Source organism: Sciurus carolinensis, chromosome 11, assembly GCF_902686445.1.
Source record: "Sciurus carolinensis chromosome 11, mSciCar1.2, whole genome shotgun sequence".
Taxonomy (NCBI): Eukaryota; Metazoa; Chordata; class Mammalia; order Rodentia; family Sciuridae; genus Sciurus; species Sciurus carolinensis.
The window spans coordinates 58,250,617-58,322,705 of record NC_062223.1 but is presented as its reverse complement, the minus strand read 5'-3'; the positions used below and the strand labels follow the sequence as shown (position 1 = coordinate 58,322,705).

The 72,089-nt window shown below is 37.4% G+C and overlaps 1 protein-coding gene across 1 annotated transcript; it reads right to left on the bottom strand.

The window, feature by feature from the left end:
- Positions 1-43,574: 43,574 nt before the first annotated feature.
- Positions 43,575-64,298, bottom strand: LOC124959478 (mas-related G-protein coupled receptor member X3-like). Its single transcript, XM_047517919.1, is given in 4 exon segments — positions 43,575-43,870; positions 43,873-44,446; positions 62,254-62,334; positions 64,179-64,298. Coding segments are annotated over 4 exon segments (1,071 nt in total).
- Between the last annotated feature and the right edge of the window lie 7,791 nt (positions 64,299-72,089).

Here is a 72,089-nt window from a genome sequence, read left to right as displayed (position 1 = left end):
AGAGGCACAGGAAGCTGGCTGGAGGGAAGCGATCCTTTGCTCAATCACGGTTGTGGGAATAGGGAATGGAACAATGCCTGTGATCTAACTATATGGAGTTTCTCCATCTAAAAATGTTTTTAGGAGTGAATATTTTGTTTTGATGTCAAAATGTAGCATGAGGGCTATTTGACATAATATGTCTTTTGTTTTCATGAATGTAGAGAATCGGTGAGGACTTTGAACCATGAGGATGTTTGATGGCAAATTTTCTGGTTTGTTCTTTTCCTGCAATATCTGGTAGAAATCCAGACAATTGTGGATTTGGTTAGTTATTCTTTCCATTGCAAAAAAAAATTGAAAAAGAGATAACATTTAATAAGAAAGATTAGGAGCAAGTTAACTTGAGAAGTTTATTGGTGTTGTCATCTAGGATGGAGATATTTTACTTTCTGACCAACATTTTACTTAAGAAAACTAGAAAAGTCAGGAGAAAAAAATTGTTTTAAAGTGGGTGTACAGGCTTCAGAGGAGGAAGACTGACACAAGAGCTGGATTTTCACATAAGGCCTGTTCAGCTGCATCTGCTGGGATCCACAGAAGAACCAAGTCAACAGTGCCATTCAGGACCCAGAGCAACTCACACCTAATAATATTAGATGCATTAAATTGAAAACATTAGATGCAAGACACCAGGCCTTGCATTCTTTTGTATGATCCTCATATTTTATATCCAGGAATCTATGAAAATACCTGTTCAGAATGCTCAGAATCAATGAGCAGACACAGAGCAGGGCAAAACACCTGAAGTGTATTTTGGGTGGCAGAAGTGGTTCCAGATAGGCCCGTGAGGACACACAGTGCTAAGTACTAATGGCACTGAGCATGGAGGGGCCTGCAATGTACACAGTATGATCCATGGCAAAGACATGGAAGAAGACAGTGTTGGGATGGAAATCCCTGATGAGTACCTGCAGAAAATCTATAATGATGTAGCATGTGAAGAGGAAGTAGACACCAGTTAGGTTGAGGATGTGGATGGAGTAGTGTTTCTCTGCCTGTAAAAACCAAGATATCACAGCACAACCACATTCCCTGCCAGAACAACCTGGGAAGATGAGGATCACCACATTCTGGATCAGATTGATTTTGTTAAAAGTTAGGCACTTGGTTTGATTCTCAGCATCCCATATAAATTAGTAAGTAAAAAATGTCTATCAATAATTTAAAAAATATTGAAAAAAGGTTGTAGTGATGGTCCTGTCCTTTCCATCTGTTGGTGTGAGTTCCATCCCTCAGGTTGAGATGTTTGGGTTAATGCTGAGAAACCCTCCCTGTTGTGCCTCGGAACACAAACCAGATGTGAGCATCTGGTGCATGAATACTATTCTCAAGACAATCCTACTACACTTGATTTACTATCAGGCTTTTGAAAGTGGGGAAAGAGAGTTTTGCAGAGTTTAGGGAACCTATCAAAGACCAGATACAACTGGGACCTGGATACAAACCTACTTCTGACCCTTTCCAATGCTTGTATGCTGCACTGTAGAGCAGATGCTCTATTGCATGGGGAATTCTATTCCCAACATTCTCCACTCAACATGCTTGAGTGAAGGAGCAAAGCACCACTGAGTGTGAGCAGTATTCAGAAATTTTCAGTCAGGTTCAGAAATTCAGAAAGATGTAGAGTTGGCCATGACACCACTATGACTAATAGATGTTGCATCCTAGGAACAGAAGAAGACCTTGTTTTAAGACTCAGAATGGAATGTGGGTTCTTTCTCAGACAGGTATGAGGATGACTTGGTCTGGTGAACTAGAAGTGACTCAAGAGTAAGTCTCAGTGAAGACAGAAGCAGTGTTTGTATTTCCAGCATCTAGTTCATATATGTGCAGCATCTTGTGTATTCATATTCATTCAATGAATGCATGAATGAATTCTAACCATAGTGACGATTTTTATTTCTTTTTTTCATTCTTTTTTTTATTGTAAACATATGGAATATATGTTGTTTCTCTGTTTGTACATGGAGTAAAAGCATACCATTTGTGTAATCATAAATTTACATAGGGTAATGTTGTTTGATTCATTCTGTTATTTTTTCCCTTTCCCCCACCCCTCCCACCCCTCTTTTCCCTCTATACAGCCCTTCCTTTCTCCATTCTTGCCCGCCTCCCTAACCCTAACTCTAACCCTAACACTAACCCCTCCCACCCCCCATTATGTGTCATCATCCACTTATCAGTGAGATCATTCCTCCTTTGGTGTTTTGAGATTGGCTTATCTCACTTAGCATGATATTCTCCAATTTCATCCATTTGCCTGCAAATGCCATAATTTTATCATTCTTTATGGCTCATAGTGAAGATTCTGATTTAATGAAAATACAATAAAAGACATTAGAAAATATATAAAAAATGAGATGAAAGAAACCTGAGATTGTCAGTCTTTTTGTGAAAATTTCTGGGTGTGTTTAGCATCTCTTATATGTACTCAAAGAAATTAAGCTGAGTACTGAATACATTTAAAATGAGGCTTCAAAATGGTTTATTGAGCACTTAAAAGCATTTTCATCCACAGTGGGAGTGGGGTTTGTATTTGAATTGACTTCTGTAGCAACACCAATGAGAAACAAATAAGCCATGTGGTTTCCAAATGCCACTGAAGAGAGAGATAAGTGTTGGAGTATTTGGAGGACTATTAAGTGGTGCTCTGGGGTGTGTATAATAGAAATGTACTTAATTTTCTCACCCAGATGATTCTTAGCACAGTTACTTTGGAGATAAAATGTTTTGGGGAGGTTTCTGTGAGGTGTTGAAGAAGAAGTTCAGGGCTTGAATGGAAGGTGAATTTCTCATACAAGTATCAACTGGGGCAAAGGGCATGCTCCTTCCTGAGTGGAAAACAAATGGCACGTGCTTGAGAATTTATCTGTCATTGTATCCTTGAATCTTGTGGGAAAACTTTCATACAAGAATTTGTATTTTCCCATTTTATAGAGGATGAAATTGTAGTACAAACAGGATGTTATAAGCCCTTGACCTCATTCACTATGAATTTGAACCCTGCAGTGCTGTCTCATGGTCTGCCCTCTGTCCAGTCCTGTGACTTACACGCTCTGTGTGCTGATCCCACATGGATGCAGGAAAAGCAGAGGAGTAATTCCCACATTGTATGCAACATGGTGGTCAAATTATGGATGAAAATGAAATGTAGCCTAAGTACATTCCAGAAATGGAGGGAATCCAGTTAAATAGAGAACAATAGAAAAGTGGTAGAATGTATATTCCAAACTTGTTAGGAATATACATTCCAGGTGCCCATCGTTGTCTCAGAAATAGAGTCATGACTTAGGAATCAAGAGCACTCACAGGGAAATGAGGTCTCCAATTAAAGTTAATGTCTTCTGAAATTTTAGAGGTATCCAGGCCCGAAGAGATGGCCTCCATCATGTGCTGTCTTAGAGAAGAAGCTTCCCATCATTGAGTGGCCAGAAAAAGATGTGAAAAGAAAACAAGAACCTGTGTTCTTTGCATTGAAGGGACTTACAGTTCACACAGCTGTCATTAGGGTGTGATGTTTGATTCATTTCAATTAGAAGCTCAATATTACATAAGACATGTTTATTTTTTTCACTAATGAACCCTGTGTTCCTTAATGACCATCTATTGTAATATCCTCTGTTAATATAAGAGACTGAGGCTTTGACAGACATATTTTTCTTTTTTTCTTTCTTTCTTTCTTTCTTTCTTTCTTTCTTCTTTCTTTCTTTCTTTCTTTCTTTTTCTTTTATTTCTCTTTCTTTCTTTTAAGCTATTGCTTTAGTCTATGATGCTAATTAAGTGCTAGAGCCAAAATTTTCTGAAATGATACCAACAAGAGTCGTTCGGATGCCAGCCCCTGGTCTACCTAAGCAATTTTTATTTTTTGGTACTATGGATTGAACTCAGGGACACTTAACCACTGAGAGACATCTGTAGCCTTTATTGTATTTTATTTCAAAACAGGGACTCACTGAGTTTCTTAGAACCTCACTAAATTGCTGAGGCTGGCTTTGAACTCATGATCCTCCTGCCTCAGCTTCCAGAGCTTCTGGGATTACAGGCATAGGACACAGCACCTGAGACTTCAAGTACTTTCTACAAATTTGTCACTGATCTCTCTTATGTTGCTCATTTTTTTTGAGAAGTTTTGAAAATATTTTCATGTGAGTGATGAATCTGAGAGACATGGGATGTGTAGAAATTGCTAATTTCTCCAATTTCAATTCTCCCCTGTCACATAATACTTTTAAGAGGATTAAATTTAAAAAGGACCATAATTTTCATTGTTTTCAAGGTATTTATAACCCCATGTTACTAGGTACTGACAAAGAGCAGAAGCAATGTAACCACCCTGGGTTAGATTGCTCTGTTTCCTCCTTTAGATCTTTCAGATACTTAATGTAGAATCATTTTGAAAAGCAAGTTAATCATTAATATTGTGTTCATAAAAGCTCATGTCTGGACGCAATTCCAAACTGTTACCTGTTCCTTAAATTCATGTAGAAATTTCCATTCTCTCAAGGAAAGCAGATTTCAAATCAGGAGGGCTTATGGGGATATGGATTAAAAGGGAGAAAGTTCTGAAAATTCCCATTCTGAAACCCAGCAATGCCCATTTTAGTTTCAAGAAAAATATTCTGAATATTGATCTGAATTTTTCTTTCCTTTATGTGGATTTGTCTTTTTTTTTTTTTAATCAGGGTGCTATTAGCCTCATAGAATGGGTTTGGAAAGGTTCCCTCCTTTCTATTTCATGGAATAATTTGAGAAGTATTTGTGCTAGTTCTTCTTTGAAGGTCTTGAAAAACTCAGTCACGAATCTTTCTGGTCCTGGACTTTTTTTGGTTGGTAGGCTATTGATGGTGTCTTCTATCTCACTGCTTGAATTTGGTCTGTTAAATTGTGTATGTCCTCCTGATTCAGTTTGGGTGGTCATATGTCTCTAGAAATTTGTTGAATTCTTCAATATTTTCTCTTGTATTGGAATACACAGTTTCAAAATAGTTTCTAATTATCTCCTTTGTTTCAGTAGTGTCTGTTATGATAGTTCCTTTTTCATCATGAATTTTAGTAATTTGAGTCTTCTCTCTCCTTCTCTTTATTAGTGTAACTAAGGGTTTATCAATTGTATATATATTTTTAAAGAACCAACTTTTTGTTTTGTCAATTTTTTGAATTGTTTCTTTTGTTTCATTGACTTCAGCTCTGATTTTAATTATTAATTATTATTATTAATTATTTCCTGTCTTCTACTTTTGGTGTTGATTTGTTCTTTTTCTATGGCTTTAAGATGTAATGTTAGTTTATGTATTTGTTGACTTTTTATTTTTTAAATGAATATGCTCAATGCAAAACTTTTCTCTTAGCACTCCCTTCATAATGTCCCAGAGATTTTGATTTTGTATTGGTCCTCTCATTTACCTCTAAGAATATTTGTATCTCCTTTCAGATGTCTTCTGCTATCCATTCACCTTTCAATAGCATACTATTTGGCCTCTAGGTGTTGGAGTAGGGTATATCTTTTATTTTATTGATTTCTTTTTTCATTCCATTATGATCTGATAGAATGCAGAGTACTATCTCTATTTTTTTGTATTTGCTGAGAGTTGCTTTGTGGCAATAACATAAGATCTATTTTAGAGAAGGATCCATGTGCTGCTGAGAAGAAACTGTTTTCGCTCATTGTTGGATGGAATATATATGTCTGTTAAGTGTGATTCATTGATCGTATCATTTAAGCCTGTAGTTTCTTTATTTAGTCTTGGAATGGAAGATATTTCCAGTGCTAACAGAGGTATGTTAACATCAATGATGTATTTTTGTGTTTTGGTTTATTTGATTGTTGAATTGAGATGGGTTTGTTTGATATATGTAGATGTTCCACTGTTTGGAAACGTTTACTATTGATAGTCTTGTTGGTGTATGTTCCCTTAAGACGTATAAAAAGTACTTATTTATCCTTTCTGACTAACTTTGGTTCGAAGTCCACTTTAACTGATAGGAGAATTGAAACCCCCCACTTGTTTTTGCAATCCATTGAGAGATATGTTCTTTTCCCATCATTTCACCTTCAGTCTGTAACTCTCTTCCTATAAAATGAGTCTCTTGAAGGTAGTGTATTATTAAATGACATGGTATTAGCACCAAAATAGACAGGTAGACCAATGGTACAGGATAGAAGACATGGAGAAATACCCACAGAAGTACATTTATCTCATACCAGACAAAGATGCCAAAAACTAACAATGGAGAAAAGATAGCCTCTTCAACAAATGGTGCTGGCAAAACTGGAAGTCCATATGTTGTAAAATGAAATTAAACCCCTATCTCTCACCCTGTACAAAACCCAATGCAAAATGGATCAAGGATCTAGGAATTAGACCTGAGACCTTCACCAAATGGAAGAAAAAGTAGGCCCAAATCTCCATCATGTTGGCTTAGGACAAGACTTTCTTAACAAGACCCCCATAGCACAAGAAATAAAAGCAAGAATCAATAAATGGGATAGATTCAAACAAAAAAGTTTTTTCTCAGCATAGGAAACAATTAATAATGTGAAAAGAGAGCCTACAGTGTGGGAGAAAATCTTTTCCACACACTACAGTCAGAGCACTCATCTGCAAAGTTTATAAAGAACTTAAAAACTTTACAACTGAAATACAAAGAACTCAGTCAATAAATGGGCTAAGGAAATGGGCAGACACTTCACAGAAGAAGATATACAGGTGATCAACAAATATATGAGAAGGTGCTCATTATCCCTAGTAATTAGAGAAATGCAAATTAAAACAATCCTAAGATTTCATCTAACTCCAATTAGAATGGCTGTTATCAAGAACACAAGCAATAATAAATGTTGGCATGGATGTGGGGAAAAAGGCACACTCACACATTGCTGGTGGAATTGAAAATTGGTACAGCCACGCTGGGGAGCAGTATGGAGATTCTTCAGAAAGCTTGGGATGGACCCACCATTTGACCCAGCTATCCCACTCCTCGGTTTATACACAAAGGACTTAAAATCAGCATACTATAGTGATGCAGTCACATCAATGTTCACAACAGCCCAATTCACAATAGGTAGATTGTGGAACTAACTTAGATGCCCTTCAATTGATGAATGGATAAAGAAACTGTGGTATATATGCACAATGGAATATTACTCAGCCATAAAGAAGAATAAAATTATGGCATTTGCTGGTAAATGGATGAAGTTGGAAAATATCATGCTATGTGAAATAGGCCAAGTCCAAAAAACCAAAGGACAAATGTTTTCTCTGATAAGTGCATGTCAATATATAATGAGGGGGAGGTGGTGGGGGGAAGAGAAGAATGAAGGAACTTTGGATGGTGTAGAGGAAAATGGGGTGGGAAGGGTGGAGGACAGAAAGATAGTAGAATGAAACAGACAGTATTACCCTATGTATATGTATGATTACATTAATGGTGTGAATCTACATTGTGTGCCACCATAGAAATGAAAAGTTGTATCCCATTTGTGTACAATGAATCAAAATGCACTCTGTAAAAAGATTTTAATAAAAAAGTATTCACAGAAAAAAAGAAAAAATGTTTAAATTGATCCAACATAACTAGACAAACAATTTTTAATGAAAGTTTAAAATCACTAGTCCAGATAACTTCTGGAAAACATCTCAGTAAATATTCAGGCACATATACTTTCATAATTTTCAATGTTATTTCAAAGCTTATCTCTTATAGATGAGGTCTTCCCAAATAAATTTTGTTTTAATAAATAATGACTAAAAGAAAATACCACATACAAACAGAATATAATTAAAGTCATTTTAAAATATCATTTTATCATAGATTCAAAAAACCTTAAAACAGTAATAAGGTATTGGTGCTAGAAGCAAACCAATATCTTATTTGTTATCATTATAAAAATGTGTGGGAATAGGAAAAAAATGAGTGCAAGAATGGAAAATGAGACTTAAATAATACTTTCCTGTTTGTGAGGACTGTGAGAAGACAATAAATTTTATCAAATTAAAAAGTGATCATAAGGGGGGGTTTCAAGATGGCGGACTAGAGGGCGGCTGCATTTCATGTTGCTCCAGGACGCAGGATTCAAAAGAGGAGATAGCGAGAGACTTGGGACCAACTCAAAGCCGCCGGGTGAGTCTCTCCCGTTGGGGAGGTGTCCTGGATGGGGCGGTAGCCCCGGGATGCAGGGAACTTTGTGAAGTAGAGTTGCTCGGCGAGACGCCCCTCCCCCCCACTAGAGCGGTGAACACGGACAACTGGGATCATCGTAGAGGAGGCGGCTCAGCACAGCAATGGACTCGGAGCAACCACTGGGGCTCCGGGCGGCTGCCTGAGGAGGAGCTGCATGGCGAGCTGTTTGGACGCAGAGCGATCACTTCTGAACACGGGGGGGGGGGGGGTTGCCTGGAGGAAGAGGAGAAGCGCGGCGGGTCACTTGGTCTAGGAGTGACTGCATCAGAGCCACAGGCGGTTGCCAGAGGAGGAGGTGAGTGGTGAGTTGTTTGGACTCAAAGTGACCACTCCTGAACACTGGTGGCCTGCCTGGAGGTGGAGCGCGGTGGGTCGCTTGGTCTCCGAGCGACTGCTCCTGAACACCCGGGGGGCTACCCCGAGGAGGAGGAGGAACAGGGCGGGTCATGTGGACTCGGAGTGACTGCCTAGGGCTGCGGGCAGTTGGCGGGAGGAGGAGACGCAAAGTGAGTTGCTTGGACTCCTAGTGACTGCGTCAGAACACCGGGCGGCTGTCCGGAGGCAGAGGTATGTGGCGGGTCTCTGGGTCTCGGAGCTATTGTGCGGGGCTCCAGGTGGCAGCTCAGAGGAGGGGCCACATAGCCAGGTGATTAGGTGCAGAGCAGGGTCCCAGGAGCTAGGTGGCTTCTTGCTGGAAGAGCCGCACAGAGACACGCCTAAGGGTGGAGCGAAGGTTCCAGGACTGCAGGCAGATTCTCTGAGGACAGGCAGCCTAAGGAGACTCGTCTGCGAAGGGTGAGGCTCCCAGGCCCAGGAGGTAGATCTGGGCCCCTGGGAACATTGCAGAGGAAGACAGCCCAGCCCAGGTGGTAGTTGTACATTGAGGGGAACCTCTAGGAGGGGAACTGACCAGCGAGATCTCCACATCGGGTGAGTCTTCCCTGCCAGGTGAGGTTTTCCCACAAGCACAATAAAACCAGAGACACAGGCACAAACAGGCCTTGCCTCAGCCCGCAGCCTAGTTCCCCTTTGGATGACCATTGGTCAACAAGTGGAGGCACCTCTGCCCACTATCAGGGAATATACCCCACCTGAGGGTCACCAACCCTAGAGAGGCAGCTTCCTTGTGGAGCACCACATTATCAACTTCCTCCAAGACTGCAGGCTACTGAAGGATAAAAGGGGATATACTAGCAATCTTCAGGGACATTATAAGTCAATAGAGGAAATCTGCAATATCTTAATGACCCACTGATTCCTGAACAATATGAGAAAACAAGGGAAGAAAATGCCCCAAATAAATCTAGATGTTACATCAATAAAATCCAACGACAGCATGGCAGAAGAAATGACAGAAAGGGAGTTCAGAATGTACATAATTAAAATGATCAGGGAAGCAAACGATGAGATGAAAGAGCAAATGCAGGCATTGAATGATGAGATGAAAGAGCAAATGCAGGCATTGAATGATCGCACCAATCGACAGTTAAAAGAGCAAATACAGGAAGCAAAAGATCATTTCAATAAAGAGTTAGAGATATTGAAAAAAAACCAAACAAATCCTTGAAATGAAGGAAACAATAAACCAAATTAAGAACTCCATAGAAAGCATAACCAATAGGATAGAACACCTGGAAGACAGAACCTCAGATATTGAACACAAAATATTTAACCTCGAAAACAAAGTTGAACAAACAGAAAAGATGGTAAGAAATCATGAACAGAATCTGCAAGAACTATGGGATATCATGAAAAGGCCAAATTTGAGAATTATTGGGATTGAGGAAGGCTTAGAGAAACAAACCAAAGGAATGAACAATCTATTCAATGAAATAATATCAGAAAATTTCCCAAATCTGAAGAATGAAATGGAAAATGGAGTTCAAGAGGCTTATAGGACTCCAAATACACAAAATTACAACAGACCCACACCAAGGCACATTATAATGAAAATACCTAACATGCAAAATAAAGACAGAATTTTAAAGGCTGTGAGAGAAAAGAACCAAATTACATTCAGGGGGAAGCCAATACGGATATCAGCAGATTTTTCAATCCAGACCCTAAAAGCTAGAAGGGCCTGGAACAACATTTTTCAAGCTCTGAAAGAAAATGGATGCCAACCAAGAATCTTATACCCAGCAAAACTTACCTTCAAATTGGACGATGAAATAAAATCATTCCATGATAAACAAAAGCTAAAAGAATTTACAAAAAGAAAGCCAGAATTACAGAACATTCTCAGCAAAATATTTCATGAGGAAGAGATAAAAAACAAAGAAGCAAATCAGCAAAGGGAGGAATTATCCTAAAGGAACTGTCAAATAAAGGAGGAACCAAGGTGTGTCAAATAATAAATAAATAAAAAAATAAAATTTAAAAAATGAACCAAATGACCAGGAATACAAATCATATCTCAATAATAACCCTGAATGTTAATGACCTGAATTCATCAATCAAAAGACATAGACTGGCAGATTGGATTAAAAAGAAAGATCCAACAATATGTTGCCTGCAAGAGACTCACCTCATAGAATGAGATACCCATAGACCAAAGGTGAAAGGATGGGGAAAAACATACCATGCACATGGACCCAGCAAAAAAGCTGGAGTATCCATCCTCATTTCAGATAATGTGGACTTCAAGTCAAAGTTAGTCAGAAGGGATAAAGAAGGACATTTTATACTGCTTAAGGGAAGCATAAATCAGCAAGATATAAGAATCATAAAGATCTATGCCCCAAACAGTGTCTCATCCATGTATATCAAACAAATCCTTCTCAATTTTACAAAGCAAATAGACCGTAACACAATAATACTAGGTGCTTTTAACACGTCTCTCTCACCACTGGACAGATCTTCCAAACAAAAATTGAACAAAGAAACCATAGATCTCAATAACACAATGAGTAATTTAGACTTAACAGACATTTATAGAATACACCATCCAACCAAGAGTGAATACACTTTCTTCTCAGCAGCACATGGATCCTTCTCTAAAATAGACCATATATTATACCACAAAGCTAATGTTAGCAAATACAAGAAGATAGAGACACTACCTTGTATTCTATCAGATCATAATGGATTGAAGTTAGAAATAAATGAAAGAGTAAAAAACAGAAACTACTCCAACACCTGGAGATTAAACAATATGCTATTATATGATGAATGGATAACAGAAGATATTAGGAAGGAAATTAAAAAATTCTTAGAGGTAAATGAGAACAAAGAAACATCATATCAAAATCTCTGGGACACTATGAAAGCAGTACCTAGAGGAAAATTTATTTCATGGAGGGCATTCAATAAAAGAAGTAAAACTCAAAAAATAAATGACCTAACACTACAGCTCAAAGCCCTAGAAAAAGAAGAACAGACCAACACCAAAAGTAGTAGAAGACAGGAAATAGTTAAACTCAGAGCCAAAATCAACGAAATTGAAACAAAGAAACAATACAAAAAATTGACAAAATAAATAGTTGGTTCTTCGAAAAAATAAACAAAATTGATAAACCTATAGCCACACTACCAAAGAGAAGATGAGAGAAAACCCAAATCACTAAAATTTGAAATGAACAAGGAAATATCACAACAGACACGACTGAAATACAAAACATAATTAGAAGGTATTTTGAAAATCTATACTCCAACAAAATAGAAAATTTTGAAGACATCAACCAGTTTCTAGAGACATATGCATTGCCTAACTGAACGAGGAGGACATACACAATTTAAATAGACTAATTTCAAGAAATGAAATAGAAGAAGTCATCAAAAGCATACCAACAAAGAAAAGTCCAGGACCAGATGGGTTCTCAGTCGAGTTCTACAAAACCTTTAAAGAAGAGCTCATTCCAATACTCCTCAAAGTATTCCATGAAATAGAAGAGGAGGGAACCCTCCCAAATTCATTCTATGAAGCCAATATTACCCTGATACCTAAACCAGACAGAGACACATCAAGGAAAGAAAATTTCAGACCAATATTCTTAATGAACATCGACACAAAAATTCTCAACAAAATTTTAGCAAATCGCATACAAAAACATATTAAAAAGATAGTGCACCATGATCAAGTGGGTTTCATCCCAGGGATGCAAGGTTGGTTCAACATCAGGAAATCAATAAATGTAATTCACCATATCAATAGACTTAAAGTCAAGAATCACATGATTATTTCGATAGATGCAGAAAAAGCATTTGATAAAATACAGCACCCCTTCATGCTCAAAACACTAGAAAAAATAGGGATAGTGGGAACATTCCTTAACATTGTAAAGACCATCTATGCTAAGCCCATGGCTAATATCATTCTAAATGGTGAAAAACTGAAAGCATTCCCTCTAAAAACTGGAACAAGGCAGGGATGCCCTCTTTCACCACTTCTTTTCAATATCGTCCTTGAGACTCTAGCCAGAGCAATTAGACAGACCAAAGAAATTAAAGGGATATGAATAGGAAAAGAAGAACTCAAACTATCCCTATTTGCTGATGATATGATTACATACTTACAGGAACCAGGAAATTCCACCAGAAAACTTTTAGATCTCATAGGTGAATTCAGTAAAGAGGCGGGATATAAGATTAATGCACATAAATCTAAGGCATTTTTATACATAAGTGATGAATCTTCAGAAAGGGAAATTAGGAAAACTACCCCATTCACAATAGCCTCGAAAAAAATAAAATACTTGGGAATCAATCTCACAAAAGAGGTGAAAGATCTCTACAATGTGAACTACAGAACACTAAAGAAAGAAATTAAAGAAAACCTTAGAAGATGGAAAGATCTCCCATGTTCTTGGATAGGAAGAATTAATACCAGGACTTCAACTATACTACAAAGCAATAGTAACAAAAACGGCATGGTATTGGCACCAAAATAGATAGGTAGATCAATGGTACAGAATAGAGGACAGGGACACAAACCCAAATAAATACAGTTTTCTCATACTAGACAAAGGGGCCAAAAATATGCAATGGAGAAAGATAGCCTCTTCAACAAATGGTGCTGGGAGAATTGGAAATCCATATGCAACAGAATGAAATAAACGCATATCTCTCACCATGCACGAAACTAAACTCAAAATGGATTAAGGACCTTGGAATCAGACCAGAGACCTTGCATCTTATAGAAGAAAAAGTAGGTCCAGAGCTTCAACATGTCGGCTTAGTACCAGACTTCCTCAACAGGACTCCTATAGCACAAGAAATAAAAGCAAGAATTAATAACTGGGATAGATTCAAACTAAAAAGCTTTCTCTCAGCAAAGGAAACTATCAGCAATACGAAGAAAGAGCCTACAGAGTGGGAGAAAATCTTTGCCAATCATACTTCAGATAGAGCACTAATCTCCAGAATCTATAAAGAACTCAAAAAACTCTACACCAAGAATGCAAATAATCCAATCACAAATGGGCTAAGGATATGAATAGACATTTCACTGAAGAAGATCTACAAGCAATCAACAAACACATGGAAAAATGTTCAACATCTCTAGTAATAAGAGAAATGCAAATCAAAACCACCTTAAGATTCCATCTCACCCCAATTAGAATGGCGATTATCAAGAATACAAGCAACAGCAGGTGTTGGCGTGGATGTGGGGAGAAAGGTACACTCATACATTGCTGGTGGGGCTGCAAATTAGTGCAGCCACTCTGGAAAGCAGTGTGGAGACTCCTTAGAAAACTTGGAATGGACACACCATTGGACCCAGCTATCCCACTCCTTGGCCTATACCCAAAGGACTTAAAATCAGCTTATTACAGAGATACAGCCACATCAATGCTCATAGCTGCTCAATTCACAATAGCTAGATTTTGGAACCAACCTAGATGCCCTTCAATTGATGAATGGATAAAGAAACTGTGGTATATATATATAATGGAATATTACTCAGCCATAAGAATGATAAAATTATGGCATTTGAAGGCAAATGGATGAAATTGGAGAATATCATGGTAAGTGAGATAAGCCAATCTCAAAAAAACAAAGGACGAATGATATCGCTAATAAGTGGATGAGGACACATTATGGGTGGTGGGAGGGGTTAGTGTTAGTGTTAGAGTTAGGGTTAGGGAAGGGGGCAAGAATGGAGGAAGGAAGGACTGTATAGAGGGAAAAGAGGGGTGGGAGGGGTGGGGGAGAAGGGAAAAAAGAACAGAATGAATCAAACAACATTACCCTATGTAAATTTATGATCACACAAATGGTATGCCTTTTCGCCATGTACAAACAGAGAAACAACACGTATCCCATTTGTTTACAATAAAAAAAAGTGATCATAAAAAACTGCCTAAGTGATCAGATGCCATTTATGCTAAAAATAAATTGCTTTCACACAGTTTGTAAAAAAAAATCAGTCTTCTAGTCTATGTCTTTTGGTTGATATATTTAGGTTACTAGTATTCAGGGTAGTGACTGAGATATGATTTGTATTTCCAGGCTTTTTGGCTTATTTTTGGTTTTTAATTTGACAGTTTCACCTTTGATTGGCTTTTCCTTTAGTGAAGTACCTCCCTTTGCTGACTTTCATTGTTGTTTTTCATTTTCTCCTCATGGAATATATTGCTGAGGATGTTCTATAGCACAGGCCTTCTAGTTGTAAATTCTTTTAACTTTTGTTTATCATGGAATGTTTTTGTTTCATCATCAATCTGAACCTTAATTTTGCTGGATGTAGTGTTCTTGATTGGCATCCATTTTCTTTCAGCCATTGGTATATGTTATTCTAGAACCTCTTAGCTTTGAGTTTCTGGGTTAAGAATCTGCTGCGATCTGAAGAGGTTTCCCTCTATATGTAATCTGAGAGTTTTCTCTTGTGGCCTTTAAAATTCTATCTTTATTCTGTATGCAAGGCATTTATGTTATAATATGCCTTGGTGTGGACCTGTTGTAAATTTGTACATTAGGTGTCCTCGAAGTCTCTTGAATTTGATTTTCCATTTCATTCTTCAGGTTTTGGAAATTTTCTGATATTATTTCATTGACTATATTGTTCATTATTTTGAGTTGAGCTTCTGTGAATTCTTTTATCCAGCTAAATCTTAAATTTGGGCTTTTCATGTTATACCATAATTCTTTTCTTTTTAAATTTATTTTTGTTGTAAACAAATGGGATTCATGTCATTTCTGTTTGTACGTGGAGTAACGGCATACCATTTGTGTAATCATACATTTACATAGGATGATGGTGTTTGATTCATTCTGTTATTTTTTCCTTCCCCCCACCCCTCCCACCCCTCTTTTCCCTCTATACAGTCCCTCCTTTCTCCAATCTTACCCCTCCCACCCCCCATTATGTGTCATCATCTGCTTATCAGCGAGATCATTCATCCTTTGGTTTTTTTGAGATTGGCTTATCTCACTTAGCATGATATTCTCCAATTTCATCCATTTGCCTTCAAATGCCATATTTTATTCTTCTTTATGGCCAAGTAATATTCCATTGTATAAATATACTACAGTTTCTTTATCCATTCATCAATTGAAGGACATCTAGGTTGGTTCCACAATCTGGCTAGTGTGAACTGAGCAGTTATGAACATTGATGTGACTGTATCTCTGTTGTATGCTGATTTTAAGTCCTTTGGGTATAGGCCAAGGAGTGGGATAGCTGGGTCAAATGGTGGGTCCATTCCAAGTTTTCTAAGGAATCTCCACACTGCTTTCCAGAGTGGCTGCACTAGTTTGCAGCCCCACCAGCAAAGTATGAGTGTACCTTTTTCCCCGCATCCTCGCCAACACCTATTGTTGTATTCTTGATAATTGCCATTCTAATTCGGGTGAGATGGGATCTTAGGGTGGTTTTGATTTGCATTTCTCTTATTACTAGAGATGTTGAACATTTTTTCATATATCTGTTGATTGCTTGTAGATCTTCTTCTGTGAAGTGTCTGTTCATTTCCTTAGCACATTTTTTTGATTGGGTTATTTGTATTCTTGGTGTAGAGATTTTTGAGTTCTTTATAGATTCTGGAGATTAGTGCTCTATCTGAAGTATGATTGGCAAAGATTTTCTCCCACTCTGTAGGCTCTTTCTTCGCATTGCTGATAGTTTCCTTTGCTGAGAGAAAGCTTTTTAGTTTGAATCTGTCCCAGTTATTGATTCTTGCTTTTATTTCTTGTGCTATGGGAGTCCTGTTAAGGAAGTCTGATCCTGGGCTGACATGTTGAAGATTTGGACCTACTTTTTCTTCTATGAGATGCAGGGTCTCTGTTCTGATTCTGAGGTCCATGGTCCATTTTGAGTAGAGTTCTGTGCAGGGTGAGAGATATGCGTTTATTTCATTCTGTTGCATATGGATTTCCAGTTTTCCCAGCACCATTTGTTGAAGAGGCTATTTTTTCTGCATTGCATATTTTTGGCACCTTTGTCTAGTATGAGAAAATTGTATTTATTTGGGTTTGTGTCCATGTCCTCTAATTTTTACCATTGATCTACCTGTCAATTTGGTGCCAATAGCATGCCGTTTTGTTACTATTCCTTTGTAGTAGAGTTGAAGATCTGGTATTGTGATACCCCCTGTTTCATTCTTCCTGCTAAGGATTGTTTTAGCTATTCTGGTTTTCTTATTCTTCCAGATGAATTTCATGATTGCTTGCTCTATTTCTGTAAGGTACGTCATTGGGATTTTAATTGGAATTGCATTGAATCTGTATAGCACTTTTGGTAGTATGACCATTTTGACAATATTAATTCTGCCTGTCCAAGAACATGGGAGATCTTTCCATCTTCTAAGGTCTTCCTCAATATATTTCTCAATGTTTTGTAGTTTTCATTGTAGAGATCTTTACCTCTTTTGTTGGTATTGTTCCTAAGTATTTTATTTTTTTTGAGGCTATTGCAAATGGAGTTGATTTCCTCATTTCCCTTTCAGATGTTTCATTGCTTGCGTATAAAAATACTTTAGATTTATGCGTGTTGATTTTATAGCCTGCTATTTTGCTGAATTCATTGATGAAGTCTAGAAGTTTTCTGGAGGAGTTTTTTGGATCCGCTAAATATAGAATCATGTCATCATCAAATAGTGACAGCTTAAGTTCCTCTTTTCCTATTCGTATCCCTTTAATTTCTTTAGTCTGTCTAAGTGGTCTGGCTAGAGTTTCGAGGACAATATTGAATAGAAGTGGAGAAAGAGGACATTCCTGTCTTGTTCCCAGTTTTAAAGGGAATGGTTTCAGTTTTTCTCCATTAAGAATGATGTTGGCCATGGGTTTAGCATAAATAGCCTTCACAATGTTCAGTTATGTTCCTACTATCCCTATTTTTTCTAGTGTTTTGAGCAAGAAGGGCTGTTGCATTTTGTCAAACGCTTTTTCTGCATCAATTGAAATAACCATATGATTCTTATCCTTAAGTCTATCGACATGATGGATTATGTTTATTGTTTCATGGATGTTAAACCATCCTTGCATTCCAGGGATGAACCCCACTTGATTGTGGTGCACTATTTTCTTAATATGTTTTTGGATACGGTTTTCCAATATTTTGTTAAGGATCTTTGCATCTATATTCATGAAGATATTTGTCTAAAATTTTCTTTCCATGATATGTCTTTTCTTGGTTTGGGTATGAGGGTGATATTAGCTTCATAGAATGAGTTTGGTAGGGTACCCTCCTTTTCTATTTCCTGGAATACTTTGAGAAGTATTGGAATGAGTTCATCTTTGAAGGTCTTGTAGAACTTGACTTAGTATCCGTCTGGTCCTGGGCTTTTCTTGGATGGTAGGTTTTTAATGGCTTCTTCTATTTCATTGCTTGATATTGATCTGTTTAAATTGTGTATGTCCTCCTGGTTCAGTTTGGGAGGAGCATATGTCTCTAGAAATTTGTCAATGTCTTCAGTAGTTTCTATTTTGTTGGAATACAGATTTTCAAAGTAGCTTCTCATTATGAAATGTATCTCAGTGGTGTCTGTCATGATATTTGCTTTTTCATCATGAATTTTAGTAATTTGAGTTTTCTCTCTCCTTCTCTTTGTTAGTGAGGCTAAGGGTTTGTCTATCTTGTTTACTTTTGAAAGAACCAACTTTTTGTTTTGTCAATTTTTTGAATTGTTTCTTTTGTTTCAATTTCATTGATTTCAGCTCTGATTTTAATTATTTCCTATCTTCTACTACTTTTGCTGTTATTATTTTCTTTTTTCCTAGGGCTTTGAGCTCTAATGTTAGGTCATTTAATTGTTGATTTTTCATTCTTTTCTGGAATGCACTCCATGCAATGAATTTTCCTCTTAGCACCGCTTTCACAGTGTCCCAGACAATTTGATATGTTATATCATCATTCTCATTCACCTGTAAGAATTTTTTTATCTCCTCCCTAATGTTTTTGTTATCCATGTTTCATTCAATAGCATATTATTTAGTCTCCAGGTGTTGGAGTAATTTGTTTTTATTTTGACATTGATTTCTACTCTTAGTCCATTTTGATGTGGTATAACACAAGGCGGTATCTCTATTTTTTGCATTTCTTAAGGGTTGCTTTGTGGCACAACATATGATCTATTTTTGAGAAGGTTCCATGTGCTGCTGAGAAGAAAGTGAATCTACTTGTTGATTGTAGGAATATTCTATATATGTCTATTAAGTCTAGGTTATTGATTGTGTTATTGAGTTCTCGGTTGGTTTGGTTGGTTTTTGTTTGGAAGATCTATCTAGTGGTGATAGAGGTATGTTAAAGTCACCCAGAATTATTGTGTTGTGGTCTATGTGATTCCTGAAATTGAGAAGGATTTGTTTGATGTATAGGGATGCACCATTGTTTGGGGCATAAATATTTACTATCATTATGCCTTCCTGATTTATGGTTCCCTTAAGCAGTATGAAATGTCCTTCTTTATCCCTTCTGACTAACTTTTGCTTGAAGTCCACTTTATCTGATATAAGAATGGAAACCCCCTCTATTTTACTGAGTCTATGTGTGTGGTAGGTTTTTGCCCATCCTTTCACCTCTAGTCTGTGGATGTGTTTTTCTATGAGATGAGTCTCTTGCAGGCAGCATATTGTTGGGTCTTTCTTTTTAATCCATTCTGCCAGTCTATATCTTTTGATTGATGAGTTTAGGCTGTTAACATTCAGGGTTATTATTGAGATATGATTTATATTCTCAGTCATTTATCTTATTTTTGGTTTTTAAGTTGACTTGGTTTCTCCTTTGAATGGTTTTTCTCTAAGGTATTTCCTCCCTTTGCTGACCTCCATTGTTGTTTTTCATTTCTTCCTCATGGAATATTTTGTTGAGAACATTCTGTAGTTTTGGCTTTCTTTTTGTAAATTCTTTTAACTTTTGTTTATCATGGAAGAATTTTATTTCATCTTCAAATCTGAAGGTTATTTTTTCTGGGTATAGGATTCTTGGTTGGCAACCATGTTCTTTTAGGGCTTGAAATATGTTGTTCCAGGCCCTTGTAGCTTTTAGAGTCTGGGTTGAGGAGTCTGCAGCTCTCTGTATTGGTTTCCCCCTATGTGTCATCTGATGCTTTTCTCTTGTGGCCTTCAAAATCCTATTTTTATTTTGAATGTTAGGCATTTTCATTATAATGTGTCTTTGTGTGGATCTGTTGTGATTTTGTGCATTTGGTGTTCTGTAAGCCTCTTGTATTTGATTTTCATTTCATTCTTCAGGTTTGGGAAATTTTCTGATATTCTTTTATTGAATAGGTTGTTCATTCCTTTGTTTTGTATCTCTGTGCCTTCCTCAATTCCAATAATTCTTAAATTTGGTCTTTTCATGATATCCCATAGTTCTTGGAGATTCTGTTCATGATTTCTTACCATCTTCTCTGTTTGGGCAACTTTATTTTCAAGATTTAATATTTTGTCTTCATTGTCTGAGGTTCTGTCTTCCAAGGGGTCTACCCTTTTGGTGATGCTTTCCATTGAGTTTTTTATTTGGTTTATCATTTCCTTCATTTCAAGTATTTCCGTTTTTTTTTTTTTTTTTTTTTTTTTTGAGAATTTCTATCTCTTTGTTGAAATGATCTTTGGCTTCCTGAAGTTGCTCTTTCAACTGCTTATTGGTATTATCATTCATTGCCTGCATTTGCTCTCTTATCTCATCCTTTGCTTCACGAATCATCTTAATAATTTATAATCTGAAGTCCTTTTCTGACATTTCTTCTAACATACTGTCATTGTATTCTATTAATATAGAATCTAGATTTGTTTGGATTATTTTCTTTCCTTGTTTTTTCATGTTGTTCATGTATCTTTCCCTCTAGCAGTGCAGATCTGGAGTATTGTAGATTCCCCCTATAGTCTTATAGTGGCCCTATAGGTTTCCAAAACCTTTTCTTTGAGGAGAGATCAATATTAGCAGTGCCCAATTCAGACACTATGCAATGCTAGGTCAAATAGCCCCTATGAGGACATTAAGAAAATTGTCATAATAAACTGAGTGAGTTCAAATATTATTTTCATATAACAAAAAGATTTTCAATAAGGTATTCAGTTCCTAATGGAGGACAAAGAGGATGCAGAGGGATGTAGAATGTAGCTGTTAATGGGATAGGAATAGAATATACAGACGTTCTAGATAATAGAAAGTGTGAGAGTGTAATCAAAGGAATTGAATGTTAGCATGCAAAAAGGGAGAAAGATACTCTGAGGGAACAGGTAAAGAAATGGAAAAGAGAGCCAAAAAAAAGTAACAAAATAAAAACTTAAAATTGTTCAATAAGTAGAAGAAAGAATATCTACACTATAACAGTCATATATTCAAACCTCCCTGTCTTCAGTAGCCTGATGCATGAGAGGTACCTGACAAGTACCTCTTCAGTACTTGAAGTCTCCAGCAGGTGTCTCAGGATCGGATTTTCTCCATCTAAAGATGGGAGCTACGGCTTTCAGGATTATCCAAGATGGCTGCTCTGGCTTCCAAATGTGTTGGCATATGGGGAGCTGCAGCTCGGGGTGTGGATGCGGTCGACTGGAGGTCCTGAGGTGGGTGCGGTTGGTCAGGCAGGGTCCTGGAGGTCAGGTGTGTTTGGTGTGGTTGCAGGATCCTGGAGGCCAGGTGCAATCATCAGTCTGGGGTCCCCTTGATAGGATGCACTCAGTTGTTCTGGGGGTCCTGGTGGCAGGGAGCAGTCAGTTGATATGAGGGCACTGGAGACAGGGAGTGATCGGTTGGGCTGAGGGATCCTGGAGACAAGGCTCAGTCATTCCCGCCAGGGGTCCTAAAGGGTCTGTCTGTTTTCTCAAAATGGCTATACCATAATTCTTGAGGTTCTGTTGATGGTTTTTTACCATGTTCATTGTGTGGTCAACTTTGTTTTCAAGATTATATATTTTGTCCTCATTATCTGAGTTTGTGTCTTCTGGGTTATCTAGTCTATTTTGATGCTTTCTATTATGTTTTTTATTTGGTTTATTGTTTCCTTCATTTGCAGAATTTCTCTTTGATTTTTTTTTTCTTCAGAATTTCTACCTCTTTATCAAAGTGATTTTTTGCTACCTTCATTTGCTCTCTTATATCATCCTTTACTTTGCAGATCATTTGAACTATGCACATCCTGAATTCCTTCTCTGACATTTCTTCTATTGTGCTGACAATGGATTCTATTATTGTAGCATCTGAGTTTGTTTGGGTTGCTTTCTTGTTTTGTGTTTTCTTGTTTTTCATGTATCTTTTCCTCTAGCATTGTGGTTCTGAGGTATTACAGTTTCTATCCTATAGAGTTTAGAGTGTCCCTGCAGTTATATCATCAAACATTCAAAGGTATAAATTAAAATCAATAATACTGGTGCCATATATAGTTTTTTCTTTTTTCTACTTTCTCACATCTTCACCAATTTTTTTAGTAACTGACATTGACATGGATAGTCTCCCAATATCATCTTCTTAACATCTTCTGATCAAAGAGCACAACTACCTGCCTTGGCTCTTGCTCTTATTATTAGATTATAGGTCTAACTCTGCATTTTGATTTGTGATCTATGTGATCAATGGCAATGTTCAGTGATACCTCAGGGTCAGAGAACTTAATTTTCAGTGGGATTCCCCCTAGCAATGATGTTGAGATGTGAGGGCCTCAGGATGGAAGTGCATGCACTGATGCATGCAGACTTGGGGGGAAGTCCTGGAGAGAAATCTACACATGCTGTTATCTTTTCATGAACAGAAAGTAAACTTCCACTGTGTTCAGTCATTGAGATGTTGATGGTACTGATTTTCTCAGCATAATCCTATATATACCAACTGATACAGTAATATGCCAAACTATTAATAAATAATACTATTTAAGAAAATGTAAACAACTAAATTCTCCTGGAATTGTTTTTTGCCAAAATTCAGATGCCACCTTACTAATATCACATTTAATTTATAACCATCCAAAGATGTGTTTGATGTCACAAACATTTTTGAAGTTTTGTTTTTGACTTGTATTAATTAACTGAATCACAGGCTTGTAAAGTAGGGTGGGACATCAAAATTTTAGTATACACAACGCAGTCCATACAAAGGAATGCATAAATTATTTAGTACCAGAGTGTTTTCTGAACCAGTGACTTCCAAGCCATTGATGTTTACAGAAAGTAAACATTAAAAAACTGAGATCTCAAAGTCAAAATCGTGGAGTTTTGTTAAGAATGTCTACGGTAGGACCTAGGACATGGCCTTTAAGAAGTCTATCCTATGATTTCTGGCACAGTGAGATCTGGAAGTCATTGGTCTAGAGATTGACTCTCAAATTGCTTTCCTTCAACTTAAGCTTCACTAAACTTTTTTTCATATTAAAATTGAGATCCCTTCTATAATTTCAGCCTGGTTTCCCAGAAGGAGAATCTGACATGGGGACTGTAGTGCATGTGATTTTTTAAGAAACACTCTTGGTAGAAGTTTGAATGGCAAAAGGAAGGATTATAGGGAAAGAGATGTTCTGAAAAAGAATAAGGTTTCTTCAAAGTCTAGCCTCAGCATAATCTAGCAGAGGTATCTGGAGTATAGATCACCAGGGAGTTTGTCTCTCCTTGAGTCAGGGAGCTGGGCTCTTTTGAACCACACACAGTGCTTGGTCCTTGACTCCAGACAGCCTGAACTGAGGTATGTACGCTGTGAAGCAGGTCCAATCTCCCTAAAGTAATTCATTGGTGGAGTGTCCCTTGTGAACTATTAAGAGGAATTCAGTTGACACCTGAGGTAAGGGTACCCAGCTGGCACCAACAGTGTCTGCTGTTGTCCACGCTGGCACCACCAAGACCCACTTACTTCTCATCTGGAGTTCATCCTGTCTTGTCACAGTATCTCCAGATTCACCCTATCTTGTCACAGTTTCTCCAGGATTCATGCTGGTCACAACTTGTGGAGAAATTTACTAGATAGGGGTGTGGGAAGAGTTTTAGCCCCACTTGAATAACTAATCCCATGGCTGCAAGTGATACATACTAACTCTTGTCTACCACCCATTCCTGATTTCCTACACTCTTCTAGTTTCTGTCTGTCTAGGTGGCATATGTGATACAATGACTAAACCCTCATACCTGAAGGACTGAAGAAGTTCTATTGGTGATGTCTTTACTTGGTCATGGGTACTAAATTTTGCCCATTTGCCATTAAAGTTGGCATGTGAGTAAGAAGAGACACTTGTGGCCAGCACATTCTTCCTTGCTTCCTTATGTGGCAGCAACCCCACATCCTCATGGTGATAAGGGTCAATTGTACCTGGAATCATGCTGAGTCCTTTCTTTGATGTTCTGTTGGCATGGAGAACACACTGAGGTCAGGAACAGTGACCCTGTCAAGATCAGGGAGACTCCTGTTTTGGATACTGGTGAGAACATGGTCTTTTGGGAAACAGAACCTAGAGATACTCATAGCCTCTTGTTGCTTGTGTGGAAGGTCCAATTCCCTGAACAGTCTCTGAGAGTGATGGTTAGCGGGCCCATTCCTTATTCCATCTTTTCTTTATGGGCTTAAATGTTTTTCCCTTCAAGGTTCATTCTCCACCGATAGTAACTCTTGGTTTAAGGATCCATAATGCCTCGATTTTATCTAGAAGAGGGCTCTTCACCACTATAACTACCTAGGGATACTAGATATGATCAGTGGATTCCATGCACCCACTGCTTTCCTCTCTGGCCATTGAGAGTTTTGCTTGACCCCACTCAATGCTGTATGAATAAAGTTGGTGAAGGAGATTCTCTGTGCAGAGATGGTATTAGAGCAAGTAGAGAAGGGGCATTGGAAACAATCTTTAAGATGACATTTCCTATTATAGGCTAAGTATCTCACTTGTGTCACCTTGCTCCTGTCCCTGATTCTGTGAGTCCTTGGATAATGGTACTGTTGGAGGCATGGTGGGAAGAAAAGGGAAATAGTCACACCTGAAGTACATGTCAACCCTGGTCAGGATGAAATGCTGTCATTTTGTGGATGCAACATTCAAACTATTACCAACTGTCAATATGTGCTGGTTGGTCTTCTTAGGTGGTAATACCATCATGGGGCAACAATATAGGGTTTCATTATTGACTGGTTAGACATTCAGCAGCATACATGAGGCAGATCAACTAATGAACATTTTAGTCAGCTTTTCTCACTGTAACCAAAGTAACTAACAATAATAACTTAGAGGAGAAAAGTTTTATTTGGGTTCATATTTTCATAGGTTCAGGTCCTGGTTGACTGATTCCATTGCTCTTGGTCTAAGGTAAGGCATAGCAGTATAGTGGAAGGGCATGTCAGAGGAACGTTCCCCAGCTCATGAGTGCCAGGTAGAAGAAGTAGGGGAAGGGAGTGTTGAAGGGGACAGAGAAGTAAAAGGAGAGAGAGAGAAAGAGAGAGAGAGATGAAAAAGAGAAGAGAAGAGCAGAGAAAAGGAGGAGAGGAGAGAAGAGTAGGGGAGATGAGGGCAGGGAGATGAGAAAAAGAGTAAAATAAAAGAAATCCAAAGCCCTCCACCAGTAAAGACCTACTTCTTCCAGGCATGCCTTACTTGCTTATAGTTGCTTCTCAGTTCATTCAAATTATTAATCCATCAAATGAATTAATCCACTGATTGTGTTCCAGCTCTCAGAATCTAATCATTTCATCTGCATGTTTCTAGGTAAACAGAAGCTTTTAGAGGACACCTCATATACAAACCTTAAGAGAGAGTGAGACGGTGCTGCAAGGCCCATACCTATCTTTCACCTCTGGTACTATGGCTGCTCCATCCATGATCTCACTGTACCAGCCTTAGGGTGATCAAACACAGGGAGATCCCTGCTTGCAATGTGCTACCTCCAAAATCAAAGAGGTTTGTCAATTTAATTCCCCTGGATCAAATTTTGTGGTGTTCATGTACAAATATGTAGCAATGAATCCAACTATTATGTATAATTATAATGTACCTATTTAAAATAACCTGATAGTTTTAAAGGTTGGGGTTTCTTCAACTCCTTTATTGATAGGTGGATGTGGAAGTATCTTTTTCTTTGAAGGGGATGTCCCAACAAACCTTAAACTATCAAACTCCTAAGAACTTCAAATGTGGTCAGGACCTTGATTCTTTGTAATTATCATTCTCTGGATATCCAGAGCAGTTGCCAGTTGTATCATTTCAAATTACTATGATGTCATCAAAATAATGGAGAAATACAGTATTTCTACATTCAGGACATTGTCTGACAGAGAGTATGTAAGTATTGTATACTATTTCCTAACCCACCTGAAGATAGTGCTTCTGCTTCTCATTACTAATGGATATTGAAAAGAATACATTTGTTGGGTCAAAAGTAGTGCTATATTCCTAGTCCATATTTTTGTGTTCTAGTAATGACATCAAATCTGGCTCAGTAGCTGTAATTAATGCTACTGGTTGATAGATATCAGTTATCTACCATCTGACGTGTCCTGTTACTGTATTACTGGTAAAAATATGGTCATCCCATCAGGATAACCCACACCCATCTGTTATATGTTTGACATAACCAATTTCTACCATTTCCCTGGAATGTAATATTATTTACATCTATTTTTTTTGAATAGAAGGTGGTAGAATTTCAGGGGTATCCACCTGATCTTTCATATTAGAGTCCTTTACACCAATACTAATAAGAGGGTTTTGTTAACTGCTAAGTCAGTCTGCCATTCCAATGCTGTATGTTAGAAGTGAAGAGGTGACCAGGGTTGGCCTATAATGTCAGACATTAATGGCCCAGGAGTCTATTACTTGGTTATCATTTGCCACATGAGGCAATGATGGAGGATTGGGTCAGCTGTGACTATAATGTATATCCCTCAATAGATATAGATGTTTTCTTTTACTCAAATATGAACACTGTGATTAATTATTGGCAGTAGGTCTCTTTTGGAAAGGACTCTAGGAATCACTATTTATACATTTATGTTGTATTTGGGGGATCTTCCTCAAGAAAACTTCGTGTTTCTTCTTCAAAAATGAAAATGTAGGCATATTGCTTTCCTTTAATTTTGACAAAGTTTCAAATTTACAGAAAAGTTTAAATAGTACAAAGTATTTTTTTTGCTTCTTTTTAAATTAATTAATTAATTACTTATTTATTGTAAACAAATGGGGTACATCTTGTTTCTCTGTACATAAAATAGTTGCATATCATTTGTGTAATCATACATTTACATAGGGTAATGATGTTTGATTCATTCTGTTATTTTTTCCTTCCCCCCCACCCCTCCCACCCCTCTTTTCCCTCCATACAGTCCCTCCTTCCTCCATTCTTGTCTACTTCCCACCCCCCATCATGTATCATCATCCACTTACCATCGAGATCATTCGTCCTTTGGTTTGTTGAGATTGGCTTATCTCACTTAGCATGATATTCTCCAATTTCATCCATTTGTCTGCAAATGCCATAATTTTATTATTCTTCATGACTGAGTAATATTCCATTGTATATATATATATATATATATATCACAGATTCTTTATCCATTCATCAACTGAAGGGCATCTAGGTCTGTTCCATAATATGGCTATTGTGAATTGAGCAGCTATGAACATTGATGTGGCTGCATCATTGTAGTATGCTGATTTTAAGTCCTTTGGGTATAGGCCAAGGAGTGGGATAGCTGAGTCAAATGGTGGTTCCATTCCACGTTTTCTAAGGAATCCCCACACTGCTTTCCAGAGTGGCAGAAACTAAACCCCTTTCTCTCACCCTGCACAAAACTCAACTCAAAATGGATCAAGGACCTTGGAATCAGACCAGAGACCCTGCATCTTATAGAAGAAAAAGTAGGTCCAAATTTTTAACATGTTGGCTTAGGATCAGACTTCCTTAACAGGACTCCCATAGCACAAGAAATAAAAGTAAGAATCAATAACAGGGATACATTCAAACTAAATAGCTTTCGCTCAGCAAAGGAAACTATCAGCACTGTGAAGAGAGAGCCTACAGAGTGCGAGAAAACCTTTGCCACTCATACTTCAGATAGAGCACGAATTTCCAGAATATATAAAGAACTCAAAAAACTCTACACCAAGAATACAAATAACCCAATCAACAAATGGGCTAAGGAAATGAACAGACACTTCACAGAAGAAGATCTACAAGCAATCAACAAACATATGGAAAAATGTTCAATATCTCTAGTAATAAGAGAAATGCAAATCAAAACCACCCTAAGATTCCATCTCACCCCAATTAGAATGGTGATTTTTAAGAATACAGGCAACAATAGGTGTTGGCGAGGATGTGGGGAAAAAAATCCACTCATACATTGCTGGTGGGGCTGCAAAATAGTACAAAGTATTCTTGCATACCTTCTCTCAAAACTCCCATTCAAGTTTCATCAAGAATGCTCTTTCTAGCAAAAGGACCTAGGTTGAGATTCACATGTTGCATTGCTTTTTCCAATCTGTATAGTGTTCCTCAGTATTCTCAGCTTCTCAAACTTTCCTTTTATGATTAGTGTCAATTTAATCTTCAGCCTTCATGTAGATGTTTCTGGGTTCTGTCCTACTTCCACTCACAAATCAGTCTCTTCAATCTTTTTTATTTTGGTGCACCTTTTTATAAGTTATTTCTGTACTTTGTTTTAATGGCCAACTATGATCCTAGGTACTAACATAAGCAATGTGAATTTTCATAATGGAGTTTTATTACTAAGTAATGAAGTATATCATTGGGTTTCTCAAGTCTTATCACACCCTGGATTCATATTTTTTTTTAGTCATTTACCTCATAGTAATGCATTTACTTCTATATTTGTGTTCCAGATTACAGAGAAATGTAAACAAAATCAAAATCTCTGGGAATTCTATTCTACTGAACTCATAAATTCCTACATCTACCAGTTTTTATTTTCTCATTTTTACTTCTGAAGAACAAATTAACTTGTCAGTATGAAGAAGTTAATTTACTCACTTCCATTATTAAATATGAAATGTTGAGCACATATATTTTTTGTCATCTCTGCACTTCATGAAATTTTTTATTTATTTTCATGCAATGTAGGCACTCAACATTTGAAATCTTTTCTTACATGGCTTCAATTTTTGCTCTTCATGCTGTAGCTATGCTAGGCTATGTCTGTTTTTAAAGAATATAATTTGTATTAGGAGCTAAGATGGATGTGAACTTTGGGGGTCATTGGTGAAATTCTGTGGTTTGGATATTGTTTCATTGTGTCCCCCACCCAAGCATTCATGTGATTTTGATTGATCTCTAGGTTGGCAGTATTGGGATATTCTGTGGAATCTTTAAAATATGGGACTTGGTGGGAAGTCTTAGGTCCTTATCATGGATTCTGCAAATTTGGTTCTCAGCTAGTCATAAAGTTTGTGTGTGACAGTTATGAAGGAGGTGACTGGCCTCATTCAATAAACTTTCTACTTCCTGGATGGAAATATAATCCTTCTTCTGTAAGCAGTCCTGTCATTCACCATGGATCCTGGTCCAGAACTTGACCTTGTGAGTAGGCTGTATCAGGAATTTTGTTGTAGTAAAACAGCTATCTCATAAATAAGTTAACTAAACATTCAGAAAATTTCTCAAGTGAGTTATATCAGAAATTTTTCAATAAGGAAGATGTTATAGGTTGAATTATGTCCTTTCCATATTTACTTGTGGAAGATCTACAATACTCATATGTGGAGGCTATAATTCCTCATTACTTCAGAATATGACTGTATGTTGAGATAGATTCCTTTCAGAGCAAATGAAGTTAAGAAATATTTATTAGGGTAGAGCTTTTATAGGACAAAAGTGTTCTTATAAGAAGATGGGATTAGAATGTGTACACATGGAATAAGGATGTAGATGGAGTAGTGTTCCTCACGTGCAGAGCTCAGGAGTCACAGCACAGCTGTGTTGCCTTCCAGAACAAGAAGTTCAGAGACGAGGATCACTCTGCTAGAGATCAGGAACTTCTTTTAGAAAGTTCCAGAAATGTCCCTCTTCTTTCATTTGTTGGTGTGAGTTCCATCTACCAGGCTGAGATGCATGTGTTCATGCTCAGAATACTCTAATATTTCTCTTGCAAACACAAACCGGACATTAGCACCTGCTGTATGGTCACTATTCTCAGGATCACACTTCTATGTGGGATGCAGTGTTTGGCCATTACAAGAGGATACAGAGCCTTGAAGCATTCAAGTAGTAATCAAAGGCCCCGGAGTCCTGGAGGATGTATACAAAGCCATGTCTAGAGTACTCTAAAGCCTTGGCTCTGCATTGCAGAGCAGATGCTCTGTTACATGAGAAATTCTAAGGTCCCAACATTCCCAATCAACATCCTTGGGTTAAGTTCCCAAGCACCACTCAAAATTTTCACAGGTGTAGGAATTCATAAGGATGTAGAGGCGATATGATAACACCATAAGTAATAGATATTCCATCCTTGAACTTGTTTAGGACCTTTAAGGCAATGTGGGTTGTTGCTAGGGCAGGTATAAGGATGGCTGAGCACAATTAGCTATAAATGGCTAAACATGCCAGTTAGTGAAGACAGAAATTCTCTTTATATTCTCAGCATCAAGCTCTATGTGCAGCATCCTGTTTTATGATGGGATGACCAGCACCCTTACAGAGTAGGATGTGTGAGGCACCTGTGAAAATGAAAAGTCTGAAATAATCAGTAAGAAATAAAGATGGAGCCAAAAATTAAATTTAAAAATAGAGCTCCTGATTTGTCTTCCTTCCCTGATAGGAACTGGAACTGAAGGAATGGAAAATGTCCCAATTCTTATTTAGGGGGAGTACATCAAAGGCAGGGATAAGGTTTCAGTGGGAGGGGGTCTTATTTCTCAGTGTGGCAGGTTGTTTACTGTTTGGTAGGTTATGCCCATCTTCAGGAGGCTGTTTGATTTTGCATCACCAACATGATCTGTGCATCCTCAACCTAGGGAATTTCACCCAGGATTTCCCAGAAAACTAGTTTCCCTGCCTTATGTTGGTTTGAGCAAACCCATAATCCATATATGACTTTAAACACTGTGTATTCATATTTATTCAATGAATGAATGCATGAATGAATGACAAGTCTAACAGTAGTGAAGATATTGACCTAAAAAATAGAAAAAGGTATTAGAAAATCCTTAAAAATGAGGTGAAGAAAGCTTTATTTTCACATTTCAAGTGAGGATTTAAATGCCTTTGTTGAGTAAGTAGAAGAATTGTCATATAGTGCCAGGGCAAGATTTGTATGAACTGAATTGTGCACCAATACCTCGAGAATGGAATAAGTCATGGCAAGGTCTGAGTGCTGCTGAAAAGAGATAAATGTTTGAAAAGAGAGATAAGTGTTTGTCTCACAGTTGATTTTTAGGACAGTTGCTTTGCAGACCAAAGTTTTGTGTGAGATGACTCTGAGGAAGTATAGAAAAAGTACAGGGCTTGAATATAAGAAGGGTTTCTCATGCAGATTTCATTTTTTGCTGTTTGACCTTCCATTTTGTACCTTGTTTTGCCCAGAGGTGGAGAATTTACCCAGGATGAAGAGGGTTAGCCTTTATAGGAATGGGTGATGCCAGAGTACCCTTTTCTATTATCTACAAGGAAACTACCTACAAGAATGGGAGTGAAAGCTGGTAACCAAGGAAAGTTAGTAAGGATATTAAACCCTGCAATTTCCTGTACAGTACTGTGGGCAAACCAGAAACCAGAGGTGCTCAAAGTATGCTCCACTGTGAAGATATTCTTAGCCTCTGTTCTGTGCTCTTCCATTCCATCCAATTCACCTGCTATGAGTTGTTGCTATTCTGGATCACTTGTCAACTGTCAGCCTAGATAGAAATGTTAGTGATGCAATCTTGCCATGTGGGCTTTGTACAGTATATGAATGGGTCTGCAAGGATCATCATGGCTTGTTCCCATGTTTTTGGTGTTTTTTTTATTATGAATAATGCATTCATGTGTATTATTTCTTTACTAGCCACAAAGATTTATATACCAGGTCGATATTCCTGAATCCCCTTTTCTTTGGACCATTACTTACTCTAATTTCCATTCTTGTTTCTTTCACAATCATTAGCTCTGAATAGTACTTTTTTTTCATTAATTTTTTGTTTGTTCTATTTAGTTGTACATGACCATAGAATGCATTTATACATTTTGATATAGCATACAAAAATTGAGTATAATTTATCATTTTTCTGATTGTAGGTATTGTAGGATCACATTGGTCATGCAGTCATATATGTACATGAGGTAATAATGTGTGATTCACTCTACTATCCTTTCCACCTCCAGGTCCCTTCCTCTCCCTTTACTCCCCTTACCTAATATAAAATAACTGTTTTTCCCCAGACCCGCCCCCCTCCATGGTGAACTAACATTCAAATATCAGAGAAAACATTTGGCCTTTGTTGTTATGGGTTGGGATTCTCCAACTCAATCCATTTACCTGCAAATGCCGTAATTTCATTCTTTTTTTAAAACTGAGTAGTATTCCATTATATGTATATATTTATAAAGAAAATGTGTTCATAAGTCGAAGGGCACCTAGTTTGGTTCCATAGGTTAGCTATTGTGAATTGAGCTACTATAAACATTGATGTGGCTGCATCACTGTAGTATGCTGATTTTAAGTCTGAGGAGTTTAAACCTTGGGTTAAACTGAGGAGAGGGATAACTGAGTCAAATGGCGGTTCCATCCATGTTTTCTGAGAAATCTCCATACTACTTTCCATAATGGTTGCACTGTTTTACTTTAATTTATCAGTATGATCAATTGACTTTGTTTATAAAATGTAAAGAGTGTGGTATGCAGAATGTATAGTTCCTCTTCACCCCATTTAATGAAATTGCTATTTCCTTTTGCATAGAGATTAAAATTTTAAGTTTCCATTTCATATGACTGTCCTTTGTATGCCTCATGCTCCAGTCACCTAAACTGTTCAACATTTTTTAAAATTTCATTTGAATTGCAACTAGTTTCAAATATTCAGAAGAGTTTTTCAGTGGATTTGTTTAGCAAATGTTCAACAGGAAAGTTATTATGGGCTCAATTGTGTTCCTCCCCCAAACCCTATTCTGAAGACCTTATCTTCAGTACATTAGAATGTTGTGATTTTTGAAGATGGGAATCTTTAAAGAGGTGATGAAGTTAAAATGAGATGATCAGGGAGGTTCCTAAGCCAACATGATTGTTGTACCTAGAGGAAGAGGAGGTAAGGATAGAGATACAGAAAGGGAAGATCATATGAAAATACAGGAGGGAGATGATGACATAAAGCAACCTGGAGGGGATGGTTCCACAGAAAATTCTGACTAATTCAACACCAAAATAGCAGTATTTTAACTTCCAAAATTGTGAGAAAAGAAATTTCTGTTGTTTAATCTACCAAGTGTATAATACTTTGTTATTACAGTCTCAGTAAACTAATATAGACCCCCTCAGTCCTAGTTAGGAATTGGCATTTCAGTGTGACTTAGATGAGACTATGACTTTCGTGGTGATTATCCCTCAAGGGCTGGAGCATTCCTGGAGAAAGTAAAGAGAGACTGAACAGGGAAGAGTTCTGAAGGGGTCTTCATCAGTTACAAGTCTGGAGAAAATACTGCACCCAGCATTCTACACTCACAAGAAACAGGGAATGGATCAAAGTCTCAGGATTAGACAGAAATGCAAATGGGAATTTAGTGAAGCTTAGTATCAGATCAGTGAGTAAAGCATGACAAGGAAAAACTGTTTGAGAAAGGGGAAAAACTGGAGAGTGGGGTGTTACACAATGCCAGGTTATGGAGTCTTTGTTCAGTAGATAAGTGCCAGTAGCAGATGAGAGGTAGATAAAATGACCTCTGATTTAACTCTGTGGAATAGCTGTTGAGCTTGATAACATGGTTTCAGAGGGAGAGGTTCCTGAGGGCCATGTGAGGCAGGTGTGCCAGCAGCTGGAAGGGATGGCTTGGAACTCCTGGACACCCCAGGTCTCAGCTGAAACACCACCTCAGCCAAGGGGACAGTTTAAGCAGGTGGTGGCCTGCCATGTATTGTACAAACAGTCATTAGTGTGTCTGTATCTATAAGAGGCCATTAAAAATAAGAGAAAATGAATCAGAATTACATATTCTGAAAGAGAAGAGTAATAGAATTGATTAAAACAATATAATGCCTGAATAAGTATACCATTGTAGTGGAAAAGTTGAATAATGACAAATTCTACAAATTGAACTTCTAATGCATAAATGAATGTAGTATTTTATGTAGTTTGCATGTCAAAGTAGTAAGTAAAACTCAAACTATTAAATGACTAGAATTGGGAAAAATAGGTGGCCATGTAAAATAAAATATAAATGTTCAATGTGATGTGGTAAGTTCAAATATACTAAAAACATTAATTCTTCCACTCATGTACTTGAAATATCGCTCCATTTATTTGCATCTCCTTCAATTTCCTTAATAAATGTTTTATAGTTTTCAGTTTACAGGGCTTTCACACCCTTAATTAAGTTTATCCCAAGGTTTTAAAATTTAATTTTGTTATTATGAGTGTAAGATATAAAGCCACCTTTCTCTCCAGTTACAGGAATTTCCCGCCTCCCAACCACCTGTCAATCTGCTTTCTGCCTGCCTCTCCCCTTACAGGAATTTCTGGCTTATGTTGCCATAATCTTCCTGCCTCCCACATTACGTTCTAATATGTCATTGGTCCATCAGTCAGCCTGTAATAATTCTCCTCCGTGATTGGTTCCTTCCAGCCCGCGAAATTCCAATATCTGAGAAGAAACCATGCACCATGCTCTCTTTTTTTTCTTCTTTCCTTTTCCCAAGCGGACGTGAATCGTCCGCATAAAATAAAAGTTCCTCGTGTGAGACCTGTGTCTGCGGAGTGTTTTTCTGGGAGCTATCCGAACCATAACTGCCCCTAACAATGAGTATTATTTTTTATTTTATTTTATTTTATTTTAATTATTATTATGAAATTATTGGGATTTTTATTTTAGGAAGTGGAATTACTCTACATTTCTTTTTCTGCATTTTCATTGTTAGTGTTGAGAAATATTACTGATTTGGTGTAATAATTTTGTATTTACAACTTTATTGAATTTTATATCATCTATCACTAATGGAATTTAGAGTTTCTCTATATGTGATCATCTCATCAGAAAATGGTGACCTTGTTCTCTTCATGTTTATATTCCATTTTTCTGGTTGTATCACTGCTCTGATGTTGAATAGAAATGACAAGAGTGAACTTTCTTGTCTTGGCCCATTTCTTGGAGAAGGGATTTCAATATTTAAGTGTTGAATAGTGTTAATCTGTAGGTTATTATGTATGATCTTTATTGTGTTGAAGTACCTTCCTTTGATCCCTAATTTGTTTTATTTTTTACTATGAAAAGATGTTGAATTGGTGAAATTATCTTTACACATCTAATGAGATGGCCATATTTCTGTCCCTCATTTTTTAAAATGCAGATTCATAATTATTGAATTGAGACTGTGTAAGAATGCTTGTATCATCGGGATAAATTCCACTTGATTGTGTGCATGGTATTTTTTTGTATGGAATTTAATTTGCTAGTAGATTATTGAGAAATATCATGTCTGTGTTCGTCATGAATATTATCCTATAGTTTTCTTGTTTCCTTATGTCTATGCATGACCTTAGTATAAAGGTAATGCTGGTCTTCCAAGAAGACATAAGACTATAGTCTCTCTTCTACTTTTTGGGAAAGTTTGTGGGGAATTGGTGAGTTCTTTATTTGATCCAAGTGAGTAGTGAGGACATCAATCCAGAATTTTTTTTTTTTATCAGAGGCCATTTTTTGTTTTTTTAGTTTTTTTATTTTTATTTTTAAATCGCTGCTTCCACCTCCTTGGTTATTATGACTGTGTTGACACTTTACTTGTTCTTGATTAAGCATTAGTATGCTATGTACTTCTAGGATTTTATTCATTTTATTATTGTGCCTAATTTTTTTGTATGTACTTGTTCATAATTGCTTCTTAGGATCTTTTCATTTTTTTGACTCTGGTTATCCTGTCTTTGATTTCTGATTTTATTGATTTGAGTCTCTGTTCTTTTTCTCTTGTTAATGTAGATAAATGTTGGTTGATTTTGTGTATCTTTTCAAAGTCAAACTATGTTTTCCTTTTTTCATTGTTGTGTTGTTTTTCTCAAGTCTGTTTTATTTTCTGTGCTCTGATATTAACTTTTTCCCCCTTGGGCTAACATTTGGATTTGTTTGTTCCTCTTTTATTTTCTTGAGCCATTGCTTTAGTTGTTCATGTGAAATATTCTTTGCTTTTAATGCTTGAATTTGGTGCTATAAGTTTTCCCCTTAGAAATGCCTTTGCTGCACTTCACATGTTTTGGTATGTTGTGCTCATTTTTGTCTTTCTCAATATTCTTAGCAATTTTTCTTTTGATTCTTTCATTGACACATTTGTGGTTCAGCAGTGTGTTTAATTTTCATGCATTTGTGAACTTTACGAAATTCCTCTTGATGATTATTTAAATTCCTGTAAGTCACACTTTGTGTTTCTATGTGAGAATTTAATTCAATTACATTCAAGGTTATTATTGATATTTAAGTCTAGACATACCCCGTTTTATTGTATGGTGACTCATATGTTTTTTTCTTTTATGCTCTCATTCTCTCTCCCTTTCTTCCTTCCTTCTTTCCTTCTCCCTTAATTCCTTCCTTCTTACTCTTTCTTATTCCTTTTCCTTATGCTCTTCTCTCTGTCACCTGTTTTTCTATTCTTATTTTGTAACTTTGTTTTCAGAAACATTATAGGATATCAAAATGCTTAGATTTAACAATATTTGTTTCATGTACTACTTATGATCTATCCTGGCAGTTGTTCTGTATGCACCTGAGGGGAAAGTGATTGGTCTTTAAGTTGGCTGAAGTATTCTCTGTATGGCTGTTAGGTTCATTTGTTCTAAACTGTTTTTCACGTTTAATGTTTCTTTATCAGTTTTCTGTCTGGATTAGGTGTCCATTATTGAAAGTAGCATATTGAAATCTTCCACTATTATTATATTGCCATCTTTCTGATTCTTTAGATCCTTTAATATTTTCTTTGTCTATTTATGGGCTGCAGTGAAGTGCAGGTGCATATATATTCATAATCATTACATACTCTTAATTAATAGACATCTATCTTTCCGTCAATCTACCTATCTCTTTATGTCTCCACCCCTGATTTCATTTGGTTTACAGTGATATAGAATATCATTTTTATTCTTCCCAACATTTTTGGAGTCTAGACATTGAGCCTAGGGCCTTATGTATGGTGGGCAAATGCTCTGAAACAGCTACATCCCCACACTTTCTGTTTTCACTTTAAATTTATGTGTGCTGTTTGGAGTGAAGTAAAACTCTTATAGGCAGTATGTACTAGGATCTTGTTTTATTTTAACTGAATTACATTCCCAAACACAAAGAGAGAGATTTTAAAATCCTATAAATCACTTTCTGTGACTATGAATCACCTCTTCTCCCATTTCCATCCTTCCAAATTCTATTTATCTTTCATTGTCAGCTTCAAGTATTGATGTGACTGAAAAGGAGGTAGAAACACATGCTAGGAAAAAGAATTACCAGTTCAAATTCCAAGTATTTCAAGAAGTCTTCCCTGTCTACTGGCCACCTCACACACACATACTAGTGAAATCTTCTTGCACACTTATCCCTGAGTCTGTGTTTACATTCTGGCAAGAGTAGGCCCAAAACATCAGAGCTCTAAAGAGATCATGTCTTTTAAATTCTATGCTAAACTCCCAAAGAGGTACAAAAAAATTTACTATTTTTAGGTGAGTTTTGGTGTATGAAGAATATTGATTCCCAATATATTCCACACTCTCTCCTGAGTCCAGGTACCCGCCACATAAGTTGAAGAATATATGCTCACTGTGATTATAGCCATGGAGAGACATGAGCTATATTTTGTGGGTTTTTAGTCACACATGACAATATGGTTGATTTTGACATAATATAAAACCATGAAATATAATTTGTTCTAATTCAGTCTCACTACTTCCCCTTGCCTTCTTTTCTTCCTACCTCCTGTTCCTTTCCCTCTACTCTTCCAAACTTTCTGCCCTTTGGTTATAGTTTGTTAAAAATTAGTGTCTTGTGGGTGTATACATTGATGGGATTCATTATGATATATTCATACATGTTCATAGGAGTGTTTGGTCAGATTCATTTCACTGTCTTTACCAATTCCACTCATCCCCTCCTTTCCCTTCAGCCCCCTTTGTCTACTTCAGTGATCTTTCTTCTATCCTCTCCCAACCTATTATTTGGAATATCTTCCTCATATCAGTATGGAGATTCCTCAAAAAACTAGTAATGGACCACCTCATGACCCAACTATCCCACTTCTCAGTATATATCCAATGGACTTAAATCAGAACATTACAGTGGTGCAGCAATATCATTGTGTATAGCAGCACAATTCACAATAGTCAAGTTTTGGAGACAACCCAGGTGCTACTCACCAGATGAATGGATAAAAAAAATATGATACATATGCGCAATGGAATATTACTCAGTCATAGAGAAGAATGTCTGTATGGCCTTTGCCAGTATGAATGGATCTGGACACTATCATGCTAACTGAAACACACCAGTCCCAAAAAATCAATGGTTGAATGTTCACAATTTCTGAGGTGGCCTGTCTCACAATGCTGTTTCCTTTAGACCACGTCCATAGGGAGTCAATTGCCCCTGTCTTATTCTGAAAAAGATTCCAGTTCACAAATGGCCTAAGATTCAAATATGGCAATTCAATAAATATAGAACTTGCTTGGATTGCTTGGGGTCAGCATGTCACCCAATTTTATCATGGGATCAGCTTAAGACTCCAGGTGCCCTAACCCCATGTCTTGTGCAATCTATAATCCAGCACTCTCATGATCTCTATCCCTACACATGCCATAATTTCAGGTTATGGAACATGTTTCTAGGTTGAGTACTAGTACAGAAACAGTTAAATAACCACATATCAGTTCTCAGGAGCAAAGGTCATGGTTTTAACTGCTAAAACCCTAAGACCAACTTGTCATCATGCCATGGACATATGTTACAAAAAGACTTTTTGTAAACTTAAATTCTGGGGTTGTCCTTACGCAGGTAGAGACTCTACCTTCAAACCACAGGGAAATCTATATTACTGTATCAGCACTCACTCATTCAGAAGGAAGCTTTCTCTCTGCATCAATGTCCCAACACATCACTCAAGGTTAATTGCTCATAGCATACACAGAGAGAGATAAGAGATTATTATTTTCCATAACTTCAGGTAGAAAATAGTAAAAAATAAGAAATAAATTTTCTTCAAGGAAAATTTATAATTTATAATTCATAATTTTATAATTTATAATCTATCAATTATAATTTATTTAATAAATAATTTAATAAATAAATAATAAATAATAAACAATTTATTTAATAAATTTATGATTTATTAATTTTATAATTTATAATTTTTCCATTGGAATAAAAATGTCCAGAAAAGAATCAATAAAAAAGATTAAATGAAGGTATGATGAGACATTTATTGAAAATATCAAAAATGGATTGAGTCTTTCTTACTTATGATTGATTTCCATAAGAGAAAGAAGAATTGTTTTAGCCATTCTGGGTCTCTTAGTCTTCCAAATGAATTTTATGATTGCTTTTTCTATTTCTATGAGGAATGTAATTGGGGATTTAATTGGAATTGCATTGAAATTATATAGCGCTTTTGGTAGTATGGCCATTTTGACAATATTAATTCTGCCTATCCAAAAGCATGGGAGATCTTTCTTATAAAGTTTTCTTTAATTTCTTTCTTTAGTGTTCTGTAGTTCTCATTGTAGAGGCCTTTCACCTCTTTTGTTAGATTGATTCCCAAGTATTTTATTTTTTTAAGGTTATTGTGAATGGTGTAGTTTCTTAATTTCTCTTTCACAGGATTCATCACTTATGAATAAAAATGCATTTAGATTTATAAATGTTGATTTTATATCATGCTACATTAATGAATTCATTTATGAGTTCAGGAAGTTTTCTGGTGGAAGTTTTTGGCTCCTCTATATATAGAATCATGTCATCAGCAAATAATGATAGTTTGAATTCTTCTTTTCCTATTCATATCCATTTAATTTCTTTCATCTGTCTAATTGCTCTGGCTAGAGTTTCAAGGATGATGCTGAATAGAAGTGGTGAAAGGGCATCCCTTTTTGTTCCAGTTTTCAGGGGGAATGCTTTCATTTTCTCTTCATTTAGAATGATGTTGGCATGGGCTTAGCACAGATAACCTTTACAATGTTAAGGAATGTTCCTACTATCCCTATTTTTTCTAGTGTTTTGAGCATGCAGGGGTGCTGTGTTTTATCAAATGCTTTTTCTGCATCTATTGAAATAATCATGTGCTTAATAACTTTAAGCCTCTTAATATGTTGAATTACATTTATAGATTTCCAATATTGATCCAACCTTGAATCCCTAGGATGAAACCCATTTGATCATGGTGCACTATCTTTTTAATATATTTTTGTATGCGATTTGCCAGTATTTTGTTAAGGATTTTTTCATCTATGTTCTTTAAGGATATTGGTCTAAAGTTTTCTTTCCTTGATGTTTCTTTGTCTGGTTTTGGTTATCAGGGTGATATTAGCTTCATAGAATGAGTTTGGAAGGGTTCCCTCCTCTTCTATTTCATGGAATACTTTGAGGAGTATTGGAATGAGCTCTTCTTTGATGGTCTTGTAGAACTCGGATGAGAATCCATCTGGTCCTGTAAAATAGGCTTTTGATAACCTATTTCATTGGTTTAAATTGATCTATTTAAATTGTGTATGTCCTCCAGATTAAGTTTGGGTGAATCATATATCTCTAGAGACCTGTTGATGTCTTCAAGATTTTCTATTTTGTTGCAATATAGATTTTCAAAATAGCTTCTAATTATGTTTTGTATTTCAGTGGTGTCTGTTGTGATCTTTCCTTCTTCATCATGAATTTTAGTAATTTGCATTTTCTCTCTCTTTCTATTCATTAGCATGTCTAAGGGTTTATCAATTTTGTTTATTTTTTCAAAGAACCAACTTTTGTTTTGTCAACTTTTTGTATTGTTTCTTTTGTCTCAATTTTATTTCTGATTTTGATTATTTCCCACTCCTACTACTTTTGGTGTTGATCAATTCTTCCTTTTCTAGGAGTTTGAGATGTACTGTTAGGTCATTTAATTGTTGACTTTTTCTTCTTTTATTGAATGCACTTCATGCAATGAATTTTCATCTTAGTACTGCTTTAATAGTGTCCCAGAGATTTTGATATGTTGTAATATTGTTCTCAATTACCTCTATGAATTTTTTAATCCCCCCCAATGTCTTCTGTTATCCATACATCATTCAATAGTGTATTACTTAGTCTTCAGGTGTTGGAGTAGTTTCTGTTTTTTATTTTATTGTTGATTTCTAATTGCATTGCATTATGATCTGGTAGAATGCAAGGTAGTATCTCTATATTTTTGTATTTGGTAAGAGTAGCTTTGTGGCATAACATATGTTCTATTACAGAGAAGGATCCACATGCTGCTGAAACAAAAGTGAATTTGCTCATTGATGGATAGAATATTCTATACCCAGAATAGCTAAAACAATTTGTAGCAGGAAGAGTGAAGCATGTGGTATCATAATACCAGGCCTTCAACTATATTGCAGAGCAATAGGAACAAAAATGGCATGGTATTGATATCAAAATAGGCAGGTAGACCAATGGTACAGAATAGAGGACACAGAGACAAACCCACATAAATACAGTTTTCTCATACGAGACAAAGGTGCCAAAAATATACAATGGAGAAAATACAGCCTCTTCAACAAATGGTGCTGCAAAACTGGAAATCCATATGTAGCAAAATGAAAATAAACCTCTATCTCTCACCCTTCACAAAACCAAACTCAAAATGGATCAAGAACCTAGGAATTAGATCAGAGACCCTGCACCTAATAGAAGAAAAAGTAGTTCCAAATCTTCATCATATCAGCTTAGGACCAGACTTCCTTAACATGACTACCAAAGCACAAGAAATAAAAGCAGGAATCAATAATTGGGATAGATTCAAACTAAAAAGCTTTTTCTCAGCAAAGAAAACAATCAATAATGTAAGGAGGGAACCTACAGAGTGGGAGAAAATCTTTACCACACCCAGACAGAGCACTAATCTCCAGGATATGCAAAGAACTAAAAAACACTTAACACCAAAAACACAAATAACCCAATCAATAAATGGACTAAGGAATTGAACAGACATTTCACAGAAGAAGAAATACAATCAATCAACAAATATATGAAAAAATGTTCAACATCTCTAGCAATTAGAGAAATTCGAATCAAATCTACTCTGATTTCATCTCTCTGCAGTCAGAATGGCAATTATCAAAAATACAAGCAAACTGAAGCGTTGGTGAGGATGTGGGGAAAACGGTACACTCATACATTGTTGGTGGGAGTGCAGACAATGCAACCACTTTGGAAAACAGTATGGAGATTCCTAAGAAAACTTGAAATGGAACCACCATTTGACCCAGCTATCCCACTTGGCCTATACCCAAAGGACTTATAATCAGCATACTACAGTGACACATCCACATGAATGTTTATAGCAACTCAATTCACAATTGCTAGATTGTGTAACCAACCTAGATGCCCTTAAATAGATGAATGGATAAAGAAACTGTGGTGCATATACACAATGGAATATTATTCAGCCATAAAGAAGAATAAAATTATGGCATTTGCAGGTAAATGGATGGAGTTGGGGAATATCATGTTATGTGAAATAAGCCAATCCCAAAGAACCAAAGGCCAAATAATTTCTCTGATAAATGGTTGATAATACATTACAGGGTAGTGGGGAGGCAAGGAAAGAATGGAAGAAGGAAGAATTGTATAAATGGAAATGAGGGTTTGGGTGTGGGCAGGGGAAGAAAAGATAATAGCATGAGACAAACATCATTACCCTATGTACATGTATGAGTACACAAATGGTATGACTCTACTTCATGTACAACCAGAGAAATGATAGTTGTACTCCATTTGTGTACAATGAATTAAAAAAAAGATATTAGGAGGAGGTTAAAGTAGAGGGAGAGAATTTGTGGCCAACTTTGGATACCCCTAAGAGAAACATAATCTCTTTACACTTGTCCATTTCAAATGTACTTAGAAATTCAAACATCTACTCATAAAACAGATAATAAACAAACAGCATTTAACATTACTGATAGTAGTTTCCAAATAGAGAATTACAATGATTCAGTAAGTATTCGTCAGAAATCCAGCTCAATCCCACCCCCCCACTCCACACACATTGGTCTTTGCCTAGGAATTATAATAAATTGTCATAAAGTATATTATTAATTAGAACATTTAGATCAACTGGCATCTTCATTCATATGTTAGAAAAACAGATTCCATGGTCTGAAAGTGAGTAAACTGGCTTTTTGAAAAAGAAATCAAGAAATGTAAACTTCACATGAAAAATGGCTAATCTCTAGGTTTTAGAAATAAACAGTAAGACATGGCAGTCATTTTTTAAAATGCAAAGATGAGAGTGTTAGAAGTATAACTATTTATCAAAAATCAGAGTTTCCTATTTCTTAAGCGGAATAACAGAGTTGAATCCAATGCTTGGCACAAAGTGTACATAATTTTGCAGTGATCAACTTAAAACACATACAGGCTTCTCCTGCAATCTACAATGATTTGGGTTGCCTTTCAATTACTCAGCATGCAATTAAAAATATTAAAATAAACAGAATGTAAGTCCATAAAAATAAAAGAAAGAAAGAATAAAAGCCAGGTTAACATAAACCCATGGGAAGACGAGGAAGAATTTCAGGGGCTCAAGGCTGAGAGGAGAGCAGACAACTGTCAAGTGTGGCTGGGCATGGTTGACTCTCGAAGGCACATCTGATGAACCAGAGAGAGGCTCTTCATCCCTGCTCCACTCTGCTGCCTGACATCTCCAGGGTTGTCTGAGGAAGGCTGCCTCCACACTCCTCCTTCTCAGGAGTGTCCTGCAGAGCCTGCTCAAGCACCAGCTTGAGGTTCCGTGCCTGCAACTGCTGCCTAAAGGAGCCAACGAAGAAGTAAATGATGGGGTTGGCAGAGCTGTTAACATAGGACAAGTGAAGACAGAAAAGGACACTGTTTATGGTAATATATTTCTGAGTTCCAATTAACAGGAGCACACAGATTCCAAAGGGCAGACCACAGAAGAAGAAGACAACACCGTGAGCAGGATGGTAACATACAGCCTGGTCAGAGGCTTCTGCTTGGATCCACAGAGCATCCTACCCAGCAGGACCAGGCTGGACACTGAGAGAACAAGTAAAAAAGCCAGCCATACAGTAATAGTGAAATTAACTCTTTTAAAATGAACTTTGGTTTTATTGCGATTTAAAAAATAGACCTTGTCTAGGATGCTCAGAAACAGGGACATGACCCGGAGCAGGGCACACATGATAGCTGATGTGTGTCTTGGGCGATGGCAGTGGCACCAAATGGGGCACAGGACTGACAGGCAGCGCTCAGTGCTGATAGTGCTGAGCATGCTCAGGCCTGCGATGTAGAACATGGTTGTCCCAGTTTGTATGATGCTACAGATGTGATTGTGAAGCGTGTTTTCAATGAATTCTATCAGAGAAGCAATAATGTAGAAAAGAAGGAGGAAGTCAGCAGTCGCCGGGTTTAGGATGTAGGTGTAAAAGGCATTTCTGTGCATGCGGAAACCCAAGAACCAGAGCACAGATGCATTTCCTGCCAGTGATATCGTGAAGGTCAACACTTGTAGAATCAGAGTAGTCTTGTCACCAATATGAGGACGTCTTCATAACTCGGTTGGCATGGCTTCTGTCCTCCAGGCTGAGATGGTTGGATCCAGGCTCCTCATCTCTTCAGTGGGGTCCGTGGGAACAAAGAACACTTGAGCACTAGGAGCAACAGCTTAGCTGATCAGGATCGTCCTCCTATGTGGAGATTTCCATTTCAAAGGGTAGGGAAGTATAGGTGAATTGTAGGTGAAGTAACTGATCAACATCTAGGGATTCCTGAAGTATGGACTCAAATCTAGCAGTCATTTTCTGAACACCCTGAGCTCTCTGACCAGAACCTAAATGACAAAAAAATACACTATAATCTGAACACTCCCACTCAGAGGGGGAACAGCACTATTCTATCCTGGGACAGTTTTCTCTCAGGTGCAGGAATTGAGGCAGACACAGAGGTGATTGTAATATTCCCATCAAAAAGAGGATTTCATTCAAGGGGGCAAAAGAACTGGCTTTATGGCCATGAGGGTAATGTGAGATTTGCTAAAACAGGACTGAGAATGACCTGGCATAGAACTAGCTCAGTGTGTCAATCATTGAAGACAGATTAATTTTTTAATCCCTAGTGCTGAGCTCTGTGTGGCCTGAATCCCCTCAATATCTACTTAATGAATGAATATATGAATGAGAAATCAAACATTACAGGATGATGTGGGTTAAGTGGAAAATACAATGAAAAAATTCAACACCCACACATAAGGAGATGAAGAAAATATGATTCACTATAATCCTTAATGTGAGCAGTCCTGGTGATACCGCCGTTTACCGGTGACGAGTTCTACTCCTTCTAATGTTGAAGATTGAACACTAGAGAAGCATGCCAAGGCAAGCATATTAAGCAGGTTTATTTAAAGGGAATAATACAGACTTCTCCTGGCAGGAAGAAGGGGGCCATGGCTGATGTTCTAAAAGTCCCAAGAAGTGAGCGCACCCTACATCTTTTTATAGGCTAAAGTCTCTTTTGTTCTCCAGTTCTCTCCCCCCTTATCTCTCCTTCCTGCCTATGTGACTAGGCCTGGTTTTGCATTAAGTGAGAAGCCATGGGCAGGGGGAAGGCCAAGGTGATTCAGCCAGGCAAGGGCCCAGGGGGCATTAATTAGCAGCTCCTTGCTTGCAGTCCTTGATAAAGGTAGGTAAATTTGGTAATCAATGGGCTCTGGAGATCCTTGACATTCCATTCTTCCAGGGGCAGTCTCCAACTTCCAAAGGCAGATGGCTTCATGGCTTCATTTCCTCGAATTGACCTGATTTTCTATTTCTACACTAACTACCTGTCCTGAATTCTGGCTTCACTGGGTGTATTTAGAATTACTTATGTGTGACCAAGTATCTGCTGTTGACAACTCATGTGCCTTTGCAATGTGGATTCAAGATGGCTTTGTTTAGCTCCTATAGACATTCGGTGAACAGTGTAGGGGTTAGATTTGTGACTCAGTTGAAATGCTTAGCAGTGAAGCCAGAATTAAGGACAGGTAGTTAGTGTAGAAATAGGGAATCGGGTCAATTCGAGGAAATGAAGCCATGAAGCCATCTGCCTCTGGAAGTTGGAGACTGCCCCTGGGAGAATGGAATGTCAGGGATCTCCAGAGCCCATTGATTACCAAATTTACCTGCCTTTATCAAGGACTGCAAGCATGGAGCTGCTAATTAATGCCCCCTGGGCCCTTGCCTGGCTGAATCACCTTGGCCCTCCCCCTGCCCCTGGCTTCTCACTTAATGCAAAACCAGGCCTAGTCACATAGGCAGGAAGGAGAGATAAGAGGGGAGAAAACTGGAGAACAAAAGAGACTTTAACCTATAAAAGATGTAGGGTGCACTCACTTCTTGGGACTTTTTGAACATCAGCCATGGCCCCCTTCTTCCTGCCAGGAGAAGTCTGTATTATTACCTTTAAGTAAACCTGCTTAATATGCTTGCCTTGGCGTGCTTCTCTAGTGTTCAATCTTCAACATTAGAAGGAGCAGAACTCGTCACCGGTAAACGGAGGTATCAGCAGTACAGAACAGGAGGGTGTGAATGAGGGTGGGGTATGAGTGTCCCTGAAAAGAGGTACTTGAAATAGGAGACTATCTGCAGAGAACTAAGTGGTGTATACAATTTTAACCTACTCCATTCTCTCCGAGGTCATCCTTAATGGCATTTTTGTCCTCAATGAATGTTTTTGTGTGAGAAAAGCATATTTAGTGAAATTGAGAGAGGGTGTGGCTTGAGGCATAAAGAGTTGTTCAAGCAGCTTTCAAACAGGTAAATGGACCCACTTGTAACTTAACAATTAACAGGATTTAATTTAGAGATTACCACATAATTTCTCTATGGTTCTTCTGAATAGCCGTAGCTTCTGAACGGGTAAGAATTTCTTTCAATTTTACAGAGAATGGAATTGGAGAACAAGCAGGATCATTTGATAACCTGTGATGTCACACACTGTGCATTTTGACACCCAAGATTTTACAGTTTTCCAGCTCTTTGGACCTGCCACAACTCTGTGTTGATCATATGTGGATGAGAAAGTGTCACGAGCACGTCGTAACACTTGCGGCCTGTACTGGATCGGGAACCGGGTAGGAATAAGATAACACTCACGTAGCCGGTCGTTGGTCCTCAGATGAGGTTTTATTGATGCTTGGTTCACAGCAAACGGCAATCAGTCATCGGAGTAACAGCATGCAGCGACCAGGGGCCTCGAGCTGGGGAGCACTATCTTGTCACTTGTCAGCGGGACATAGTGACAGACTCTGTCGGTGGAGTAGTGCCCGCTCGCTCCTGATCAGTCTGCAGTTTATATAGTCACATCAAAACAAGTTCACACATTACCTCATTTGTTTTTCAAGTCCTGAATTCTGCAAATTCATCTAGTAAATATTTTTACCAGTTTTACCATTAAAACTAATGTAAATTTGGTGTAAACAAACTGCCAAATGTTTTTCTCAGTGACTGCATAGTCACTGTGTGCGTCACTGCTCGTGACTTTACTTATCTTAACGCTACACACACATTTTGTTTTGATCTATCACAGCAAACAACATGTTTTTTATAAGTTTCACAAAATGGGGTCAGAAAGCAAAATGGGAGTTGTTTGGTTCACTTCAGCAATGTTCCATACAGAAAGGTATAGAGTAGTAAATGCCAAGTTATATCTCAGATGGCAAATTGTGAATAAAATAAAATCTAGGATGAGCAAAGTTCAGAAACAGAGAGGAAGAGAAACCAATCAAATTTGGGCACAAAAGGGATATGGGTAAAAATCAGGAGAAGATATGAGAATGCAGAAGCCCTTTGCTGTCTCACAAAGGCGTCTGTGACCTCGGAATCCAGAGGACACAAAGGGGAAGGAGGCCTTGAAGGGAATAGAGGCCACATTCTCCTCTGGGTCTGCAGAGAGTCATCTGAAGTGAAGGCATCCATCAAAAGTTTTCTTAGATAGCCCAGTTCCCTCAACATTTGTTGATTTGCATAGGAAACAGGAGGAAAAAAAATTAAGTGCTGGTGTCCTGACTAACCGCAGTTTCCATATTTCTCTTTAGGGTAGGGTTACATTTGGCATCAAACATATAGCTCTATAAAGACTTTCCACTTTCAAGGCATGTCTTGTTTACTTTATTCACTACCCTACCCCAATATTTAGCATGTATTCTTTACAGATCATCTATTGCAGTACCTTACCTAACACACACAAAAAAACTGAGGCTCAAACAAAGGAATTTTCCAAAATCACATCTCCAAGAGCAGGTCCAACTCCAGCCCCTGGTCTCCTGGAGCCCTATCTGATGCTTTGCCCTGTTCTCTGCCCCATCTTGCCTTATTTTGTTTTCAGAGCTTCCAAAGAATCTTCATTGGAACACAGAATGTGAGACACCATCAGCACATATCACAACTTCCAAATTACCCCCATAACACCTATTTTGTCTTCTGCAATAGTGATTCTTTGAGTTTTAGGTCTCAAGGTTTCCATTTACCTTTTGTCTTAATGATGATATCACCACATTACCAGGCACTGACCAAATGCAGTAAGGAGAGTGATGTAACCCGCTCCTGCATTATAGGATTACTAGAAGGAAGCTGGCCTGCTTTTTCTTCTCTCTTTTCTTACAGACATCCATTCTGATATGTCTGGAGCCATTTAGGACCACAGGAAGATGGGACCCACCCAGGCTTGGAAATCAGCACTATCAACGAATTTCTTGATTCTGATGCTCTGGAACTTAATGCATATCCTATTAAGGTCAATTGTGGTTCAGTTTTAGCCATGCTTTCACTCTAAATGAAAGGAAAGTTTTGCCTTTTAAAATGACTTTCCATTTTCAAGTCATTTTTTTTTAATTAATGTAGGTGATTGTTCCATAAAGTTAATGCAAGAGAAACAATATATAAATAGGAAAAATTACTTCAATGGATATAAAATGGCAATGGATTCAATGATTTTGGATTGAGAAAACCCCAGAGTGTAGGAAGATAGAAGGAGCAGTGAGGGACAGTTTCATTGTCCTGAGAGTTTTTATTCCATCCTTTTTCTCTGCCTTGTTAGAGTTCCCAAACTGGTGGCTTCTTAGCACCCCAACAATGTCATCCTTTTCCTTCTTGTTTCTGGGTGAACTGAGCTACCTGGTGATACAGGCAGGACAGTAGAGGATGGGAGAAGAGGGATTGAGTTTTCAACCTCCTAACTCTCTCCTGCAGGCAGAGTATTGGCAGTGGCCCTGCTCCTCCACCTGCCTGGTCCTCTTTAGTAATACAGCTACACCCAGGGCTAGGCTCTGTCCCTGGTTAGTGCTCCTTCCTTTGTCCCTTACAGTCTAGGTATGGAAACAGAGTTATACCCTTGCTTTTCTTAAGGCACCTCACCATGCATTGCTATTCTTCCCTTAATCCTGCACATCTTTGAAAATAATCACTCCTGGTGTATTTCTCAATCATTCCAATTTAAACCATCTATTTCTTGTTAGAACCTTAAGAAATACAAAAGGAAAGTATTTTTGAAAAGCAAGTGAAATCAATGAAACCCATTTTATAGCATTTTATCTCTAGTAAGCAATACCTCCATGTGGTTTTACTTTTTAAATGAGTTTTTATAAAAGTCAGAAATCTACCCATGACAGCAGATATAAATCACTGGAAAAGGTGAGAATGAGCTAAATCAGAAGGATAAAAGGTTTCATTAACGCTATTTTCAACTCTCAAATTAGGAGCTTCAGGAAACCAGTGTTCAGAAGTATGATTCTGTCTCCTGACTTTCCCTTAAAGAAGGGCCATGATCCCCTCTCTGTAACCCCCTATGGTAGAAACACAGGGATGTGAACTGAGAGCAAATCCCCATACCTTAGAGGAATTCTGACAGTTCTTACCTTTCATCCATTCTCCTGTGCAGAAGTGGAGAGCTGAGCTGTAGATTAGGCGAGAATCTTTCTGAGATGGAGTGACCCCACTGTACAATTCTTGGTTCTCCCAGTGGAGAGATGCCTATGGAAGCTGTATATGAAAGCTGGTGATCAACTGAGGCTTTTAAGATTCTGAATGGCCCTATGATTTTTAGTCCTTGGATTAGGAGCGAATTAGAGACCATAGTCATTTGAGTCCTCATTTTTATGAAGATGTTTCTGGGCATCTGTGTCAATTCCACTCACATATTGGCCTTTCCCTTCCATCCCTTTCACTCCACCTACCTGTTAGTGGTTGCTTTTCTCTGTGCTTTGCCACCTATGATCCTAGTAGGGAAAGTGTGCTTTCATACTGAGTTTGATTACTAGATAACAAAGTATATCATTGGGTCATTAAAGTCTCATCATGCCCTGGGCCCGTATTTTTTTATTTTTATATCAATAATGCATTAATTTCTATACATTTTCCAAACAATAGAGGAAAAGGTTGGGAATCCTATTGTCACTGAATGCTATTTTGTACTTAGTACTGTATCCATTCTTATTTTTCTCATTATTATCTCTGATTAGCAAACATATTTGTATTTTTCATGTCAGTAGAAAGAGGTTAATCAACTGACGTCTCTTAGAAAATATGAAGTATTTGGCACGTAAAACATTCTTTTATACTTCCTGCATGTTATGTAATTTTTTATTATTAACCTTTCATGTATTTTAGACATTCCAAATTTTATTTCTTATCTCACATTTCTTCCCTTTTTGTTTTTCATGTCATGCACATAGTAGGCTTCTTATCATTTGTTAATGGTTGGAGTTAGAGAATATCGTGCTAATTGAGATAAGCCAAATCCAAAAAACAAAAGGCTGAATGTTTTCTTTGATATGTCAATGCTCATAAGGTGGGGGGGTAGGGATGAATAGAGTTACTTTTTATTAGGTGGGGGGGTAGGGATGAATAGAGTTACTTTTTATTAGGTGGGGGGGTAGGGATGAATAGAGTTACTTTTATTAGGTGGGGGGGTAGGGATGAATAGAGTTACTTTTTATTAGGTGGGGGGGTAGGGATGAATAGAGTTACTTTTTATTAGGTGGGGGGGTAGGGATGAATAGAGTTACTTTTTATTAGGTGGGGGGGTAGGGATGAATAGAGTTACTTTTTATTAGGTGGGGGGGTAGGGATGAATAGAGTTACTTTTTATTAGGTGGGGGGGTAGGGATGAATAGAGTTACTTTTTATTAGGTGGGGGGGTAGGGATGAATAGAGTTACTTTTTATTAGGTGGGGGGGTAGGGATGAATAGAGTTACTTTTTATTAGGTGGGGGGGTAGGGATGAATAGAGTTACTTTTTATTAGGTGGGGGGGTAGGGATGAATAGAGTTACTTTTTATTAGGTGGGGGGGTAGGGATGAATAGAGTTACTTTTTATTAGGTGGGGGGGTAGGGATGAATAGAGTTACTTTTTATTAGGTGAGGGGGTAGGGATGAATAGAGTTACTTTTTATTGGGGGGTAGGGATGAATAGAGTTACTTTTTATTGGGGGGGTAGGGATGAATAGAGTTACTTTTTATTGGGGGGGTAGGGATGAATAGAGTTACTTTTTTATTAGGTAGAGGGGAGTGAAGGAAAGGGAATGGGTCTGGAGGAGGGAATGATAGTACAGTGAAACACACATTATTACCTCATGTACATGTATGACTGCATGACTGATGTGATTCTACAATATGTGTAATCTGAAAAGTGAGAGATTACACTCCATTTATATATTATCTCTCAAAATGTATAAGTGCATTCTACTGCCATGCACGACTAATTAGAATATATTAAAATTAATTTAAAATGTGTTATTTGAATAAGACATTAATATGGACATAAATCGTGGGGGCCATTGGAAGCATGCTATGATTTGGGTATGGTTTGTTCTGTCCTCTCATGCATTCATGTGACTGTTGCTTTGTTTCAAGAGTGACAGTAGGGGGAGGTTTTGTGGAGTATTTGAGACGTGGGACATAGTAATGGTCTTTAGGTTATTGGATGCTTTTTTGTAAATGTAGTTTTCATGCAACCCCTAGATTTCCTGTGATAGAGTCTTTATGAAGGGGCAAAGCTGGCGCCACCCAGCTCTCTACTTCCTCATTTGAGATATGACCCTTATTCCAGGCCTACTTCCACCACCCACCATAGAGCCTGCCCCAGAGTGGGCTATGAAGATTTGACTTTCAGTTAAATCTGTAAGCTAATTTAACCTCTTTATTTCATGAGTGGCTGTGTCAGAAATTTAGTTATATTATAGTAAGTAAAGCTAAATAATAAAGAAGGTAATTTGAAAACTCAGAAATTTGCTTCTGTGGGTTGATTCAACAAGTATTTCATAAGAACCTTAATTATGTGTTGAATTGTCTTAGAAATATTTATTTTGAATCCCAATCTCTATCATCTCAGAATATAGCTATTTGGAGATGGCATCCATCAAGAGAATTAAGAGGAATCCATTACAGTGGATATTATCCAAAGTAAATGGTGTATGTATAAGAAGAGGATATTAAGAAACAGACATGTAGAATGAAAACCAAGAAGAAACAAGAAGTAAAGGATCCCATTTACAGGCATGGAATAATATCTCATAAAACATGCATGTAAGAAACTGCTATAATCTGCTTATAATATATATAATATTCTAAAATTTAAATGTGGGAAGCATTTGGATAAACTGGATTTTTTATATATGGCTAGTTGTAAAGTAATTCAGGTACTCAGATTACCTTTTTCATTTTTTAAAATAATTAAATGTCATAGATTTCACACATAATTAGTGGATGCATAAAACTATGAAACCCAAGTGAGATCTGTAGGGTAGGTGAGTAGTTTTACTACCATGAGCTGCATGGTCCTGGTAATTCACTACATTAATGTAAAATATCACCAATAGTGTAATCTGGATAGTGAACATACAAAAACTCTACTATTTTTGCAATTTTTGCTAGTCTTTAATTATTACAGAAGAAATTGCTTAAAGACAACTGAAAGGTTCATTTGTGGGATGGAAAACCTACATTAATATTGAAGTCACCATAAAGGAGGACATAGGGTATGCTAGAGAGAATCTTATAAGTCAGATACTAAGGCCAGTATAAAATATCATAAGTGTTCACACACCACTATAAGCAAATGTTAAAATTTCATGATATTTTCTTTCAATAGCAATTTGACAAGAAATAAATAAAAACTTACAGGTAGAACTACAGGTCAAGGCTGCATCTACTCTTCCACTGTGCTCTTCAGCTCTTGTCCAATAGATAAGCATTATTGTGACAGATGTGTCACAGAATGCTAAGACAAAGCTTTATTCTGAAAGTCACGGAGGGTATTGACTGGGGTAGAGCTCAGGGGTGGAGCTCAGGGGTGGAGCAGTAACTTGGCACGTGAGAGGACCTGCTCTTAAACAAAAAAATCAAAGGGATATTATTGGTGATATATGCCCAAAGAAGTGCTGGTGACATGCAAAATTTAAATGCATTTCTGAAAATTCTTTACCAATTCTTAAGCTATCAATCATATCAAGACTATAAAAAAGTTTAGTGTTGAATTTTTGTGTGAGGAATAATATCTATAATTTTTTTGAAGATGAGCTATCTTTCCTGCTCTTAAGAAGGGCTTTTAGCAGGTCAAAAAGCAACAGAAATGTTAAAATATTCCATTGCTTCTTTCTTTGCCCCTTACCTCCCGAGGTTTTCCTTGTATTTTTTTTTGGTTTTCATTTGTGACTTGTGACCCAATACATTGGACATATTCCTTGGAATAGGATAGGAAAAACAAGTTGTGGCCTTGTCCTGAGATCACCTGACTGGTTGTTTTGGATTTGACAGTATTTTGGAGTTGGTTCCAATGAATTTTTAAACATTATACCAATTCAGTCACTTCAAACCCATGAAAGACATGGCAGGTTGCTTGAGCACTCTACCTTCTTAAGAGGAATTTTTCCACTATCCAAATACATGGAGAGGCACAGGGAATGAAACTTATGCATCCTGCTAATCATTCAGTAAATAATCATGAATATTTATTAAAAATAACCTATGAATTACCTCTCTCCTATTTTGTTTTGTCTAGATTCTATTTATCGTTGAACACCTACAAACAAAAGGTGGTGTAGTTGGCCAAAATGTAGTTATGGATTTCACTTTCTTTTTGCATTTTTAAAAATTTTAATTAATTTTTATTGTAAACAAATGGTATACATGCTGTTTCTGTTTGTACACGGAGTAACAGCTTAGGTAATCATACATTTACATAGGGTAATGATGTTTGATTCATTCTGATATTTTTTCCTCCCCCACACCCCATCCACCCCTCTTTTCCCTCTCTACAGTCCCTCCTTCCTCCATTCTTGCCCCCCTCCAACCCCCCATTATGTGTCATCATCCACTTATCAGTGAGATCATTCGTCCTTTGGTTTATTGAGATTGGCTTATCTCACTTAGCATGATATTCTCTAATTTCATCCATTTGCCTGCAAATGCCATAATTTTATTATTCTTTATAGCTGAGTAATATTCCATTCTATATATATATACCACAGTTTCTTTATCCACTCATCAATTGAAGGACATCTAGGTTGGTTCCACAGTCTGGCTTTTGTGAATTGAGCAGCTATGAACATTGATGTGGCTGTATCTCTGTAGTATGCTGATTTTAAGTCCTTTGGGTATAGGCCAAGGAGTGGGATAGCTGGGTCAAATGGTGGTTCCATTCCAAGATTTCTAAGGAATCTCCATACTGCTTTCAAGAGTGGCTACACTAATTTGCAGCCCCGCCAGTAATGTATGAGTGTACCTTTTTCCCCATATCCTCTCCAACACCTATTGTTGCTTGTGTTCTTGATAATCGCCATTCTAATTGGGGTGAGATGGAATCTTAGGGTGGTTTGGATTTGCATTTCTCTTATTACTAGAGATGTTGAACATTTTTCCATATGTTTGTTGATTGCTTGTAGATCTTCTTCTGTGAACTGTCTATTCATTTCTTTAGCCCATTGATCGATTGGATTATTTGCATTCTTGGTGTAGAGTTTTTTGAGCTCTTTACATATTCTGGAATTAGTGCTCTATCTGAAGTATGAGTGGCAAAGATTTTCTCCCACTCTGTAGGCTCTCTTCACATTGCTGATAGTTTCCTTTGCTGAGAGAAAGCTGTTTAGTTTGAACCTATCCCAGTTGTTGATTCATGCTTTTATTTCTTGTGCTATGGGAGTCCTGCTAAGGAAGTCTGATCCTAAGCCAACAAGTTGAAGATTTGGACCTACTTTTTCTTCTATAAGATGCAGGATCTCTGGTCTGATTTCAAGGTTCTTGATCCATTTTGAGTTGATTTTTGTGCAGGATGAGAGATAGGGGTTTAGTTTCATTCTGTTGCATATGGATTTCCAGATTTCCCAGCACCATTTGTTGAAGAGGCTATCTTTTCTCCATTGCATATTTTTGGCCCCTTTGTCTAGTATGAGAAAATTGTATTTATTTGGGTTTGTGTCCGTATCCTCTATTCTGTACCATTGATCTACCTGTCTATTTTTGTGCCAATACCATGCCATTTTTGTTACTATTGCTTTGTAGTATAGTTGAAGATCTGGTATTGCAAAACCCCCTATTTCATTCTTCCTGCTAAGGATTGCTTTAACTATTGTGGGTTTCTTATTCTTCCAGATGAATTTCATGATTGCTTGCTCTATTTCTGTAAGGTACGACATTGGGATTTTAATTGGAATTGCATTGAATCTGTATAGCACTTTAGGTAGTATGGCCATTTTGACAATATTTATTCTGCCTATCCAAGAACATGGGGAATCTTTCCATCTTCTAAGGTCTTCCTCAATTTCTTTCTTCAACATTTTATAATTTTAATTGAAGAGGTCTTTTACCTCTTTGGTTAGATTGATTCCCAAGTATTTTATTTTTTTTGAAGCTATTGCAGATGGAGTTGATTTCCTCATTTCCCTTTCAGATGTTTCATTGCTTGCGTATAAAACTGCTTTAGATTTATGTGTGTTGATTTTATAGCCTACTATTTTGCTGAATTCATTGATGAGGCCTAGAAGTTTCCTGGAGGAGGTGTTTGGATCCTCTAAATATAGAATCATGTCATCAGCAAATAGTGACAGCTTAAGTTCCTCTTTTCCTATTGGTATCCCTTTAATTTCTTTAGTCTGTCTAATTCCTCTGGCTAGAGTTTCGAGGACAATGTTGAATAGAAGTGGTGAAAGAGGACATCCCTGTCTTGTTTCCATTTTTAAAGGGAATGGTTTCAGTTTTTCTCCATTAAGAATGATGTTGGCCATGGGCTTAGCATAAATAACCTTTACAATCTTCAGGTATGTTCCTACTATCCCTATTTTTTCTAGTGTTTTGAGCATGAAGGGGTGTTGTATTTTGTCAAACGCTTTTTCTGCGTCAATTGAAATAACCATATGATTCTTATCCTTAAGTCTATTGACATGATGGCTTACGTTTATTGATTTACGTATGTTAAACCATCCTTGCATTCCAGGGATGAACCCCACTTTATCATGGTGCATGATTTTCTTAATATGTTTTTGGATATGGTTTTCCAATATTTTGTTAAGGATCTTTGCATCTATATTCATCAGGATATTGGTCTAAAATTTTCTTTCCTTGATGTGTGTTTTCCTGGTTTGGGTATGAGGGTTATATTGGCTTCATAGGATGAGTTTGGTAGGGTACCCTCCTTTTCTATTTCCTGGAATACTTTGAGAAGTATTGGAGTGAGTTCTTCTTTGACGGTCTTGTAGAACTCGGCTGAGAATCCGTCTGGTCCCAGGCTTTACTTGGATGCTAGATTTTTAATGGCTTCTTCTATTTCATTGCTTGATATTGATCTGTTTAAATTGTGTATGTCCTCCTGGTTCAGTTTGGGAGAAGCATATGTCTATAGAAATTTGGCAATGTCTTCGGTAGTTTCTATTTTGTTGGAATACAGATTTTCAAAGTAGCTTCTCATTATGTTCTGTATCTCAGTGGTGTCTGTTTTGATATTTGCTTTTTCATCACGAATTTTAGTAATTTGAGTTTTCTCTCTCCTTCTCTTTGTTAGTGTGGCCAAAGGTTTGTCTATTTTGTATTCTTTTTCAAAGAACCAACTTTTTGTTTTGTCAATTTTTTGAATTGTTTCTTTTGTTTCAATTTCATTGATTTCAGCTCTGATTTTAATTATTTCCTGTCTTCTACTACTTTTGCTGTTATTCTGTTCTTCTTTTTCTAGAGCTTTGAGCTGTAATGTTAGGTCATTTAGTTGTTGACTTTTCATTCTTTTCTGGAATGCACTCAATGCAATGAATTTTCCTCTTAGTACCGCTTTCATAGTGTCCCAGAGATTTTGATATGTTGTATCGTCGTTCTTATTGACCTCTACAAATTTTTTATCTCCTCCCTGATGTTTTTTTAATCCATGTTCCATTCAATAGCAAATTATTTAGTCTCCAGGTGTTGGAGTAATTTCTGTTTTTTATTTTGTCAATGATTTCTACTCTCAGTCCATTATGATGTGATAGAACACAAGGCAGTATCTCTATTTTTTTGCATTTCCTAAGGGCTTCTTTGTGGCATAACATATGGTCTATTTTCGAGAAGGTTCCATGTGCTGTTGAGAGAAACAAAGTGAATCTGCTCGTTGATGGATGGAATATTCTATATATGTCTATTAAGTCTAGGTTATTGATTGTGTTATTGAGTTCTATGGTTTCTTTGGTTGGTTTTTGTTTGGAAGATCTATCTAGTGGTTACAGCGGTGTGTTAAAGTCACCCAGAATTATTGTGTTGTGGTCTATGTGATTCCTGAAATTGAGAAGGATTTGTTTGATGTACAGGGATGCACCATTGTTTGGGGCATAAATATTTACTATCGTTATGTCTTCCTGATTTATGGTTCCATTAAGCAGTATGAAATGTCCTTCTTTATCCCTTCTGACTAATTTTTGCTTGAAGTCCACTATATCTGATATACGAATGGAAACACCTGCTTTTTTACTGAGTCCATTTACATGGTAGTTTTTTGCCCATCCTTTGACCTTTAGTCTGTGGATGTGTTTTTCTATGAGATGAGTCTCTTGCAGGCAGCATATTGTTGGGTCTTTCTTTTTTAATGCAGTATTTCTTTCTTTTTTCTTTTTTTTTTTTTTTTTTTTTTTGGCAGTGCTGGGGATTGAACCCAGGGCCTTGTGCTTGCAAGACAAGTACTCTACCAACTGAGCTATATCCCCAGCCCTTGGGTCTTTCTTTTTAATCCATTCTGCCAGTCTATATCTTTTGATTGATGAGTTTAGGCAGTTAACGTTCATGGTTATTATTGAGATATGATTTGTATTCCCAGTCATTTGGCTTATTTTTGGTTTTTAAGTTGGCTTGGTTTCTCCTTTGAGTGGTTTTTCTCTAAGGTAGTTCCTCCCTTTGCTGACCTCAATTGTTGTTTTTCATTTCTTCCTCGTGGAATATTTTGATGAGAACATTCTGTAGCACAGGCTTTCTATTTGTAAATTCTTTTAACTTTTGTTTATCATGGAAGGATTTTATTTCATCTTCAAATCTGAAGGTGTTTATGCTGTGTATAGGATTCTTGGTTCGCAATCATGTTCTTTCAGAGTTTGAAATATGTTGTTCCAGGCCCTTCTAGCCTTCAGAGTCTTGGTTGAGAAGTTGGCTGCTATCTGTATTTGTCTCCCCCTTTATGTAATCTGATGCTTTTCTCTCGTGGCCTTCAAAATCCTATCTTTATTTTGAATGTTAGGTATTTTCATTATAATGTGCCTTGGTGTGGATCTGTTGTGATTTTGTGCATTTGGTGTTCTGTTAGCCTCTTGTATTTGATTTTCCATTTCATTCTTCAGGTTTGGGAAATTTTCTGATATTATTTCATTGAATAGGTTGTTCATTCATTTGGTTTGTGTCTCTGTGCCTTCCTCAATCCCAATAATTCTTAAATTTGTCTTTTCATGGTGTCCCATAGTTCTTGGAGATTCTGTTCATGATTTCTTACCATCTTCTCTATTTGGGCAACTTCATTTTCAAGATTAAATATTTTGTCTTTGTTGTCTGAGGTTCTGTCTTCCAAGTGTTCTAGCCTTTTGGTGATGCTTTCCATTGAGTTTTTTAATTTGGTTTATTGTTTCCTTCATTTCAAGGATTTCTGCTTTTTTTTTTTTTTTTTTCAGAATCTCTATCTCTTTGTTGAAATGATCCATTGCTTCCTGCAGGTGCTCTTTCAGTTTATTGGTATTATCATTCATTGCCTGCATTTGCTCTCTGATCTCATCCTTTGCTTCACAAATCATCTTAATTATGTATTATCTGAAGTCCTTTTCTGACATTTCTTCTAACATACTGTCATTGGATTCTATTAATATAGAATCTAGATTAGTTTGGATCATTTTCTTCCCTTGTTTTTTCATGTTGTTCATGTATCTTTCCCTCTAGCAGTGCAGATCTGGGGTATTGCAGACGTCCCCCTGTAGGCTTACAGTGGCCCTATATGTTTCCAAAACCCTTTCTTTAAGGGGAGATCAATATTAGCAGTGCCCAATTCAGACACTATGCAATCCTAGACCAAATATCCCTTATGAGGACAATAACAAAATTGTCATAATAAATAGAATGAGTTGAAATATTATCTTCAGTAAAACAAACAGATTTGCAATAAGGTCTGCAGTTTCAAATGGAGGACAGAGAGGATGCAGAGGGATGTATAATGTGACTGTTAATGGGATAAGAAAAGAATATACAGACGTTCTAGAGAATAGAAAGGGTGAGAGTGTAATCAAAAGAAATTGGATGTTAGCATGCAAAAAAGGGAGAAAGAGACTCTGAGGGAACAGGTAAAGAAACGGAAAAGAGAACAAGAAAGTAATGAAATAAAAACTTAAATTTTTTCAATAAGGAGAAAAAAGAAAATCTACGGTATAACAGCCATATAGTAATGAAACCTCCCAGAGTTCAGTAGCCTGATGCATGAGAGGTACCTGTCAATGAGCTTCAAGCCTGCAGCAGGCGTCTCAGGATGGGTTTTGTCCCACCTAAAGATTGGAGCTATGGCTTCCAGGATTATCCATGATGGTTGCTCTGGCTTCGAAATGTGTTGGCAAATGGGGAGCTGCAGCTCAGGGTGTGGCCGTGGTCAGCAGGAGGTCCTGTAGGCAGGATGTGTTTGGGTAGGCAGGGGTCCTGGAAATCAGGTGTGTTTGTTGTGGTTGTGGGATCCTGGAGGCCGGTTGCAATCAGTCGGTCCGGGTTCCCAGTGATAGGGCACAGTCAGTTGGTCTGGGGGTCCTGGCAGGAGGGAGCAGTCAGTCGATGTGAGGGCCCCAGAAGCAGGGAGTGATTGGTTGGGCTGAGGGATCCTGGAGGCGGGCCTCAGTCAGTCGAGTCAGGAGTCCTACAGGGCCTGGCTGTTGTCTCAAAATGGCGGCAGTCGCGTATAATCAAACCTGTAGGTACTGTAACAGTGAACTTCCAGACAACAGCAGGCAGCTGGTGCTCCACTGGCGGTTGGCGATCAGTTTGCTGAGTGTTGTCGGACAATGGGGAGGAGAACCTCATGCATTGGGTGATGGATAGGTGTAAGGCAGGCGATAGACAGGTGAGAGGCAGGCAAATGGCAGATGATAGGCACCTGACAGTGAGCAATCTGCACTCAAAAAACACGTCGATATGCTGGGAGACTGCAGGTGATCACAGCAGACAAATGAGGTAAACAGCAGGGGATCAATAAGCAGCAAAAACTGCCTTACCAAGAAACAGATATCCTCTCTTTTTTAAAGCTTTTAAGAAGGGAAAAATGAGACTTACTGGTTTTGTGTTTGCATGTTTCCTAATCTGTCTCGATTTTACTTTTAAGTATCTCAAGAATATATACCAGATTCACTCATCTATGTATACATAATTGCTAATGAGATCTTTTCCCTCTCTCTTCCCATATAATCTTGAATCCTGGAAGGTTTTAGAAACAGTCGTACCTACATTTTTTGTGTATATAAGGAAATCTCTTCTTCCCTACTCTATAGTAAGCTCCCAGACACTGGAACCAAATCTCACCTTTTCTTAGGGTCAGCATTGGTGTAGTGACAGTATTTGAGTTCAGTGTCTATTATGCTGACATACAGAAAGAGCATCACAACAGCTTCTGCTTATACTTATGGTAAAGAGATATTAACTTGTGAGTCTTTCCTCATCAGTATGGCAGTTGCAATCAGTCCATATTAAACACTGCACATTTATTCTGTGCCATACTTCTTGTGGCATTAAGATCAGACCAGTGCAATTCTGTAACTTCATTACTTGCTTGAATTCCCCAGGATGGGCATGTGGTCTCAGGTGATCAGTGATCAACTTGAGAATACAAGTTACTGGACTCCAGGTGAAGTGCTTTTTCCCATTAAGATGTAAGGTCCTGCATCCCTAGGTATTTCAAGTTCTGGCTGCTGAGGTGTGCTGGCTGTAGGGAAGTGATCCTTTGCTCAATAACAGGGTAGTGGGATTAGGAGTGGAACAATCCCTGTGGTCTAAGTAACTGGAGGTTCTCCATTTAAAAATGTTTTTAGGAGTGAATATTTTGCTTTGATGTCAGAGTGTAGCATGAGGGCTCTTTGATGTAATGAGTGTTTTGATTTCACGAATGTAGAGAATTGGTGAGGATGTTGAATCTTCAAGCTGTTGGGTGACAAAATTTCTGGTTTGTTCTTTTTCTGCAATATCTAGTAGAAACTCAGACAATTGTGGATTTCCATTGCAGAAAAAAATTGAAAAGTGATAACATTTAGTAAGAAAGATTAGGAGGAAGATAACTTGACAAGTTTACTGGTGTTGTCAACTAGGATGGAGATATTTTACTTTCTGATCAACATTTTTACTTAAGAAAACTAGAAAAGTCAGGCTTAAACAATCTTTTAAAGAGGTTGTACAGGCTTCAGGGAAGGAATACTGATACAAGAGTTGAATTTTCACATAAGGCCTGCTCAGCTGCATCTACTAGAATCCACAAAGAACTTAGCCAACAGTAACACTGAGGACCCAGAGAAACTCACACCTAAAAATATTAGATGCATTGCATTGAGAACATTAGTTGCAAGACACCAGGCCTTGCATTCTTTTGTATAATCTTCATATTTTATATTCAGTAATCCATTAAAATATCTGCTCAGAATGCTCAGAAGCAATGAGAAGACAGAGCAGGGCATAACACCTGAAGTGTGTTTGGGTGGCAGAAGTGGTTCCAGATAGGCCACAGTTAGAACAGGCAGTGCTAAGTACTAATGGCACTGAGCATGCTGAGGCCTGCAATGTACAGAATATGATCTGTGACAAAGTCATGGAGGAAGATAGTGTTGGGATAGAAATCCCTGATGAGTACCTGCAGGAAATCTATGATGTTGTAGCAGGTGAAGAGGAAGTAGACACCAGTTAGGTTGAAGATGTAGGTGGAGTAGTGTTTCTGTGTATGCAAAAGCCCAGAAGTCACAGCACAACCACATTACATGCCAGAACAACCTGGGAAAAGATGAGGATCACCACATTCAGGATCAGATTGTTCTTGTTAAAAGTTAGGCACTGAGTTTGATTCTCAGCAACCCATATAAGTAAATAAGTAAACTAAATGTCTATCAACAATATAAAAAAATATAAGAAAAGTTGCAGTAATGGTCCTGTCCTTTCCATTTGTTAGGGTGATTTTCATTCCTCTGACTGGGTTGTTTGGGTTAAGACTGAGAAACCTCCATGTTGTTCCTGGGAACACAAACCATATGTGAGCATCTAGTGCATGACCACTATTCTCAGGACCATCCTGCTACATTTGGTTTACTATCACGCTGTTAAAAATCTAGGAAAGAGAGGTTTGCTGAGTGAATGTAACTTCTTAAAAGCCAGACAGACCTGGAACCTGGATACAAACCTACTTCTGGCCCTTTCTAAAGCATGTACTGGGCACCGAAGAGCAGATTCTCTATTGAATGGGAAATTCTATCCCCAACCTCCCCAGCCAACATGCTTGAGTGAAGGAGCAAACCACCGGAGTGTGAGCAGCATTCAGAAATGTTCTGTCATGTGCAGAAATTCAGAAAATGTAGAGGTGGCCATGACACCACCATGACTAAAAGATGTTGCATCCTAGGAACAGAAGACCGTGTTTTACAGCCCATAAGGGAATGTGCATTCGCATTCTTTGTTGGACAGGTGTGAGGATGACTTGGCCTGGTGAACTTGAAGTGGCTCAAATGTGAGTCTCAGTGAAGACAGAGCAGTATTTCTATTTCCAGCATCTAGTTCTATGTGCAGCATCTTGTGTATTCATATTCATTCAATGAATGCATGAATGAATTCTAACCATAGTGACGATTTTGGTTTAATGAAAATACAGTAAAAGATCTTAGAAGATATATAAAAAGTTAGATGAAAGAAACTTCAGATTGTCAGTCTTTTTGTGGAAAGTTCTGGGTGTGTTTAGCATTCCTATGTGTACTCAAAGAAATTAAATTGAGCACTGAATACATTTAAAGTGAGGCTTCAAAATGACTTTATTGAACACTTAAAAGCATTTTATCCATTATGGGAGTGAGATGTGTATTTTAACTGACTTGGGTAGCAACACCATTGAAAAACAAATAAGCCATGTGGGGTCTGAGTGCCACTGAAGAGAGAGGTAAGTGTTGGAGTATTTGGAGGACTATTAAGTGGTGTTCTTGGGTGTGTACAATAGAAATGTACTTCATTTTCTCATCCACATGATTCTTAGCACAGTTGCTTTAGAAATGAAATGTTTTTGGGAGGTGTCTGTGAGGTGTTGAAGAAGTAGTTCAGGACTTGAATAGGTGAGTTTCTCATACAAATTTCAACTGAGGCAAAGGACAAGCTCCTACCTGAGTGAAAAACAAATGGCATGTGCTTGAGAATGTACCTGGCATTGTATCATTGAATCTTTTGGAAAAACTTTCAAGCAAGAATTTGTATTTTCCCATTTTATAGATGATGAAATTGTAGTACAAACAGGATGAATTTTTAACCCTTGACCTCATCTGCAGTGTTGTCTCATGCTCTTCCCTCAGTCCAGTCCCTGTGACTCACACACTCTGTGTGCTAATCCCACATGGATGCAGGAAAAGCAGAGGATCAGTTCCCACATTTTATGTAACAGGATGGACAAATTATGGATGAAAATGAAATCTATCATAAACACATTCCAGAAATGGAGGAAAGAGAATCCAGTCAAATAAAGAACAATAGAAAGGTGGGTGGAAGTTAGTTAGGAGTAGATATTCCAGGTGCCCATTGTTGTCTCACAGAGGGAGCCGTGCCTTCAGAATCCAGAAAACTCAGAGGGGAAGGAGGCCTCCAGGTGGACACAGGGTGCATGTCTTCCGAAGATGGAGAGGCATCCAGGACAGAAGTGATGGCCTCCATCATGTGCTGTCTTAGAGAAAGAAGCTTCATATTCTTCATTGGTCAGGAGAAGACATGGGAGGAAAGCCAGAATCTGTGTTCTTTGCATTCCAGGTACTTACAGTTCATATAGCTGTCATTAGGGTGTGATGTGTTTGATTCCTTTAAAGTAGAAGCTCAATATTTTATAAGTCATGCTTGTTTTTTTTCACTAGTCAACCTGTGTTATTTAATGACCATCTATTTTATTATCCTCAATAAATACAAGAGACTGAAGCTTTAAAAGACAACAGGATATTTTTTCTTTCTTTATTCCTTCCTTTTTTTTTGAAGTGGTTGCTTTAGTTTATGATACTAATAAGTGGTTGATCCCAAATTTTCTGAAATGACACCAACAGGAGTCATTCAAATGCCAGCTCCTGGTCCTAAGCAATTTTTATTTTTTGGTACTGGGGATTGAATTCAGGGGTACTTAACCACTGAGAGACATCCCAGCCCATTTTTGTATTTAATTAGAAACAGGGACTCACTGAGTTGCTTAGAGCCTCACTAAATTGCTGAGACTGGTTTTGATCTCAGGATCCTCCTGTCTCAACTTCCAGAGCCTCTGGGATTACAGGTGTAGGACACAGCAACTGGTTCTTTAAGGGTTTCTATAACTTTCTCACTGTTCTTATGTTGTTCATTATTTTTGAGAAGTTTTTAAGTTATTTTCATGTGAGTGAAGAATCTGAGAGATATGGGGTTTGTAGAAACTATGAATTTTCTCCAATATCAATTCTCCCCTCTCACATAATATTTTAAGAGGGTTAAATTTTTAAAAAGACCATAGTTTTGAGTTTTTTTTGAGGTGTTTATAACCCTATGTTACTAGGTACTGACAAAGAGGATGAGAGCAGAAGCAATGTAACCAATCCCTGGCTTATGGGATTAATAGAAGGTAGATGCTCCTGTTTTCCCATTCCTCCAGCAGGTATCATGATATGTCCAGAAACCATGAAGGGCAAGGATGAGGGTACAATTTCTGAGATTGTAGAGTGGCAAGTTAGAAGGAATTTTGATGTCTGATTGTGTTGCACCCTTTAGTTCAGGTGTGAAAAACTTTTTTTTTTTTTTGCTAAGACTTTGTGAAAATTGGTGTTTGTTAGAGCAGCTAAACTTATACTCTAATGAACAAAAAGTGCATTTTCCCATAGGTCCTGCATTGCCAATGGCAGGGTCACTTCTGTCTGGTCATCATCTCCTGCTGTTGTAGCTGCAGTAATGGCTGCTCTCTTTGGCACCTGCTCTTTCCCTTGTCACTTTAAACCCAGAATAGAAATGATGTTGCAGTATTGCTTAGGATGCTTTACTGTGCATTGTGAACTTCTTAGTCCTTCCCGGTTTTATGCATGGTCTCTTCATGGAATTGTCCTCAATTATTTCATTTTGATCTATCTGTTTCCACTTTTAGACCTTTCAGATACTAAATGTATAATCATTTTGAAAAGCAAGTTAATCAGTGAAATTGGGTTCATAACAGTTGTGTCTGGACACACCACTGAACCGTCACCTTGTTCCTTAAATTCATGCAGAAATTGCCATTCTCTCTAGGAAATCAGATTTCAAAGTGATGAATACAGGAGAGCTTATGGAGAGATGGATCAGAAGAGAAAATTCAGGTAATTCCTATCCTGAAACCAAATACTCAGCAACGCCAGTACCTCATTTCAAGAAAAAATATTCTGAATGTTGGTCTGAACTGTTCTTTTTTGGTGTGTCATTGTCTGGTGTTGGTATCAGGGAAATATTATCCTCACAGAATGAGTTTGGAAGGTTTCCCTCTTTTCTATTTCATGGAATAATTTGAGGAATATTTTTGCTAGTTCTTCTTGGAGGTCTTGATGAATTTGACTGAGGGTCCTGTGCTTTCCTTGGTTGGTATGCTTTTGATGGTATCTTCTATTTTATTGCTTGGATTTGATTTGTTAAATTGTGTATGTCCTTCTGGTTCAGTTTGGGTGGTCATATGTCTCAAGAAATTTGTTGATTTCTTCAATAATTTTTATTTTATTGGAATATACATTTTCAAAATAGTTTCTAATTACCTTCTGTGTTTCATTTATGTCTGTAGTAATATTTCCTTTTTCATCATGAATTTTAGTAATTTCAGTTTTCTCTCTCCTTTTCTTCATTAGTGTGGCTAAAGGTCTATCAATTTTCTTTATTTATTTAAAGAAACAACTTTTCATTGTGTCAAATTTTTGAATTGTTTCTTTTGTTTCACTTTCATTGATTTTAACTCTGATTTTAATTATTTCCTGTCTTCTACTTTTGGTATTGATTTGTTCTTTTTCTATGGCTTTAAGATGTAATGTTAAGTCATGTATTTGTTGACTTCTTATTCTTTTAATGAATACGCTCAATGCAATGAACTTTCCTCTTAGCACTCCTTTCATAGTGTCCCAGAGATTTTGATGTTGTATTGGTCCTCTCATTTACCTCTAAGAATATTTGTATCTCCTTTCTGATATCTTCTGATATCCATTTGTCATTCAGTAGCATAATATTTGGTCTTCAGAAGTTGGAGTAGGGTTTATCTTTTATTTTATTGATTTCTTATTTTATTCCATTATGCTCTGATAGAATGCAGGGTACTTTCTGTAGTTTCTTGTATTTGCTGAGAGTTGCATTGTGGCAATAACATGTGCTCTATTTCAGAGAAGGATCCATGTGCTGCTGAAAAGAAAGTGTGTTCATTCTTTGCTGGATGGAATATTCTATATATATCTGCTAAGTCTTAATCATTGATTATATCATTTAAGTCTGCAGTTTCTTTTTTTAGTTTTTGTTTGGAAGAAGTATACAGTGGTGAGAGAGGTGTGTTAAAGTCACTGAGTATTTTTGTGTTTTGATTTATTTGTTTGTTGAAATGAGATGGGTTTGTTTGATGTATGTAAATGCTTCATTGTTTGAGAATATTTATGATTGAAAATCTTTTAATGTGTGATTCTCTTAAGCAATATGAAAAGTCCTTCTTTATCCCTTCTGACTAACTTTGGTTTGAACTATACTTTATCTGATTTCAGGATGGAAACCCCCACTTGTTTATGCAATCCACTGAGTGGATATGTTTTTTCCCATCCTTTCATCTTCACTCTGTGAATTTTTTCTTTTAAGATGAGTCCCTTGAAGGCAGCATGTTGTTGGGCCTTTTTTTTTTTTAAATCCAATCTTTCAGTTTATATCTTTGGTTGATGCATTTAGGTCATTAATATTCAGGATCATTACTGAGATATGATTTGCATTCCTGGTCATTTTGGCTTATTTTTGGTTTTTACCTTGACTTGGTTTCTCCTTTGACTGGCTTCTCCTTTCATGTAGTTCCTCCCTTTGCTGACTTTCATTGTTTTCTGTTTCCTCCTCATGGAATATTTTGCTGTGGATGTTCAGTAGTGCAGGCTTTCCAGCTGTAAATTCTTTTAACTTTTGTTTACAATGGAAGGCTTTTGTTTCCTCATCAATCTGAAGCTTAATTTTGCTGGATATAACCTTCTTGGTTGCCATCCATTTTCTTTCAGTGTTTGGTATATGCTGTTCTAGAACCTCTTAGCTCTAGATTCTGGGTTGGGAATTTGCTGAGAATTGCTTTGGTTTCCCTCTATATGGAATCTGATACTTTCTCTTTGGCCTTTAAAATTCTATCTTTATTCTATATGCTAGGCATTTTCATCATAATGTGCCTTGATGTGTATCTTTAGTCATTTTGTACATTTGGTGTCCTGGAAGCCTCTTGCATTTGATTTCCATTTCATTTTTCAGGTTTGGAAAATTTTCTGATATCATTTCATTGAATAGATTGTTCATTCCTTGGGTTGAATATCTGTGCATTCCTCTGACCAGATAAATCTTAAATTTTCATGTTATACCATAGTTCTTGGAATTTCTGTTCATGGTTTCTTACCATGTTCACTATGAGATCAACTTTGTCTTCAAGATTGTATATTTTGTCTTCCTTGTCTGAGGTTGTGTCTTCCAGGTGATCTAGTCTGTCAGTGATGTTTTCCATTGTGTTTTTGATTTGGTTTATGGTTTCCTTCATTTCAAGGATTTCTGTGTTTTTTTTTTTCAGAATCTCTACCTCTTTATTGAACTAATCTTTTGCTACCTGCATTTGCTCTCTAATCTCTTTATTGAAGTGATCTTTTGCTGCCTGCCTTTGCTCCCTTACATCATCCTTTAATTTGCAGATCATTTCAACTGTGCACATCCTGAACTCCTTCTCTGACATTTTTTCTAATGTACTGACAATGAATTCTTTTATTGTAGCATCTGGGTTTGTTTGGGGTTGCTTTCTTGCTTTGTGTTTTCCTGTTTTTCATGTATCTTTTCCTCTAGCATTGTGAATCTCAGGTATTACAGTTTCTATCCTGTAGCATTAGAGTGTCCCTGCAGGTTTTCAGTACCTTGTCTTTAAGGGGGAGATCAATATTAACAGTACTGAATTCAAACAAAATGCAGTCTTCAATCAGGTAGCTCCTATGAAAACATTTACAGTTTGTTTTCTAATATTATGCATACTTAATTGATGACACGGTGGCCAGGTTTTAAAGGATTAACTCTAGTTTTGGAGTTCTAGTATGGACAAAATTCTCTCAAGGAACTTTGGATGCTATATTGTTATGAATAATTGCCCTATTACAAATAAGTGCAAATAACATTTAGCACTCCATCTCTAATGCATTCAAACTTAAAGTAGGTGAATTTGCAAGTGTCAAAATTTTTTTGTTATTCTGTAGCCAAATGCATAATTGTAAGTAAAACATCATTAAAAGAAGTTATGTCATCAAATTTCACATGAAATAAATTAATAATCAATAGTAGTGATGCCATATATAGTTTTTCTTTTTTCTACTTTCTTATATCTTTCACATTTTATGTAATAACTGTTTTGACATTGATAGTCTCCCCAGTATTCAGTTAGTATCTCTTTCATAGATGAAAGCATAGCATCTCTTTCTGATCATAGAGCAGAAGTACCTGCATTGACTCTTACTCTTATTATTAGATTATAAGTCTAATTTTGGCTTTCGAGTTGTGATCTATGTGATCAATGGTAATGGTCAGTGATGCCTCAGGACCAGAGAACTTAATTTCCAGTAGAATTCCCCTTAGCAATGATGTTGAGATGTGAGGGCCTCAGGATGGAAGTGCATGCACTGCTGCATGCAAACTTGGGGTTTAGTCTGGAGAGGAGTCTAGACATGCTGTTATCTTTTCATGAACAGAAAATAAACTTCCACTGTGTTCAGTCACTGAGATGTTGATGGTACTGATTTTCTCAGCATAATACTGTCTATACCAACTGATACAGTAATATGCCCAAACTATGTACTATTAATATACTATTTCATAAAATGAAAACATCTAAATACTCCTGAAATTTTTTGCTAAAATGCAGTTGCCACCATACTATCACTTTTAATTTTGTAACCATCCAATATTGGTTTGATGTAAAATCATTTTTGAAGTTAGGTGTTATTGTTTGTATTAGTTACCTGACTCACTATCTTGTAAAATAGAATAGGACATCAAAATTTCATTATTCACATCCCAGTTCACACAGAGGCATGTATAAATCATTTACTACCAGTGTTTTTTCAACCAGTTATGTCCAAGTCCTTGATAAGCAGAAGGAAAAAAAAAAGTTTTAAAAACTGAGATTTCTAAGTCACAATTCTGGAGTTTTGGTAAGAATCTCTAGATAGGACCTAGGATCTTAAAATTTTAAGATCTCTATCCTATGATTTCAGGCACAGTGAGATCTGGGAGTCATTGGTCTAGAGACCGACTTCCAAATTTCTTTTCTTCCACTTAAGCTAACTTCAACTAAACTTTGTGTTCATATTAAAATTGAGATCCCCTCTATGACTTCAGGCCAGTTATTCAGAAGGAGAATCTGACATGAGGGTTGTAGTGCATGTAATTTTTTTAAGAAATGATTTTGGCAGAAGTTTGTAAGGAAAGGAGAAAAGACAATGAGAGAAGGTCTGAAAAAGAATAAGCTTTGATCAAAGTCTCAGCATAGTCTTGCAGGGTCCTCTGAAGGGTAGATCACCAGGGAGTTTGTCTCTGCTTGTGTCAGGAAGCTGGGCTTCTGTGCACCACACACATTGGTCAGTCCTTGGCTCTAGACAGCCTGAACTTCTCACCTCAGTTGGTTTCACTTGGCCCAACACAATGTACCTCAGTACATTGTGAAGCAGATTCGATCTCCCAAGTAAAATTCATTGGCAGTTTTCACTTGTGAACTATTAAGAGGAATTCTGTTGACACCTGAGGATAAGTGTACCCAACTGTCACCAACGTGTCTGCTGTTGTCTACACTTGCACCATTTAGACCCATTTACTTCTCATATTGATATCTTGTTACATCTTTTTCAGGATTCATGATGGCCATAACTTGTGGGGAAATTTACTAGAGAGGAATGTGGGAAGAGTTATAGCCCCATTTGAATAGCTGATCCCAAGGTTGCAAGTGGTACATATTATCTCCCTTGTCTACCACCCATTACTGATTTTCACTCTTCTAGTTCCTGTCTAGATGGCATATGTGATAGAATGACTAAACACTCACGTCTAAAGGTCTGAAGAAGTTCTGTTGCTCATGTCCTTACTTAGTCATGGGTACTCAATTTTGCCCATTTGTAGATAAAGTTGGCATATGAGTAAGAAGAGACATTTGTGGCCAGCACATTACTTATTACCTTCCCTATGTGGCAGTAACTACACATCATCATGGTGATATGGGCCAATTACACCTGGAATCATGCTGAGTCCTTTCTTTGGTGTTCTGTTGGCATGGAGAACACCATGAGACCAGGGGAAATGATCCTATTAAGATCAGGGAGACTCTTGTTTTGGACACTGGTGTGCACATGGTCTTTTGGGAAACAGGACCTAGAGATACTCATAGCCTCTAGTTGCTTGTGTGGGAAGTCTGAATTCCCTGAACTGTCTCTGAGAGTGATGGTTAGTGGGGCCACTGCTTATTCTATCTTTTCTTTCATGGGCTCAAATGCTTTTCCCTTGAAGGTTCCTCCACCTATAGTGATCCTTGGTTTAAGGATCCCTGATGCCTCAATTGTATCTCAAAGGGGCTCTTCACCACTATGAGTCTCTTGTGATGGGATACAAGGTATTTTCAATGGATTCCATGCACTCACTGCTTTCCTCTTTGGCCATGGAGAGTTTCACTTGGCCCAACACAATGCTGTATGTATAAAGTTGGTGAAGCAGATACTCTGTGCAGAGATGGAATTAGCAAATAAAGAAGGTGCATTAGAAACAATCTTTAAGATGACATTTTCTATTTTACACTAGGTATCTCACTTTCATGTCACCTTGCTCTTGTCCCTGATTCTGTCAGCTCTTGCATAATGTTTTTTTTGGAGGTGTTGTGGGAAGAAAATGTAAATGGTAACATATACATAAAGTGTCTGTTAACCCTGGTCAGGATGTAAAGCTGTCATTTTCTGGATGCAAGGTTCCAACTTTTACCTTATAAGGAGGTAATAATGAGGTGCTGGTTGTCAGTAGGTGCTGGTGGGTCTACTTAGACGATGACACCATGATGGGGGCATCAGTATAGTGTTTCATTGTTGACAGGTTAGACATTCAGCAGCAGTACATGAGCCAGATAATTGGTGAGCATTGTAGTCAGCTTTTCTTCACTGTAACCAAAGTAACTAACAATAACAACTTAGAGGAGACTAATTTTATTTAGGCTCATATTTTCATAGATTCAGTGATTGACTGAGTTCATTGCTCTTG